This window comes from Actinia tenebrosa, unplaced genomic scaffold (assembly GCF_029948245.1).
Source record: "Actinia tenebrosa isolate PJP-AT-01 unplaced genomic scaffold, QUT_ActTen_1.0 PGA_scaffold2__45_contigs__length_23673736, whole genome shotgun sequence".
Classification (NCBI taxonomy): domain Eukaryota; kingdom Metazoa; phylum Cnidaria; class Anthozoa; order Actiniaria; family Actiniidae; genus Actinia; species Actinia tenebrosa.
In genome coordinates this window covers 2,684,919-2,757,007 of record NW_028292579.1, presented here as the reverse complement: position 1 = coordinate 2,757,007, position 72,089 = coordinate 2,684,919, and the positions used below count along the sequence as shown (strand labels likewise).

The window sequence follows — 72,089 nt, the reverse complement described above, 5'->3', positions numbered from 1 at the left end:
ATGTGTACAATATCTTGAACAAAGGCGGATCCAGGATGTTTTTGATGGGTGAATAGATGGGGGGGGGGGGGGGGGGGGGTGGAGGGGAGGGATGGGGGGTTGAAACCGAGATTCAATATAGGAGAATTTCTTATAACATAATAGAAATTATTATAAACCAACATTTATAGCCTTCATATGTTTATTCGGGTAAAATGTCTATGTATATTATAATATGTTTTTGTCTATGTATATTTTAATACTGTCTGTCTGTCTATGACTTCAATCATTTTTGACATACACCACAGACTTTTCAACTTGTTTTACTATTGGTATATTTTAGACACTAAGTATTCCTATTAATTGCTAAAAGATATTCTATATTCTACATCTATGAGCTAATACACCTAAATAAATGAATCCAAAATGATGCATGGCTGAGTGTGTTACATGAAAACAAGGCATCTAGGGTCAAATGCAAAGAAATAATATGGTGTCAATGCAAAGTATACACTTGTTCACTTGTTCTGTCTTCTCTTTCTTCTTACATTCAGGAACGTGACAATTTTGCAGCATTAATTTATGAGAAAATACAGTAAATTTCTAATTTTGGCCATGGATGCCTCATTTTCAACTGGCCCTGCACCATTTTGGATTTAGGTGTATATTGTTTTACAAATCACATCAAAACATACTAAGTATTACTATTCATTATTTGAAAAAAATCTATTTCTGTGGTCTACGAAATTCTTTTGTGGCTTACTTGTTTTTCTGGCAACGAAATCTAAGCTCATCATAAATAATACAGACTAACATATGTTATAGGGCTTTTAAGTTGTGACGTATTTCCGGATCCAATCACGCAAGAGATCGCTAAAATCTTGCCACAACTTATTCCCAGGATTCATTCTCTACCTCCAACAATTAGACATACGAACAGAAAATCATGCTATGAAGAAAAAATTATCTGTAGAAGTAATTATTAAGTTGGACCCGGAAGTCGTTTCTCGTTCTAATTACGTCACACTTAACAGCTCTATAGAAAGACGGTGCACATAGAAATATGATCTGAACAGGTGGTATATAGACGCGTCCTTTGCTTTCTCAGTAACACGCATCCTGCTAAAGCAGATTTTGTATGATTGTGATATACATGGCGTCGTAAACTGTCGTATGGCGACCGTGACATTTTCTATAATTTTGATCGGCTTTTTTCTCTCTCGCGCAACGCGATAGCGTTTTTTCCCCTTGCGCAACGTGATTCCTTTCAAATTCGTTGGGAGTATCTGGACCGCGTTCATCCCGCGAACGTTTTACAGTCATAAGAAGACTGCTGCATAATCTAACGTAGAAGATGTCTATAGATTATCTATAAAACTATCATATCTCTATATGATCTCTATCAATAAATGTTTTTGTACTGTTTTACTTGATATCACATAGCAAAACCACTCCACGTAGTATCCATAGATCTGGGTTCTGATTGGTGTTCAAGTCCACGCAGGCAATGTATGTCAGGTCTGTGCGTCGCTGCTTCCTATAAATAGGACAATGGTACAACCGATTGTCATAAATATAAACTACAGTGACAGAGGTGAAGAGGACTTGGATAGGTGCAGGTTCTATCAGCTTACAGCTTCGTCGAACCCTGATCCTGCTCCATCTAGACACAATCCATGCACGTCGACACCTTCAGTTGGGGGACTTGTGATGTCATCTTTGAGAACCGTGTGACGTCATTGTGTAGGACTACGCAGTCTAGTGACCAGCCTTTGTTCGCACGACAGACTTCCTGTTGACACAACAGTAACATACGAAGATTAGAACTTGTAAGCACATATGGAACTGTAGTAAGAACTTAACGCTTAATTACTGCTGGATGCCTAAATTACTGACTACGTGAATAAGAGGAATTTGAATTAATTTGAATTAATTACTTAGTTGTGATTCTGAATGGTTCATATAGTAACGGGTAGGTAAATAGAGCTACTACATAAGGACCTTGCTTGGTTGGTGATAAGTAACTGGGGTGACAAATACTATTCTTGTGATATGATGTGATAGGACTGAGTTAACTACATGATTGCGTGATTGTAATGACGTAACGTTAGGTGTCTTACCTGTCTCATGGCTGTCGAGAATTCCTGAGGATTTAAGAATACAGTCATCCAGAACACATAAGAGCGACCATCAAAAAAACAGAGACCTGCGCATTGTGCTCTATCAGCTCTGTAAACCACAAGCCCAGGGTGGAAGATTCCCAGGAAATCTAGGAATAGAAAATGATTGAAGAGTGAGAATATAAATAGATGTACGAAAAGAGGGATGATGACGATAACTCACCTATTTCCGGCTTTCTGGGATCCGTGCGTCGTACGTACAGCCCAGTGAATCACGTAGGTTCTGTAAACAGGATTATAGTGTGAAAAATCGAGCAAAAAGATTATCATGACTATCATTACATGACATCATTCCTTGATATCATCACCACATCATTAATTAACATCATCATCAGAATCATTTTTCATTATAATCAGCATCATCAGCAGCATCATCACAATAATCTTCACCATCATAACAATCGTTAACCATCATCATCGCCACCATCATCATCAATACAACCTTATATCAACCATAATCATTGATCATTAGCATCACCATCATCACAATCACTATCATCATTACCATTATAATCACCATCATCTTCGTCACCAACATTAATCATTACTGCCAGCATCATCATCATTATCATCATGGTCACGCTCAACATTACCATAAACAACATTTGTGTACTTTACCTTCGCCTCATCTCTGTAAATGCGTCTGTCTCTTCAGGAAAGAAATATCCAAAACATCAGGTATATTTCTAGCAGCTGATACCAATACATAAGTAGAACTAAAACCTACAAATAAGTGTACAATAGATTACTGGATGAAATGGTACCAAATACCCTGCTTTTACTGCAAAATGGTACCAAATATCCTGATATTACTGGATGGAATGGCACCAAATATCCTGATATTACTGGATGGAATGGTACGTAATATCCTGAAATCATTACTGGAGGAAATGGAACCAAACATCCTGATATAACAGGTTGGAAGGGTACCAAATATTTATATTTATATATTCCTATCTTAATAATAGAAGGCAGTTTGTTTCGATTGGTAATATCAAATCTGAAGAGGAAATTATCACCCATGGAGTCCCTCAGGGTTCAGTGCTAGGGCCACTTTTGTTTCTTTTATATATTAATGACTTTAGCAATTGCTGTAGTTTATTTCACTTCCATATTTTTGCAGATGATACTAATTTATTTTACTCAGATTTCAGTATGACTAAACTTGAAAGTGTGATTAATGCTAATCTGAAACTTGTCTCTTGCTGGCTTATGGCAAACAAACTATCATTGAATATCGATAAGACAAACTTTATCATATTTCACCCTCCACAAAAACCAATAAACTACAAAGTTCGATTAATGATCAACAGCAAGATGATAAAACAAGAGAAATATATCAAATATCTAGGTCTACACATTGACTCCAATTTAAGCTGGAAATTCCACATCTTACATATAACAAAAAAAAATTAAACGCAGTATCGGAATCCTTTCAAAGATTAGATATTATGTAAGCCCGCAAGTACTCGTTCAGCTTTATTATACTTTGATTTACCCTTTTTTTATCTTATAGTTGCATCACCTGGGGAAATACTTATAAAACTTCTCTTCAGCCTCTTATTACTTTACAAAAAAGATAGTGAGAATAATTAGCTTTTCAAGCTACGACTCTCATTCCAGTCCACTTTTTTTCAGTCTAGGAATACTTAAATTGGAAGACTTGATATACTCAAATAGTGCTCTTTTTATGTATGACTATAATTCAAACAGACTACCAAATACGTTTATAAACTTTTTTAAAAACATACATGAAGTACATCAATACAACACTAAATTGGCATCTAAAAAAACATATTATCTTCCCAAAATAAGAACCAATTATGGAAAATTCAATATTCGCTTTAATGGTACTAAAATATGGAATGCAATTGGAGAATCTCTCAAATCTATGACTCGCAACCTTTTCAAAAAAAATCTTAAAACCTCTATAATATCAAATTATTGATAGTTCTATGATGCACTTCTAGTCCAGCTGATAGGAGCACAGCCCATTTTGTCTTGTCTAATGTATTGTCTTGTCACCGGCTTATCTTGTCTTGTCGTTTTTTGTTTTTGTCTTGTCTTGTCTTATCCATTGCTTTAGTCAATCAGCAACAAATAGATTTTCTCCGCATGGCCCAGCCACTTAGCTCGATTAGCTATTGCTATTTCTAATTGGCTGTGCTCTTATCACCTGCAATTTCAACTATTATTATTTATTATCTGTAAACTATTGAGCACAATAAAGATTGATTGATTGATTGATTGATTGATATATTCGGTTGAGCGGGGGAGCGAATAAGAATATAAATGAATTTATTATGAGTTACGTAACTAGCGCACAGGGTGTGTAAGCACCCATCGTCAAGATACAGGACAATTCTAACTCCGTTATATACCTCCAAAATTTTACTAGAGGCCTTAAAACTTTAGTAAATATATAAGGAGCCGAACTAAGGCCAAAAGTAAGCATGGTAAAACAGAAATATTTGCAAACCCCTTGAAAAACCCAATAAAAACCCAAAAATGTTTGATGTTCCGGGAAAATCTCAATGTGATGATAACCCGATTTTAAATCGAAACTAAAGAGAAACCCCCCTTTACTAGCGTAGGACATCAAAAGGCGCCAATCTTCGAACTTGATTTTCTGCTTCGAAACACATTTGTTCACGTGGCGTAAATCTAAAATAAGCCTTTTCTTACCAGGAGATTGGACAGAAACAGACCCTAACCCTAACCCTAATCAGGACCCGTGTTTCATTTTGTCAGCTCGACTTTTAAACATGGAATAATTGCTCAGATTTCTCTCTAATGTGGTGTGTGGCAAGGTCGTGACTCTAAATAGGTAGCGCCAGTATTAGTTTTTGAAAAAAATTAATCCCTGATTTTTGATGGACAGAAAACCGTTTTTTTTCGTTTGGCCATAACTGGGCGTGGTTTGGGCGTACCTCCATTTTGACAGCATAACCTGGTAGATCATCATTAGTGCTATCTACGATATGAGTTTGAAGTCATTCGGGCCTAACCCCAGGGTTAGAGGAGCTGAGAGTAGGTCATACTAGGGTCATATGAATGAGTGGTTGAAACCAAACCCTATGGGGATAACTTTCAAAAACGTGGGTCATTTTTTTACTCGCCTGCCGGTTTAACTTTCTTAGACTTATCCAGAGTTAAAGAAGTTACCAAATCATTCAATCACATAAGTTGCGACAAGATTCGGATTAGATACCTTGATGACGAGGGCTGTTATGTCAACTTCGAAGAAACGCTTATGAGCGAACTCTTCAGGTGTGCCCAGGACGTTCATGGGGCAAACTGGAAGAGAATTAATCTACAAGCAGAAGTCTGGCATTCACCCGCGCCCTTCAAGAGAAAGGACGAAGAAAACCAAAATCTGCCTGAGCCGAAGAAATTAGCTAAACGACAGCTTGCCAATAGCACTACTTCCAATAGTAATTTACAAAGCGAGCTTTATAGATCTCCTGTTGAAAATCTTATTCGTTCCAAGAAAGAAAACATCAAAAAACAAGATGGAATTGCAGTGAAACATCAGGAAATTTGCAAAGCTGCATTTTTTTTGAACGAAAAACATACGATAGTTGGTTAAAAACCGAATTATTAAAGATTTACAAAGCAAAATAAAGGACGAATATTTGTTGTCGTCATATGCTCTCCGTGTTATATTTCCTCCAACATTGAAATAAATTAACCTTATTTATAGGAATATATAAAACGTTTTGAGAGAAAGTTTTTGATTTGTCGATTCGTCGAGAAAAATGCTTGTCAAAAAAAAGAATATATATATATATATACGATTGTTTGCTAAAAAAAAACACACATGGATTCTTGAAGAACACTTTTTGATCCATCTTGGACTATATTAAAGTATTCTTGTAATTGTTTTTGGTCTATAACTTGTCCATGAGCGATTTTTTCTGTGCATTTGAGAGCCGCATTTGTGAGTAGTTTTGCTTTGACACATCAAGCGGGATTCCTGTGTTGTGTACACGGACGGACGGAAGGAAGTGACGTCATCCAAGCCATGAAAAATCAACTCGATGGTTTACCATTTTTGCTTAAGCATGGTGCTCCGCTCAGAGGGAGCTCCGCTACAATATTGCTTGTTTACTTTGTTTATTACAGATGATAAAAGGAAGATGAGCCTGAAGTCTTATGCACTAGTCAGTTGTTTCCACCACCCCCGCGGTATGTGGGGATTTTGTCGGGCAATATAGGGAGAATTACCGTAGCTTTGAGCAAATTCCGTTCTCTACCCCCCGGGGGATTCTACCTCCTTGTCACGCTAAGTCACAAGGAGACCACATGAGATTGCGTGACATACCAGGATTCAGTGCGCGCCTTACTTTGGATTCAGTCGGCCACGAAAATTCTGTGGCCTCGATTATTTGCAGAAAAAGGTGAATAATTTTGCCTTTTTTGAACTACTTTACACTAAAAGTGTTTTCACTTTAAACCTAATTTGCAGAAGGTTTGAGGTGCCATAATTGGTACGTAAGCGCCGTCGAAATCCAGATAATTCTTGGATTTAGATTTTCCCGCCTAAACGGAAAAATGGACGTTGACGAAGAAACCGCTCTGCTTGGTGACGACCCAGTGCTCCAGAACAACCAAGTTAATGCCACTGGCAATGAAGTGGAAAAAATGCTGAATAGCCAGTTCTCAGCTATGAACAAAAATCTGGAGAATGGACTCCGTTCTCTGGGGGAAATAATCAGCAAGGCTGTGATCGACAGCAGCCCCAAAGAAAAAGATAAAAAACGGTCAACAAATACTCATAATTAGGACCTTGGTCAGGGTGTCGAGGACTTGTTACGGTCTTCGGGTAAACAAACCACTGACAAGACAAATAAGCAAGACAATGAAATCTTGAATAAGGTGTCACAGGAGCTTGATGCCGACGAAGCGTGCGGGCCAGATGTAAGTGAAAAGCTTGCCTCAGTCGTAAACAAAATGCTGCGCACAAAACGGATTGAAGATAAACTGAAAGAAAAGCAGCAGCAATACCTACGACCTCAAAATCGTGAAAACCTGGTTGTAACTCGAGTAAATGCAGAAATCTGGGCGAAATTACAAGCGAAAACCAGGTCTAGGGATATTCGTCTCCAAAAAGTGCAAGCTTTGCTTCTCAAAGGGCTAATGCCAATTACTCAGGTAACAAATCATCTTTTGAACACAGATGTATCGCAGTTCTCTGAGACCAAGAAAGATGAAATCATTCGTTCAACTCTTGACGCCGTTTCTCTATTGTCACAAGCTAATCATGAGCTTACTCAACAGCGAAGGGAACTTATCAAGCCTGACTTGAATGAACAATACCAGCAAATTTGTGCAGAACATGTGCCTTGTACAGGGCAGTTGCTCGGTGATGAACTTCACAAGACCTTGCAGGAAATTACAGCCACTAACAGAGTGAGCCAGAAGGTGTCAGACAGCATAATAACTATAATAAGAGATACCGCTCAAAAAAACAATCGGGGAAGTTGGAATCAGAGACCACAGCACCTCCCCAGGAAAAAAGGGGGAAAGAATTATTATCAAGGTCACAAGTCATCACAGTCACAGCAGTGACCCCTGTGGTTAATGCAGTCAGTCAGGTCAGTAGTATATATGATTTATCTGATTCAGGGGATGATGGCAAAACTATTGCCCATCAGGCAGGCAGACTAAGGTATTATCTGGATTCTTGGAGGAAACTCTCAAGTGATAAATGGTTACTTGAGTCTGTTCAAGGTGTAAAAATTGAATACACCCATACTCCTTGTCAAAGCAAAACCCCAAAAGAGTCAGTTTTTTCTGATCAAGAGGCCCTTATTGTGGACTCTGAGATATCAATGCTTCTACAAAAGGGAGTTATTATAAGGTCTCAGCATGAACCAGGAGAATTTCTATCAAAAATCTTTCTCAGACCCAAAAAGGATGGGAGGTACAGAATGATTCTGAATTTAAAAAAGCTAAATTCCTTTGTTGAGTATCATCATTTTAAAATGGATACAATCCATACAGCCATCCAACTTATCAGGAAAAACTGTTTCATGGCTTCTATTGACTTATCTGATGCATACTACTCTGTACCTGTGGCCAAAGACCACCAAAAGTATTTAAAATTTAGTTGGAGATCCAAAATTTATCAGTTTACCTGCCTGCCCAATGGCCTTGCCTCAGCCCCTCGAATATTTACTAAGCTGTTAAAACCAGTATATGCCAACCTCCGTGGCAGGGGCCTTATATCATTTGGATACATTGACGACTCCTACTTGCAAGGAGATGATTTTGAAGAATGTACCAGAAATGTTAATGCCACAAGGGCATTATTCACAAGTATAGGATTTGTAATCAATGAATCCAAATCAGTAATGACTCCAACTCAGAGGCTTACACTACTGGGTTTTGTACTTGATACAGTCAATATGATAATTTCTTTGACTGATAAAAGAATGAAAAGATTGAAAGAGGACTCTGTAATGCTACTCGAAAATCTTAAACCCTCCATTCAGGAAGTGGCCCATGTAGTTGGTACAATGGTCTCCACTTTCCCAGCTGTCAGATATGCACCCCTGTTCTATAGGATTTTAGACATTGAAAAAGCTAATGCTCTAAAGCTTAGCAAGGGCGATTTTGATGCCAGAATGCATTTATCTGACAAAGCTAAGTCAGACCTTTCTTGGTGGATTACCAACATAGGAAAGGCATTTAAACCAATAAGTATGGGCACCCCTATGCACACTCTGCAGTCTGATGCCTCAAAGCCTGGTTGGGGAACTCATTTTAGGGGAATCAGAACAGGAGGGCGCTGGTCTGAAACAGAGTCCCTTTCTCATATAAATTGTTTAGAGTTAAAGGTGTTGGGTTCCCTGTGTTATTGTTACAAGCTTGTAACCAAACATATGTTAGTTGATTTATTACATGCGGACTCAGATAGGGGACGCTTGTCGAATAAAAAGGATACGTTAAAACCAACTTCACATGGTGTCAGGAGCGGGATATAAATTGTAAATTATCTTCGGAACCAGTAAGGAGACAGATGATAATCGAGAAGACCGACAAAAGTCCCAATGGCCAGCCAAATCCCTCTACCTGAGAAACTCCAGTCAAAGAGACTGGAAGCGTGGAAAACTTGGATCGAACGTTTTGACTTCTACCGTATCGCTTCAGAGTTACATACTAAAGAAGATGCAGTCCAGGTTAGTACGTTAATTTACGCTATGGGAGGCAACGCTCACGAAATCTCAAAAAACTTTCCTCTCGGTGCAAAAGACGTAACCTACAAGAACATGGTGAAATGCTTCAACGATCAATTCATCGGAAAAACCAACGTTATCTACGAACGAGCTAAATTCAACCGCCGCTGTCAACTAGAAACCGAGTCAGCTATCGACTTTATAGAAGATCTACACAAGTTAGCAGAATCGTGCAATTATGGCGACCTAAAAGATGAGCTTATTAGAGACAGAATAGTTGTTGGAATTCGAAACGATGCCCTGTCCGAGAAACTGATGACTGACGAATCCTTGACGCTCGATGAAGCAATCAAGAAGGTCAAAGCATCGGAATTGATCAAGGAACAACAACAAACTGCTTAAAGCCGGGGAGTCTACAGATGTGAGAGTGGCTACTATTCATAACAAAAAGCCAAACTTATACCGTCGAATGTGGAACACTCAAGCACGCAAGGAAATCCCCAACCAAAACCTAAGAGCTCTGATAAATCCTGTTATCGCTGTGGGAGATCACCGCTGCACCGGCGCCAAGATTGTTCTGCCTTATCAAACAAATGTTATCACTGTCAGAAGATCGGACATTATGCTTCTGTTTGCAAAGCAAAGAGTGTCAGTCCCGTTGAACAAGACAGCGATAGTGATAGCAGTGATAGCAAAACCGGAAAATTTCTTGGAGAAGTACGATCACAAGAACACCGACTCGAAATGGCAAGTGAAACTCTCCATCGGAGACACGGAGTTTACAACAATGCACGATTGAAACCACTTAGTAGATCTAACCGGAAGTTATTTGGCCCAGGACATTCACCGCTCTCTGTTAGAGGAGTAGTAAAAACACAGGTCACAACAATGGACGGGAAATCGGCGACGACTGAAGTCTATGTGATCGACGGCCTCAACGAATCTCTACTGGGTCGCCCTGCAATTGACTCACTCCACTTGGTCAAAAGAGTGAACGAGGTGAAAACCGGAAATGTAAAGGAAGAAATCCAAAAACAATAGCGAAAACTATTTGAAGGTCTAGGAGAGTTGAAAGGAGAATTTCACATCGATCTTGAGGAAAACGCCGTTTGCTCTAACTACCCCACGACGCGTGGCCCTTCCGCTGAAGAACAAAGTGAAGAAAGAACTTGAAAGAATGGAAAACTTGGAGTAATATCGAAAGTCGAACAGCCTACAGATTGGTGTGCCGGAATGGTAGTAGTTCCCAAGAAAGATGGCAGTGTCCGTATCTGCGCTGACCTGACAAAACTTAATGAAAGCGTCAAGAGGGAGACACACCCACTCCCAAGGATAGACCATCTGTTATCAGAAGTAGACGGTTCTACAGTCTTCTCTAAAGTAGATGCCAACTCAGGATTCTGGCAAGAGAAGTTGACTGAAGATTCCCGCCTTCTCACCACATTCATCGCCCCATTTGGTAGATATTGCTTCTACCGTATGCCATTCGGAGTGAAATCCGCACCTCAGCATTATCAAAAGAAAATCAGCCAGGAGCTACAAGGAGTCCCTGGGGGAATATCCTTATTGGATGATATCCTGATACACGGAAAGGATCAAGCTGAGCACGATGCCAGACTTCATGCAGTTCTACAAAAACTCAATGAGGCTCAGATTACCCTCAACAAAGAGAAATGCGAATTTTCCAAGAGTAAAATAAAGTTTGCAGGCTACATTATCAATGGCCAAGGAATACAGTTAGAGCCAGGTAAAACAGAAGCAGTACGAGAAATGGAAACCCCCAAAAATGTTGGAGAAGTTCGTCGCTTCCTGGGCATGGTCAACCAGCTAGGCAGGTTCATTCCCAATCTCATCAACAAGACAAAGCCACTTAGAGATCTATCAAATCAGAAGAACGAATTTGCTTGGGGAGCCACCCAAAAGAAAGTATTCGACCAACTGAAAGAAGATCTTAGCCATACTCCAATACTGACACACTATGATCCAGCCAAGGATACAATCTTATCTGCAGACGTCGTATGGTCTTGGCGCTGTACTCCTACAAGTTGAAGGGAACGGAACAAGAAAACCACTTGCATATGCATCGAGATCAATGACAAACACTGAACAGCAGTATGCACAAATAGAAAAAGAAGCTCTTGCCAGTACAGTGGGCATGCGAGAAATTCAGTGATTACATCCTTGGCAAAGACATCACGATAGAGACAGATCACAAACCACTGGTCCCTCTACTTGGGTCAAAGAACCTGGATGAACTACCGCCAAGGATACAGCGATTTAGGATGCGCTTGATGAGATACTCCTACAGCATAGTCCACATCCCCGGCAAAGAGCTCTACGCAGCCGATACCCTCTCAAGGGCGCCCCTCAACAAACCGCTCTAAAAAACGGATCAGCAGTTGAATAAAGACCTCAACCTGTATGTGCTATCCATCTTGGACAACCTACCAGCCACCGAGAGACAACTTGAAAACATCAGACTTCATCAAGACGAGGACGAGATATGTCGTAAGCTAAAAAAATATTGTGCTGAAGGTTGGCCAGAGAAACACCAGCTAACAACACCTATCGCTCCATACTGGCAAGAGAGAGCTCACATCACCGTTCAACAGAGCCTTCTCATGAAAGACTCGAGGTTATTAATTCCTTCTTCCATGAGACTAGAAATTCTCGACAAGATACATACCGGCCACCTCGGGATCAGGAAATGCAGAGAGAGAGCCCGCGAATCCGTCTGGTGGCCAGACCTCAACAAGCAAGTCGAAGACATGGTAACAATGTGTGCTACATGCTGCAGGGAGAGAAAACAAAACCCAGAACCAATGATGCTGACACCTCTCCCTGACCGACCCTGGCAAAAAGTTGCCACAGATTTATTCTACCTGAATGGCAAGGAATATGTTCTCCTAGTGTATTACTTTTCGAGATTGCACCACTAAAGGACTCCACCACCATAGATGTTATCAAACACCTCAAATCAATTTTTTGCTCGTGATGGGATACCAGAAATGGTATTCTCTGATAATGGACCGCAGTACTCTGCAGCCGAATTCGCCAAGTTCGCAGATGAATGGGGATTCACACACCTCACCAGCAGTCCAAGGTACCCCCAAAGTAATGGAGAAGCAGAGAGAGCAGTACAGACAGTGAAAAACATGCTCAAGAAGTGCAAAGATCCTTACCTTGCACTGCTGTCCTACCGCTCAACACCGATTCATAACGGTTATAGCCCTGCTGAACTACTTTTTGGACGAAGAGTGAGATCTACCCAACCATTGAACCCAGACAAACTCAACCCTAAATGGCCCACACTCTCTGACATCCTACAAACAGAGTCCCTCTACAAGCTGAAGCAAGCTGAATACTACAACAACTCTCACAAAGTGAAGGAACTACCACCACTTCTTCCAGGTGAAAAAGTGTGGGTTTCAGACATATATAGTAAAGAGAAGTCACTACTGAGAAGAAACCGACGCCAGCTTGTAGCTAGTCCAAATGAGGAAGCAGCTGAACAACCCCATCAGGTCCCTCAACAATCGACCACACCTACGGCAGTTGTAACCCGATCTGGACGGGAGGTTAAACCACCAGAAAAACTAAATCTTTGAACACTTATTCCCTTTGAACATTTTAGTTTTATTCCAGTTGATATATCTTAACTACTGGACACTTAGAAAGACAATTAGTTATTAGTTATTACCATACAATGTGATTATACATGATATCCCAGAAAGTGAGGTGTTGGGTTCCCTGTGTTATTGTTACTAGCTTGTAACCAAATATATGTTAGTTGATTGATTACATGCGGACTCAGATAGGGGACGCTTGTCGAATAAAAAAGGCAAAAAAAAAAAAAAAACTTCACAAAAGGCAGCCTTTTTGGCAATCAAATCCTTTACAGAGACTTTATCTGGCTCTCATGTTAGATTAGAGCTTGACAACTCAACTGCAGTTGCTTACATTAATAATATGGGGGCAGCCATTCTATGAATTGCAATGAAATAGCAAGAAAGTTATGGTTGCATTGCATTGAAAAACAAGTGTGGGTATCTGCAACCCATATACCAGGATCTACCAATGTTGAGGCCGATCAGGAGTCAAGGGTATTTCATGACAACACTGAGTGGTCCCTAGACCCCCATATATTTCAACAAATATGTCATTCAATTCAAAGCCCACATATTGATCTGTTTGCCTCTAGACTTAGCTATAAAGTTAAGAAAAATGCATCCTGGAGGCCTGACCCACAGGCTGTGGCTACTGATGCATTTACGCTCAATTGGGCTAACTTCACATTTTATGCTTTTCCCCCCTTTATAGTCTGATTGGAAGAATCCTCCAAAAGATCTCAGAGGATGTAGCCGAAGGCTTACTCATTGTACCATTATGGGAGACTCAATCATGGTACCCTCAGTCGTTGAGAATGCTTGTCGCACAGCCTCTACTTCTCCCCAAGACCAAAAAACTGTTGCAGTTGCCATACAACAAACAGCTTGCACACCCTCTCCACAACCGGTTACAGCTGGTAGCATGCCACTTGTCAGGAGATCCCTGCAGGAATGTGGCATTTCTGAACAAGCAACCAACATCATGCTCAACTCTTGAAGAAAAGGTACATCAAAGCAATACCAAACCTATCTTACAAAATGTGAAGTTTTCTGTGCTGAAAGACAGATTAATCTATTTTCTCCCGCTGTGACGTCAGTGTTGGATTTTCTTACAATGTTATATCAAGAAGGCAGAAAATACAGTTCATTAAATACTGTAAGATCTGCATTATCTACTGTTGTGTCATGTTCTTCAGGATTGCCCATTGGTAAGCATCCTTTAGATACGCGTTTTATGAAAGGAGTCTTTCAAGAAAGACCCTCACTTCCAAGATATTCAGAGATATGGGACGTTTCCCTCGTTTTACATTACCTTCGCAACATGGGACAAGTTAAGGAGCTGTCGCTTAAACAACTCTCACTTAAGCTGACTATGCTTATAACATTATTGTCTGGCCAAAGGACACAGGCTTTGACTTTACTCGATACGAGATTCATGTCATTCACTGATACTAGCTGCCGTTTTGTCATTAATGACCCATTGAAACACACCAAAATGGGAGCTCATCAATCCCCAATAGTGCTATCGGCATACTCACCAGACAACTCCATTTGTGTGGTTACAGCACTGAAAACTTATCTTGAAGAAAGACAAGCACTCAGGGGAGATGGCACAAGACTTACTGTTAGTTTTACCAAGCCATTTAAGGCTGTGTCTTTTGACACCATAGGGAGATGGTTGAAGAAAGTAATGCAAGATGCTGGCATTGATACTACTAAGTTCAAGCCATACAGCACACGTTCAGCATCAACATCAGCTGCACATCAAGCCGGAGTGTCTATGGATACTATTCTCTCTTCTGCTGGTTGGTCTAAGGCCAGGACATTTGCTGTGTTTTATAAGAAACCCACTCAAGGTCATGGACAGTTCAGTCAAGCCATTTTAAGCTCCAACTCTTAAGAACCCTGGTGAAATTGGTCCCTTGCACCCTATAAAACGTGTTTCACTATAGCTTGGTGAAAGCTTCAGTTTTTGAGAATAAATATTGTAGTTCTTTGGAGTTGTGTCAAATCTTTTACGTGAAATACACTCCCAAACACTGGCTTTAAAGTCTCATGTGGTCTCCTTGTGACTTAGCGTAGCAAGGAGGTAGAATTGAATAATTAAACGAGACTTACCTGTAATTTGAAGTTTGATTTAGATTCTACCGACTTGTTACGCAGGAACAAGGTGATATTGCTTAAATGCCGAGTGACGGATACCCTGGTTTGAAATGCGCTACACTTTGAAGAAGTTTCCACGTGACGTTTCCTGTCAAATTAGGTGTCTTATCTTATGTATTATGAACCGTTTAAATCCTATGGTGCAATGGCACTAACACAAATCAAGCAAAGGATTTTACTGATTATTGTGGTGTTTGTGGAGAGCTTTGGGTGAAAATCGATTCATTTAATTCATCCTGGCATCCCTGGCGAGTAATTTGAAAAGAGAGTTCAAGATTATGGTAAATAGCTTACGGTATATTAATGAAGACTACATCTATCAATCATTTAGTTTCACACCATTGCTCACTGGCAGATTAGGTAGATCAATACCAATCGATACCAATCAATGTGATTAGCAGACGGTCTTCGTGTGACTTTCGATTGGTCATCGATTCGCGGATACCAATTGATATTAAGTAATTTCCATCGATTGATATCGATTTATTGTTTGGTTTCCGATAATCGATTGTCATCGATTAAGTAAGTCGGGAAGAAGAGATGGTTCGTGATTTGAACAGAGAAATTCTCAAAGAAATCGGTATTTATACAGTAGGCGTCTCAGTTGCGATTTTAAAGTATGCAAAAGAGGTATAAATTTGGAAATATTATCAATTATTTATTTATTGTTAATAGATATATCAATATTATAGCAACAACAAATAATAATGAAGATGATAATTTATGAATGGATCAAACTGAAAGCATCTGGGTACTGGAGGGTTTGTCTTAGATTGCCATGTCTCATTTGCTAATTCCCCCACCATGTCCCGGGGGTGGGGGATGGAAACAACTGACTAGTGCATTAAAATGTTGACTATGGTTTTATATTTCGTTTCTCTCCAATAAAATTGAATGAAAGATCGTTTACCTTTAGTCCCAAAGGCTTTTGAACAATAAATTTATTTCTACTCAGTATTGACTTTGTTATTAAACTTAATTTTAACACTCAAGCAAATAAACTGAATGCCATGTATTACTTTATTAGCAAATCTGATATATTTCTATTCCCTATCGTAATACCTTTATAAACAAAAAAACAAAATAATACCTTTGTAAACAAAAAAATATTGCAAGTTCAAACACACTATACAGTATATAGTAACTTGAAATAATAACAATGATCATTTTATCTTATTTCTTATACATATTTATTACTATCTTACTTCAGGTGCAGAGCCATCTAAGTTTAGTTGGAATGAACAGAAAATGCAAAGAAAGCCACCTGCTAAAAGATCTTATCCAGAAACAAACACGAAGCAAAAAGAAATGGCTCAAAAACCGAAAGAATTACCTTCAAGTAAAGAAGTTGTATCTTCTGTTGACAATGTGTCAGTTTCATTATGACCTGTAGCACGATCACCCCTAACATTTGGAGTCGCGTAGTTATAATTTGCGATATCTTCGCCGGTAATCGCGAACTTTAAATCGAAACCCGTACTTGGCAGCAATAATACTCTGAGATTAATGTCACATAGAAATATTGACATTTGAAGTTATTCAAGAGTGGAAAAATTTAGAAGATCCTCCAAAAAGTTACCTAATTTTAGGTGTAACGCGTAACAACTTGTTATCGTTGGGAAGTGTAAATAATATTTTTTCACCTATTTCAAATATACAATATAAAAATCTAATATTGTATTTTAGTTCAGTTGTTAATACGAATAAAACATACAAATTATCGGCCCTTTTTAATTATTTTTCATGAAATAGGAACAGGATTTCCACGTCGAGTCCTCGTGTAACGCTGCAAGTTTAACGTAATGTCACGGCGATTAACCGTCCGATCAGCAAATCCAAGACAAGTCTAATAATAATGTCTATTTGTAAATTTGAAAGTTCCAAGGCTTGTTAACCATCGTGTGAAAAAACTTTTCCAAATTTACCAAAAGAAACCGAAAAATAAAGAAGTTCTCAGATCGGAAACAATTATTTACATACATTTCCGGACACAAAATGCAACACTACTTACTGAAATAAAATTACATATCTCATCTTCTATTTAAGATAACTCGATCTCGTTAGAATTTTGCAAACCACAAACACTGAAGTGAAAAGCATGTGTTGTTCACACTTCAGTCTTCGTTATCTGGGGTGTTTTATGAATAATCAGGGGCTTAAATTAGGAAGCACGAGGTCATATTTCACAGTGTCGTTCAACTTGTGTTACACTTGACCTCTAAAAATAATCTTATCATCAACGCTATATTTTCCAACCGTGAAGTTTCTAGATTTCATTTCGATGATGGTCAATAACCAGAAAAGCATTTCTAATGCTGAAAAAATGAAAAAATGGCGAGATCGACAAAAAGAAAAAAAGAAGGATTCTGACAAGAAATATTATGAATGAAACCGGGAGCGGAAAATTGCACAGCTGTTACAAAGCCGTGACAGCAGAAAAGCCCGACCACAAACGAGAAGCGTCACAAGTGGAAAGAAAAAGAAGAAAAATCGAAGTGAAGGAGAACAGAGAGTTGAAGTTGAAGAACGGAGAGCCAAACTAAGAGAGCAAACAAGAGAAAGGGTGAAACGATACAGAGAAAAAAAACGACAAGAATTAATAGGTAACAACCATGAAGACTTGAAAGAGTCAAGTGTCACGATTCCAAACCCGCCGGCTCCCGTACCGTCATCTACCGAGAAAGGTTTTCATAATCGTATGGCCAAGACACGAGCACTTAAGGTCATAAGGAATACCTTGCCAGGATCCCCAAAGAAAAAAGCAGAGATTCTGGAATCCCTAATTTCAAGTCCGCGCACAAGAAAAATTCTTTCTGAAAAGGAAATAGTAAAAACACCCGAAGAAAGGAAAGAGGATAGTGCGCTCAAGGCTCTCGCAGCAGACATCTCCGAGGGGATAAAGCAAATCAAGAAAAGTGGTTCTAAAGATAACAGAGCAGCCTTGTCAGCTGTTAAAAATCTTTCTTTTGGAAGAAATGTTGCGAAATCCAGGACCCAGTCTTCTGTTTCCAAGCTTTTTAACCTTGGGCGTGGTTCCATTAGCAAAGCGGCGAAAGAACGAGAAAAGCAGCTTCACTCACTTAATAGACATGACGTACAAACTCAACACAAATGAAAACGGCATTTGTGCTTTCTCAAACTGTCAGATGTGTGTGTGTGGTGAGCTCAAGAAAAAGAAGAAAAATGTCTACAAACTTGCAATTGAAATGCACGAGGAGATCATAGCCTCACTATAAATCAAGTCAATTTTTCATATATTTTTCGTATGTAACCGGCGGCAAGGCGCTCAGCTATGAATCAGATTGCAAGTGGTTTTGACAAAAGAATTTATTGAAAAATTCACACAACTTTACAATACATGGGGAAAAAAAACGGGAACGAGATTACAGGATATCTCTAATGAAAACAAGAAAAATATTTACAATGAGATAAAATAAATTTGTAGCTTATCTAAATAGCTAAAAAGTTATGAATAAAATACAGTTTTGCTAGATATAAATAGAAACGGAAATACGTAAATTACGTCACAGGTAATTTGAATATTGCATACTGATTAGCAGTGTTTACAATACGCGAGTGAAAATTACTAGGTTGCAAAGTTTAATGTACAAGTCGGTAAACCGTTTAAAATGAACTAAACCAATGGAAAAAAGCAATAGGAAAAATTGACTAGAGGTTAACTATGGCTTTAGGTAAGTATTTTAACCTTTGTTTATGACAAACTAAGAATTACACGGTTTACTGAACACGCGGTCGCGACAATGACCTTGAGTGTAGAGTTTAAGTAGCGAACAAATTAAAGGTTGGAAAGAAAAGGTCTTTTATCCCGCAGTTAAGGCTATTTATCGTAGTAAAAAGGTTAAACAAGCGAGTAAGGCGGTAGCGATCCTATAGTAAACGTTTTAAAGAGTTTAAAAGACAAGATACACTCAGCGTGATTACTAAATTACTACTGCGTGAATAACTTTGTACTAAATTACGCGCTAATGCGACTAGCATTACAACAACATGAAACGAATGCTTAACAAATATATAAATAATCTAAGCTATAAAATATAACGACTAGTTAACGATATTAACATAGATTTGTCCTAAATCTATCCTAGGTATAAGTGTAAAAGGCTTCAAAGATTCATACCTTTACATCGTAGAGAATTCCTTGTCTTGATATGTGAAAATATCCGTAGACAACGCAACGTCTTCAAGAACTTTTACTACACTGATTTAAGCTTAGTTTGGGCCTACTTTTGTGGGAAAACCTGCATTCTTAAGACCTTACACATCCTACGCAATGTTGCACGCCCTAGGCGCAAACAGGATGTCCCAAACACGAACTTACGTAAACAAGCGCCAAACCTAGGCATGACTCACTGTAATGTAATTACGTACGGAAATTATTTCTTGCTTACGCATTTTCCACGCAAACAGTTAACTAAAGAATTACATTCCTATGTGTACACGAGGCATTCCTAATTAAAAATATAGATTTATGACTAAATAATTACTGTCCAAAATAGTGTCTTTTGACTCTGTCACACGTAATTACATGCGCACTAAATAAGCAAATACCAAGATACTACACCCACAAAGGATTATGGGTAATTTTCTAAATCTCTGTTAAATGCTAATGAAAAACTAGAATTTCACCAAAAGTGCAAATTCGGAGTTGGGGAACCTATTTCTAGGGGAAAAAGTTATCATCAACTTGATTCTGTTATTTTCATAAAAATGTCCTATGTTACACAACTGTAGGGGGTGATTGTGCTACAGGTCTATGTTATGATTCAACTGAAAATATGCCGTTACCAACAGCTGAATCAGAAATTTTAACTGAAACACCAACCACATCAGATACTATTGCTGATCTACAAAGACAGATGGAACTACTGCAAAGTGATTTAGCTGATTATCAACAAAAACTAAATGAAGCTGAAAAAGGCAAATCAGTATTATTGGACCGTCAGTTTTCACTTGAAAAAAACAAACAAGACACTGATGCAATCCTGTTCTATACTGGATTTCCCTGCTATGAAGCACTGATCAGTTTCTTCAACTTTATTGAGCCCAAACTCCGTAAGATGCAGTATTGGAAGGGGGACAAGCAGATTAGTAAAAGACAGCCAAGACTATCAAGAGGATCAAAATAGAAAGAAACCTGGGCCTTCAAGAAAGCTATCTTACTGGGATGAGTTTCTACTAGTACTGATGAAACTCAAGGCTGGGCTTTTTGTCCAAGACCTTGCTGACAGATTTGGTATCAGCAAAGGCCTCGTTTCCAGGGTATGCATTACATGGATAAATTTCCTTTACCTTGAGCTGAAAGGTATGTTCCCACTTCCTTCACAAGAACTGGAAGGCCAGAGTGGATGCCTCATACCTCATTAATAACAATACATAGGGTGGAATATTATACTATTAAAAGTCAGGTTAAGTTGGAGCTACGTGAAAGTTATTTACAACCTCCATTAGTTTTACAATCTATTTTATTTTTACCCCTCTTCTTCTCACACATCTTCTCAGGCAAAAAACGACTTTCAATTTATATGTAAAGTGTATGCTACAATTTGTCAAGCTAGGGAAGGTTTACTTAATTTTATTCATTTATTTTTATTCTCAACCTAGGGAAATTTTTTCAAATTGATTTAATGAAGCTGGGAATTTTTAATCTTGGTATTATGATGAACGAATGATGTCAGACGTTTCAAACAAATATAATTCAATCCAACAATCAAACAATATCAACTGAATTTTTATTAATTACTATCCAATTACTTTTGGACTCAAACCTTCGTAAGTGCTGGTTCAGGGCCTACTCTTTTGGCCAAACCTTTTTTTTTTTGCAATTAATGACTGCATTTGTAGGGCTTTTCACCGGTGCATGTCATTATGCATGCAATTTATTCAATGATGGGTGACACTAGCAGTATTGTGATGTTGGAAAGCGATGGCTCAAATGTCATTATTTCTCGTTGTTCATTTCAGTGGGCCTAAGAATCTGCTGGTTTTGCAACAAAACTCTTAGCAGTAAAAGCGGACTCAATGTACACCTACGGACTCACACTGGTGGAAAGTCATACGATTGTTTGTATTGCGACAGACCCGGCACTTCACACCACATTGTAAAGCATTGCATGCTCTTTCTGTGACAAGGCATTTATAACAACTTCAAAACTTAAAAGGCACCTGAGGACACACACAAGTGTGTCCATTGCAAAAAAGGAATAGCCCAAAAATGTAATATGGAACATCACGTGAATGAATCAATCAACCTAGCTAGATAGGTTATAATATCAGTATATATAAATGTTACCTTTATCATTATATCAAATAGTTCCTTGTTATCATTATAGTTTTATATTTATCATTCCCTTTTTAATATGCATACCATATAAGTTTTTCTTTTTTTTATTACCGTATTTTCAATCCATAATGAATGAAAGAAGGAAGGGAGGAAGGGAGGATATTCAACAAATTGACTGGATAGATGGATGGATTGATACATGCATGGATGGATGGATGGCTTATTATTTCTTTCAAGAGTGAAGTGAGAAAACATAGCACCACAGCAAAAATAATAATGCATCAAGGATTAAGGATGCATTTGCAATGCAGTGAAAGCAGACATATTGATGGTTTTTACAGAGTTTCTTTTGTTATTTTGAGCCCGCGATTAGGTGCCGCGGCCAATTGCATGGGAGAATGTCCCGGATTAAGCGGGATTCTTTTTAATCACTTATAAAGTTCTTGAAAGTTATTCTTGTAATTGTCGAGCAGAAGAATTCGAAGATGTCAGGAATCGAACAGTTTTTCAAAAGGTATACTTTAGCCCGCCCCCTTATTCCACCATCCAAATCATTGGGTAAACTAGACAAATGAAACAAATGCAAAGCTTAATAGAACTCAACCCTACTACGCCGCTTCTTACCTCGAAACTACCATGATCCTTTTCAAAATTTGTCATTCATATCATGTTGAAACTCCTTCGAGAATGACCAAGACAATAGTCAAAATCAGCAAAAGCTACCAAAACATTTCTGGAAGCGTAGGTATAAAACGTCGTCGTGCTTTTGGTCTGTTAATTCAACTTACTTTCACGCATAAAAATTAGACTTTCAAGAGCCACGCTAATGACGAAAGGCGTTTGAAACGGGCCACTCCGCTAACGAACAAAATTCAAATTTCGCGAACATGGAAGAGAGTGCCGGATGTGACGTCAACATCGACAAATGAAACCCAATCTGCATATTGCATTCATTCATTCCCACTGGCCTTTGGATCACAAACGGGATTCTACATGGTACTTAGATATCAAAATTTCAATAATTTACGAAGACTAGATAAATAATCGATTGATCTTGATTTATGAATGAAAGACGTCCAGCTGATCTGAGAGAAAATGTCTGCAAATCAGAATCGAGAAAGTTTGCAAAAACTTAGGTGTCCCTTTGCTTCTCGCAATTATGACGTAAAAAATAACGCTCCTAATAAGAGAGGTCGGCAACAACGACACAGTAGCTAATGAGGTTTTCATTTTCTTGCAATAGTGAACAGGCTTTTATTGCTAGCGGGTCAAATTTCACAAGCTTCCCGACACCTGCCCTGGGTGGTTGTAAGAAGCTTAACTTTATTAGCATTCTTTTCTATTTGCAGTCAGTCGGAGTTGGAGTCAGGTGGAAGTAGTAGGGGAGCGAGGGAGTCGCAGTATGAGGAGGATGTTCAGGAAGTGAGGTACGTAGATGACAATAAACAACAACAAGTTCAGTTTCACACACAAATACAATCATGATTCACAAAATTACGTTATATGTTTTTATATGTCTATTTATACTTGATAAATAAGTAGTGCAAAATAATATATTTCTACGTCATTTCTACTTCTCCATTTCAGATCCCCTAGGTGGATGTAAGAAGCTTAACTTTAATAGCATTCATTTCTATTTGCAGTCAGTCGGAGTCGGAGTCGGAGACGGGAGGAAGTAGGGGAGAGAGAGAGGTGCAGGATGGATCAGTATATAGGTACGTAAAGCTTCCCAGGGCTGCACATTGCATTCGTTTATTCCATTGTCCTAATCTGGGCCTTGCATTTGCAGTCAGCCAGCCAGTCCGCCAAGAAAAGCAAAGCGTGCGCGAAAAGCGTCGGCACCACAACACAGGTAAAGTGCGCAAATTGTTCCTTTATATCAATAACACACATACAGGATTGCTTCACAACACTAGCTGAACATATCTATTCGTATTGAAGCAGAAATATATGAAGAGGGAAATGAATCAGGCTCACCAGCGCATACGAGAAGAGGTATGCGAAAGACATCCTATATATTTTGACAGATATAACTTGTGTGAGTTAAGGTGGCTCCATATATTTTTTTCGCGCGAGGCATGGCAACGAATTGTGCGATGACGCGAGCTTTTAAAGTCAAGAAAAAATCAAAACGAAGATGGCGACACGCCGAGATATTTTTCAAAAGTGTTTTTCTTTTTTGTTAAGATCATATAGGAATAAAAAAGGTACCCAAATAGTAAAGAAAAGTACGGGGGAAAATTTCTGACAGAATTGAATTAAAGAGAGAACATAAAGTGTCGTACCGTAAGGATGAGCCATCAACGCGAGATGAGTCGTATCAAAAACGTTTTTTTTACGGTTGGGGGCTTTAGTTTGGTTAGTGCAGCGATGAATGAGAAAAAATGCCTAAAAATGTCACTATTCCGAGATGAACGTGGTCGATTTACTGTTCCAAAGAGGCCAGCTAAAGTCGACAGGACTCAAGGATTACGCGAGTGAAAGATGAAGAGAAAATTACTATTCGAGCCCAGCGGGGAAGAATGCTCCCCGCCAAAACGAGAAACCCGTGCCAGTCAGGTGATATTGGTCTGTTTTTGTTAAATTTCTTCAGTATTGTCCTCCCTTACAGAACTCAATAGCGAGATTTTTTTGTAAAAAGCGTAAACAAAATTGGACTTGGACTCGGACTTGCACTTGGAACCGGTAGGACTGCCAAAGCTGCTGTGTTGTGTCTAGTAGTACTTTACTTTCAGAAACAGTAATTTTATGGTTCAATTTTTTAAAAAAATTCTAAATTACAAGTGCATGTAATTGATTGATCATAGGATTTATCAGAAACAACTACAACAGAGAGAGTTCAGTCCAGATGTAAGTAGAATCATAGATATAAAAGTACTCACTAATGGATTACGAAAATGTCAGCACTGCAAATCAGGTGAGATAGCAGTCTCTTATTACATGCTCATATGATTCATAATTCAGGGCCACCTGTAAAGTAACGTTTATGGTAACGGTGTTACCCTGTCTAATAAAGTTGTTATTATTATGCAAACCAATATTACAATTGGTTAGTATTTCAAGTGTGTAATTCAAAATCAAATTAAAATTATTCTGAAAAAGCAAAACTGAATATACTGACATGACAACTGATAATCAATGGCTTCAGGCTGTTGTTTTTATACCATACTACAAGAACCTGTACAACTTTATCACAAATAAAACCTGTCATACATAATAACATTTAACTAATTCTATCTTTTTGGCAATAAAGCTTTGTGGCTATAAAACTAATAATTATATTTGTAATGAATTCCTATTTATATAGAATCTTTATCATACTATTTATGCTTAGGTGTGGATAAATCACTACTTGTCCAAAATCAATAATATGAATTTCTAGGAAATTTGTAGCACAACTGATCGATAGAGTGCAAAGACTTAATCTGTTAAACAGCACTAAAAAAAATAGTGGTTACTGAAATCAAATAGTACTTTCTCATGGATATAGTGTTTGCACTCTATTGTGATGCATTATACATACATGCATTGGCTGTAAAAGTTATACTTACAATATATATCACTGAAATTTTACTATCAATGAACAGAGAACAATCAAATCCTAACTGTCATCATCCCCTCTGAACACAAACAACATATAGGATGAACGAAATCAGCTTGCTGCTGATGTTTTCATTCAGTGGCTATAAGGGTATTTTTGCTTTGCCAATGAAATGGGAATGTATATATTACTTTATAATAACAATTAGGATTAAAACAAACAAACAAAAAAACAACAATCAGGATTAAAACAAATAAACAAACAAAAATACAGCAAGGGGGACTTTAGTCAATAAATAAAAAACATAAGGTGAAAACTGCATTAATTTTGTTTTTATTTTATCATAATAATAAAATGTTTGTACTTTGCTATTTTGTGTTTATGTTTACAACACCTTGTTCAGACCTTGTTAATATCTAAATAACAAAACAGTTTAAATTCTATCCATAGAAAAGTTGTCATTGTGCAACATAAATGGAGAGAAAAAAAATGTATAGGCATCAGTATTTTCAGTCATCTGTGCAGTGTGTGGTAAAGAGAATGAGGTTAATACATCTGGTGAACACAGAAGTGGACAAAGAGGTCCTCTTTGTCATGATATCAATTCAAGAGCTGTCCTTGGCTGTCTCCATTCTGGAATTGGAAACACTCATTTGAACAATTTACTTTCTACAATGAATATCCCTCCTATGAATCAAGTAACTTTCAAAAGTAGAGAAAGAGATATAGGTCATGCTTTAGAACAGAAAGTAGTTGTAAAACTTCCATGCTAGATGAGAGAACTAATGCTATAAGAAATGGTGAAAATGAAGATTCAGAAGGGCGTATTAGTATAAAATGCTCATTTGATATGGGCTGGCATGAGAGAGGCAAGGGGCACAATTCATCTACAGGTCAGGCAGCGGTTATGAGCCTAACAAGTGGTAAGATATTAGACTACACCACTAGATCAAAAAAATGCAGATGTTGCTCATACGCAACAAACAATGGTAAAAAAGCAAAGAAACATGATTGCCGCGTGATTCACTTTGCATCGTCAAAGGTAATGGAGCCTACAGCAGCTGTACACCTCTTTACTCAAAGTTTGGTTTCAAAAGTGAAACTCTCTATTTATACTGGTGACGAAGACTCAACTACTGCTGCCCACATTAGAAAAAAAGTGCCATACCCAGTCGAGAAATGGACAGACACAATACATGCAAAAAGGTCTCTTGCAACTAGATTAATTAATCTGAGCAAGTGTGGCAAATTTCTAAATTCTTCCACCCTGTCTCAAAAAGTGATCAACTACTTGGTAAGATGTTTTAGTTAAGCAGTGTCTCAAAATTAAGGAAATCGTACAGATTTAAAAACGTCCTTCCAAAGTATAGTACCTCATGCCTTTGGAAATCACGAAATTTGCAATGAGATGTGGTGCGGTGCAAAAAAAGACCCTAATTACAAACACTCTGATCTCCCATATGGCAAAGATCTCCTTTATGGAAAAGATCTGAGAGCAGCAATAGAAAAAACATTTGATGAATATTGTACTGATTTAGTCATAGCAAAGTTATCACCAGCTGCAAATTCTCAACGCAATGAGTCACTGAACATTGTTATTGGAACCAAAACTCCAAAAATAAGATATTATGGTGGGAGTGATAGTAATGACTTTAGAGTGGCCTGTGGTATCGCACAAGTGAACCTTGGATACCAGCATGTCAGCCAAACACTCGATAGTCTAAATATTGAACTTGGAAAACACTGCATCAGTCACAATGACAAAATGGATAGGAAAACCAATCAAGACAAGGTTAGAAAATCTAGTCTCAATTTTAAAGACAGAAGATCTCAGCTACATAAACAGAGGCTACCTTTGGATGTAAGGAAAGAAGCTAATGAAAGCAACACTTACCAAAGCAATATAGGCCTTTACCCTTGATTCCAACACTTCAAGAGCGCAGATACAAGCATTCGATATTCATAAAATAAAAATATCAATTGAACAGTTAAAACAATTTGAAAGCTGCATTCCTGACTTTACTAACAGGCCAATTCCTACAAAGTAAAGGATGATCTTGTGGAAAGCAGGTTAATATCACACTACATGTGTACGCCATATGAGTATCAATTTCACACCACAATAGAATGGATGTCTATATTATCTCCATATACACTTTCTTATAAGATGCCGTCACTGCGTACCGGATAACTTGCTGGAAGAGGGTTACGAACCAGTTGCGAGGTGCGAGGCGATGGAAACTGTTTCTTTTGCACAGTTTCCACCTTGTGCTCCAAGCACAAAGAGGCAGATTGGCGTGCAATCAAGCTCGGCGCAATCATCGATGCCTTTACAAATGAAGAATTATACGTCCATTAGGTATAATGCATTTCATTATTATTTTCAATCATAAATATTGTACTCATGTTTCATTTTTCTGCAAACGATAATGAGCTTTGAAGATCCAGTAGCCTTCATGTATACAGTGACCACTGAAGAGGTGATATCTCAGCTCCCCAAACATGTAACAGGTCGGGAATGGATCAGGCAAGCTACGAATACCAATTATTTTTATCTCGCACTTTTGTGTTATTCTATCTGCGTTTAATGCTAAATTATTTTACAGGTTTGCTACAAATTCAAATGGCAGCCAATTTCCTTGATGTAACCATTAAAACGCACTGCATGGGACAGGGATACGACATCTACAATAGTGTTGTAAATCTTTGGAGACTCGATGAGAAGAACTACATGCCGGTGAATATTCAGTGGTGCAATCTATCCAGTCACACATTAGTTCCAAATCACTTTGCACCTCTTCTTTTTTGTCCTAAAAGTTGATCCGGTAAGCAGTGTCTAATAATGCGATTCTCTTTCTACATTACATGGATGTTGATCTTTCACATATTTTCCCCTTTTCATATTTTCCCCTTTTCATATTTTCACCAATTTCAAAAAACATTGTCATTGCCAAAGACGATAGGCAATAGGTAATATATAGTAGGGGGAAAGCGATAGGAAAGAGGTCATTCCAAGATCCAAGAATAGCTGGAATGACTTGTATTTCTGCTTCTCATTCTTGTCAAGAACATGGACTTGTGTGTCGAGACTGATTCAATGTTGTAGTGGACGAAACCATTTCCTTCTCGGAATGACCAATCACCTATCGCCTTTGGCGATGACAACTAACGTATTTTGAAATAGTTGTATATAAGAAGGGGGTTGGGTTCCACATAGGATGTAAGTTCTGTTCCTTTTCCCCGTCACACCCCATTTATTTTGACCTATTGTGCCATCGTGTCTATTATATTGTTATTGTGCTATCGTGTCCAATATATTGTTATTTTGGTCACGAACTCATTAAACTAATTTTAAAAAAACCTTTTGTCTTTGAAAGTCTTTAACACTTTTAAGACCAAGCCAATGAATGAAAAACTTCTGTCAATTCTTGACTCGATCAGTGTTTGTGATACGATGTCTACACTGCCTGATATGGTATCACATTGACTGCGAAAATCTTGCTCGTGTACCCTCCCATGGCCAACGACACGTTTCTCGTGGATTTGCGACCAACAGTGACCAAGAATGGTATGTACTTAGCTACAAAATTACGGCTACTAGAGTCTGTAGACTTTGTAACGTATATTATAAAAATGTTTTAGAAATACAAGAACTCAGGGAAGCGGCGAAATGACAAACTATCATCACGTCGACCATCACTTGTGCATTTAGGAACACAACAAACATTTTTAGTGTTAAATTTCAATTCGCAAAAAGTAAAGCAAACGATAAAGTCCTGTGTTTAAAGTGTATTGTTTTTAAAGTTTTCTAAGGGAAAACCGTTTAAAAGCAAGTCCAAGGTCAAACGAAAAAAAGTTGCGATAACAAACAGGAAGCGGCTTTGGATTTGGTAAAAAAATTACCGTAAGAATTTCTCTTTCGGACCAATCGAAAAGCAAAATATGCTTGAAGACTCCATGGGTACCAATATTTGGTAGAAAAAAGCTAAAAAGTTGCGTCTAAGTGGTTGTACTAACCTGTTTGTGTCGCCTTCCGGTGAGACGGCGGCCATCTTGATGTTTGTTTACATAGCGCGCATATATACCATTCAAGAAGTCACGTGATTTCTTAGTGCAAGTCGCCTATTGTGCACAGTCGTCAAAGATCACAGTTCCAGATACCTAGGAGACATTGTGAATGTTTTCTTTTAAACGCGTTTTGAAGAAGCCATGCAGGACCTTGACATGACTAATGAGAGGACTCTGCTTGAAGATGCCAAAGAGGATTTAGGGAACAAGTGCTAAGATTTGACGTAGCGAACAAACATTACGAAAAAGAAATGAAAGATGTTGTTGATGAGATGGTGCGTGCGGGATTACACATCGCTTTGGATGCTTTTGAAGCTACCGCAAAGAGCGATGGAGACTTTGAGCTTTTCCCAGCGTAAATTCGTCCATCGCCCCATTCCCAACGAACAAGTACGTATTATTAGTCCAAGGGCTTACTTTGAATACGACCACCAAGCAACACCAGATGCCAAATTTTCCAAGAGATCTTAGAAAACAGCTTAAGTCCAGAAGAGATCCACTTCTTTTGTAACGACTTCCTCAATTTGCTACAATTCCAAGAAACGCCACAAAGAAAAGGTGTGCCAAGTTTTGTTTATTTATATATTCATTTTTAATCTGGGTGTCATAACAAGTGCATATCTTAAGATCGGACTTAAATGGCAGTGTGAGAGTATGGTGATAAGCGATCGCTAAATAACTTTTTTGATATTTTTTAACAGGTGCCCTGCCTAGTAGGAGAGGCCAACAGTGGGAAAACCAGTCCATTTGCACCCATATTTGGCATCGTTCCACCCTCGAAGATTGCACGTGTCACCAAGCAAAAGTCCTTTAATAAGAGACGGATGTGATATTCATAGACGAGGCCACGGTCAATCTTATTGATATAGACGACTGGAAATTGTTGACGCAGGGTGGGTGGACGGCCCATGACCGCAAGTTTTCTAGTGCTAAAGGCTTTGTGAACCGCTGCCCCATGTTGTTGAAATGTCAAAAGAAGCTGAAATTTCTTACAGGAAATTAAGATGGAATGGACGCACGTTTAAACACGTATCACTTCAAGAGCCTTCCAAACAAAGACCCCAATGCGTTCGAATGGATTGTTTGGGCAATCAATCATGGCAACGAGCAAACTCTTCATTTCTTCTGATATTTATCTGTCGGATAGCCATATATGCACCCTACAATTTCTTTAAAAAATCCCCCACACCTCTGGTATTTCCAATTTTCTTTCCTTCTAACTTTGTATTGTATTTTCCTCAGATCTCCCCACCCCTTCTCCGACCTCCTCCAACCTTTGGAAATTTCTGTTTTTTCGGAACCACACAATTTTTTTATGTTAATGGAATATTTATAATCTAAAAATATAACCCAAAAAAGTTTTGTTTATTAAGTTATTTTTGTAAATTTTCCCCCAGAGTGTTTACATAAGGGATCTTAAACTAAGAAGTCAATACGACAGACGCAGCTTTAGAAATATACAAAATAAGGTAAATCAAAAAGTCATTTGTTCATATATCACAAACAGTATTTTACAATTGGACCCCAGGCAATGCAAGACACCAAGCCAATATATTGGTATTTTTTTAAAGTCTGAAGAATCAGTTGATGTCAATAAAATATATAGTCAAAAATCTCTGACTACATTTTTGTTGTCAATAATGCAGTAGTGGGAACAGATTCTGCTACCCATGGTACCCTAACTAACCAGCTTTTCAGAAACTTTGTAATAACGCTTTCCCTTGCATCCCCTTGCATCCCATAAATCTAAAACTGTAAGTATGTTTAATACTTTGACCAATTTTAATGTTTCAGTATTTAATATCTTTTTACAATTTCTTCTGCATCTGAAAAATATCATATAGATAAGCAGGTGGCACGAAAAAACCCACTGCCAAATGGCATTCCTCGCTTATTCCAATGCCAAATGCAATTTTTCTGGTAGGTGAGAATTTATATTCCTTTTCACAGTTTCATAAGTGTTATTTGTGTTCATTGTGTACAAATATGTTAAGTTTTCTCTATCTAATTATTTTGAATAACGAGGTCCGTCACACATGGAAAGCTTTGGTTAGAATGAGTTCGTCGTGTATGCCTTTATGGAGGCAGCTAATCAATTTCAGTCCCAGTGCGGTGAGTGATTATTTGGTTACTGTAACCGTTACCGTTACTACTGTTATCACCACTTATTGTTATTTTAATAATAATAATAATTATTATTATTAATATTATTATTATTCATTATTTAATGATTGTTTTTTGCTTACAACATTGCTAAACTCACCGGATCCATTCCACAGAGCAAGAGAACGAGAATACCAAGGAACAGGAGGGAGACGGAGAGAGAGAGTTTCAAATCGAACTTGAGCATAATTGGAAGAGACTAAATGTTTGTGACAAACGGGAATTACTCGTTGCACTGGTCACACAAAATTGTAAGTACATTTTACTAGATTTATTGCTGAAGCCTGATAATTGTCCTATTTCATAATGACTCTCAAATCGTTCGTTACACCGAAAAGAAGATCTGTACCAATATTATACCAATAGATCTGTTCATATTTAGTTGTTTTCACTTCTCACGTCTCAAACAAATTTGACCAAGACAGGGATACAAGGGAACCATTATTATATGGCTTCACTTCTCGGTGTCTCCATGGCCATGGTACCCTTGTATATCTAGTATATCTATATTACAGGTCTCTCTTGTAAATCACCTTATGGTGACAGCGATAACCTCAATAAAGATTATTTATTATTATTATTATCTATATCTTGGTTATGAGGCACCGAAATATCAAGCCATGTAACCATGGTTCCCTTACATGGATTGGCATTTTGATCCCTCATAACCAAGATCAGACGTCGATGTTACCATGGTTATATGCCTTTTGGTCCTTTCCCCTCTGGTTACCACTATTCTTAGCGTTAAAATGGAAGACTGTTTTGATGATGTCAAAATGAAATAGAGCAATTAGAACAAAACGATGCGAATCAGATTAACTATATGCAGAAAATAATGCATCCCAACAACTTTTTCGGGGTTTTTTTTCTCTTCCTAAGATCAAAGCATTTTACGTGAGGAAGGCAAACAAAGCTACTTCATAACGTAATATTTCTTTTTTTCAGCCAACTTTACATCTGACTTGTTTTAATTTAATTATCCCAATCATAGATAAAAAACGCGCTCAGTGGAATAGAAAAGATGGCGTTCCTTGTTGGTGGCCACGGGGAATCAGATTCCGAGATTCCAATAACGGAAAACTAAGGATGAGGTTGTCTGAATTAAACTCGATTCTCGCAGCATATGATATCTGTTACTCCCTCGCTGGCGGTATGTTTAAGGATTGATACATGCTATAATAATCATAATAAGGAAGTGCAATTTGTCGTCGTCGTTTCTTATATTTCTGTGTCCCACACTATAACTGTGGAACTCATCACAATCGTTGTCATACTCATGAATTTCCAGAATCTTTGCGATCTTTACTAAATAAGATGTCCGAAATCCCAGAAATATATTACTTCTTGGGTACGATAAAGCATAATAAGGCGAATAACAATAACAGCTTATTTCAGTTTCGGTTTGTTTGACGTTTGTTTGGAAGAGATTCTGACTATATCATCGTTTTTATTGTATGTTTGCTGCCAGCAGGTCTTACAGCAGGTGAATCAGCTCCTGACCCGATTTCTCAGTCTCCAATGGATCCCGCACCTGAGACAACGGATCCTGTGACTCAGTCTACAACGGTTCCCGCACCTGACACAACGAATCCTGTAACTCAGTCTACAACGGTTCCCGCACCTGACTCAACGAATCCTGTTAATCAGTCTACAACGGTTCCTGATCCGTCATCACTGTCCGAAAAGAAGCACATAATTAAACTGCAGACTATATTACAACACGTTTTTCATGTTAATGCACAAACAATCCATCAATTTAAAAAATCGCTCATAGATCGCTCATATATGATTTCGAAAACCTGCCATCATGCAAATTTATAGTGAGGAAGGACTAAGCTAGCACCTTTTTCTCACTCCATGTCAAAATGTCCGCAAAATTGTACACGTCACCAAATATGTAATTATGTCAGCAAACTTGCACAGATGTCAGTAAAAATGTCAGAATGTCAGCATAAGCATCGTCATCATCATCATCATCATTATTTAGATTCTGCACGTGCATTAGTCAAAATACATCTTAGAGACAACTATACAATTGAGACTTACAAATCTAAGTTAGCAGCAATACAAACAAAGGTTTTAGCCATTCAAAGCAAGTTAAAAACATGTGTTTCAGAGTGGGAGAAACAATACTTTGCGGAACGCTATGCCCTTCCAACTTCGCAGGATATGAAAACTGATAAAACTGCTGCAAAATATCTCAAACAACTCAAATACTGTGAAAGTCTTTTGCAAGAATGGCACATAAACTATTAACAATTTAAAATAGATAGCTCATAAAGCTCACATTTAAATATCCATTTTATTGAAAATTCATAGTACTTTTGAAATTTAGCATATTTATAGGATGTAAAATGTGGTTATATCCAGGTACATAATCGATCTGTAAGGGTATTTGAAAGCACAAAACGGGACAGAAGTGATAGCTGCTCCATCGTACGTTCTACGATACGTTTTAGATTTTGCAGCAATTAGCTTTTTAAGGTGGCTGCCTACTTTTGAACGTTCGATTTGAGCCCACGATGTGCGCGCGCTCAAAAACCGCTGAAAAATCTACAAGATTTTATTGAAGAATCATACGCGTTTTGAGCTTCAACAGGGCAAAACCCTCAAATTTTGCACGGGACTATATTTTTTGATAGCTCATTCGAAAAAACTCCTAAAAATCAAGGTTATATCAACATTTTAGGAAAAGTTTAAATCAGGAACACGTTAAAAAAATAGATTTTTGTAGGGATTTTTGTTCGACTTTATGAGATTTTTTAAGAGCACCGAAACTACAAAATATGACAAATCAATGTATCTCTCTGTCTTTTTGTCGAAAATATCCATGTATTATTGTAGAAGGATTGACTAGCATTCGTTCGTGCAATTATATAGTCTGCAAATAACTATTATCTTATGAATCTTCATTTTTTTTCTAATCACTTCCGGTGGCGCAATTTTTACTCCAAAAGCTCGTGCGTAGGCTCCCATTAAATGCTGATTTTCCAGATTTGGAATCAGCATTAAATTTTCAATTCGGAAAATCGAAGTTTTAAGAAAAGCTTAAATCAATTTCCAAAAGTAGGCAGACACCTTAAGTGTGTATTCATTTATACAAAACATATTAAGAGTTTCTTTATTCCTCAATTATTTCGGACAAAATACGAAAACAAAGATATAACCACAAAGTTTCTTTGAGTCCTTACTTTTCAAAATATGATGTTTACCGTTACTAGTTTTAATAGCTTCGATAAAAAAAAAATCCAATGAAAAATCATTAAATAGTAATTATTTGACGTAATAAATTTCACTCTTAAGGCTGGTCTTCAATAGGCATAAGCATAAGCATAAGCACAAGCATAAGCCAAGCATAAGCACAAACACAAGAAAACCAACATGTTCGTTTTTCTTATGCTTATGCTTGTCATTATGTCAAGTGAAAATAGGAGAAACATAAGCACAAGCAGAAGCACAAGCGAAGGTATTAAACCAATCACAGAACACTGGGTACCAACCAGGCTTAACGTGAGAAACAAAATGGCGGACGAAGAGAGTGTTGTGCTCATTGACGAAAAACTAGCAGAAGCTGTACGTGGATTTCCTATTCTTTTTGATAAATCCTTGAGGGATTTTAAAGATCGAAACAAAAATGATCTTGCATGGAGTGACGTTGCCACCTCGGTTGGATTTGCTTCAGGTAAACTGCAAAAGCTTTTGTTTTGTTCTAGTGATTTTGCATCCTTCAGTTTACGAAGTTTTAAGCTTAATATCATGAATTAACCATCAATGTTTTGATAGGGAAAGATGTCGAAAATGCATTTAAGAACCTTCGCAATCGTTACACGAGGGATAAGAAGAAATTACAGTGCGTAAAAGTTCGAAAAAGGTGGACTAATATTATAGAGGTATAGAAAAATCTCCTCGTCGTCCATTTTGTTTTGACTTTCACTCTGGTTCCCATTCCCTCTCGTACTAATTTTTCTTTAGTGCGCATGCGTAAGTGCTTATGCTTATTTCGGACTGTCCTCACTAGCTTATGCTTGTGCTTATGCCTAGTGAAAACCAGCCTTTACCTGCTGTATTTATAATATCTTGAAGACAGTGGTTGATCCAAAACTACTTCGTGCAGTTTGTCGTCTGGCTCCCTTAGTTACATGTAGCAACGAATGAGCTTCGCTGGGGGTCATTTTGAAAGCTTGACCCGAGCCTTAAGGTTCGTGAGTACACAGCCCACACAACCAACACAGACGACCCCTGGTAGTAAGAACCACTCTGCCGCCGTTCAGAATGACCCTGACAATCTACTGCCACTGGACATACAGGCTGAGTTTCAGTCCATACTCAAGGAATATAATTCTGTCTTGACCCAAACTTTGAGGGTTACAACGGTGCAGCTGGTCCGTTCCAATCCAAAGTAAACATGGGTCCAAAGGTGGTCTTCCCCAATACAATCGTGGCAAACTTATCCAATTTCAGAAAAAATTCGAACAACTCCAAGAACTCGGTGTTTTTGGAAAACCGGAGGAAGTTGGAGTCACAATCGAATACCTTAACCCTTCATTCCTTGTCAAAAAGCCCAACGGAGATCACTGCCTTGTGACAGCCTTTGCTGATGTAGGCCGCTACAGCAATCCACAGCCTTCCTTACTTCCTGATGTCGACACCACCTTACAACATATTGCCCAGTGGAAACACCTTATCAAGACTGATCCAGTGCCTTCCACCAAATCCCTCTAGCCAAAGAGTCTGTGAAGTACTGTGGCGTGGCCACCCCCTTCAAAGGTGTACGTGTCTATAAACGATCCGCAATGGGTATGCCTGAGTCAGAAACAGCCCTAAAGCAGCTGATGTGCCATGTACTTGGCCCCCTCTTGCCTGAGGGATCCGTGGTGAAGGTCGCTGATAATTTGTATTGCGGGGGAAACACCCCTCAAGAACTGCTCCTCAACTGGAGAAAGCCTTTGCATATAGTCAAAAATCTCTGACTACATTTTTGTTGTCAATAATGCAGTAGTGGGAACAGATTCTGCTACCCATGGTACCCTAACTAACCAGCTTTTCAGAAACTTTGTAATAACGCTTTCCCTTGCATCCCATAAATCTAAAACTGTAAGTATGTTTAATACTTTGACCAATTTTAATGTTTCTATTCAATATCTTTTTACAATTTCTTCTGCAACTGAAAAATAACATATAGATAAGCAGGTGGACACGAAAAAACCCACTGCCAAATGGCATTCCTCGCTTATTCCAATGCCAAATGCAATTTTTCTGGTAGGTGAGAATTTATATTCCTTTTCAGTTTCATAAGTGTTATTTGTGTTCATTGTGTACAAATATGTTAAGTTTTCTCTAATTATTTTGAATAACGAGGTCCGTCACACATGGAAAGCTTTGGTTAGAATGAGTTCGTCGTGTATGCCTTTATGGAGGCAGCTAATCAATTTCAGTCCCAGTGCGGTGAGTGATTATTTGGTTACTGTAACCGTTACCGTTACTACTGTTATCACCACTTATTGTTATTTTAATAATAATAATAATTATTATTATTAATATTATTATTATTCATTATTTAATGATTGTTTTTTGCTTACAACATTGCTAAACTCACCGGATCCATTCCACAGAGCAAGAGAACGAGAATACCAAGGAACAGGAGGGAGACGGAGAGAGAGAGTTTCAAATCGAACTTGAGCATAATTGGAAGAGACTAAATGTTTGTGACAAACGGGAATTACTTGTTGCACTGGTCACACAAAATCGTAAGTACATTTTACAAGATTTATTGCTGCAGCCTGATAATTGTCCTATTTCATAATGACTCTCAAATCGTTCGTTACACCGAAAAGAAGATCTGTACCATAACCATAAGGCCATAACCAAGATATAGCCATGGTACCTTGTATATCTATATCTTGGTTATGAGGCACCGAAATATCAAGCCATGTAACCATGGTTCCCTTACATGGATTGGCATTTTGATCCCTCATAACCAAGATAAGACGTCGATGTTACCATGGTTATATGCCTTTTGTTTCTTCCCCTCTGGTTACCACTATTCTTAGCGTTAAAATGGAAGAGTGTTTTGATGATGTCAAAATGAAATAGAGCAATTAGAACAAAACGATGCGAATCAGATTAACTATATGCAGAAAATAATGCATCCCAACAACTTTTTCGGGGTTTTTTTTCACAATTTTTAAGAGTTGTCTCTCCCTAAGATCAAAGCATTTTACGTGAGGAGGGCAAACAAAGCTACTTCATTATGTAATATTTCTTTTTTTCAGCCAACTTTACATCTGACTTGTTTTAATTTAATTATCCCAATCATAGATAAAAAACGCGCTCAGTGGAATAGAAAAGATGGCGTTCCTTGTTGGTGGCCACGGGGAATCAGATTCCGAGATTCCAATAACGGAAAACTAAGGATGAGGTTGTCTGAATTAAACTCGATTCTCGCAGCATATGATATCTGTTACTCCCTCGCTGGCGGTATGTTTAAGGATTGATACATGCTATAATAATCATAATAAGGAGGCGCTATTTTTCGTCGTCGTTTCTTATATTTCTGTGTCCCACACTATAACTGTGGAACTCATCACAATCGTTGTCATACTCATGAATTTCCAGAATCTTTGCGATCTTTACTAAATAAGATGTCCGAAATCCCAGAAATATATTACTTCTTGGGTACGATAAAGCATAATAAGGCGAATAACAATAACAGATTATTTCAGTTTCGGTTTGTTTGACGTTTGTTTGGAAGAGATTCTGACTATATCATCGTTTTATTGTATGTTTGCTGCCAGCAGGTCTTACAGCAGGTGAATCAGCTCCTGACCCGATTTCTCAGTCTCCAACGGATCCCACATCTGAGACAACGGATCCTGTAACTCAGTCTACAACGGTTCCCGCACCTGACACAACGAATCCTGTAACTCAGTCTACAACGGTTCCTGATCCGTCATCACTGTCCGAAAAGAAGCACATAATTAAACTGCAGACTATATTAGAACAAGTTTTTCATGTTAATGCACAAACAATCCATCAATTTAATAAATCGCTCATAGATGGCTATTGATTGTCCTGATCATATATGACTTCTTAAAATGTTCAAACCTCAAGTGGAGCCACGAGCGCAGCCAGTGGTTTCACGTACTGTAAAGTTTTGAACATTTGAAGACGTCATCTATGTTCAATAACGTGACCGGCTTAGCACGCGAGCGACTCGTCATTCTCTGTGTCTGTCCTCTTATTGATTGTAGCTGTCAGCCAATCAGATTGCGAGAATTCGCTGTTACTTTTTAAAAGTTGATATAGCTGAACAGTTTATTCCAAGTCTTGATATCTATCAATCTGTTTGGGTTAGTTTTTTCTTCTGTTGTTATTATTCATGTTGTTGTTTTTATTGTCCTTTTAAGGTCGAATCATTCTGCGACGAGGGATGTAATCCGATTCTGAAGTTCCTTCACTCCCTCGAGGACTGGAATTTCTTTTCAGACTGCTGTAAAATCCTCTCTTAAGAGATTGTTACTTATCACGCCTTGAAAATTCACTCAAAAGTAAAGGATGATCTTGTGGAAACAAGGTTAGTATCACATTACATGTCTACGCCATTTGAGTATCACTTTCACACCACAATAGAATGGATGTCTATATTATCTCCATATACCTTTTCTTATAAGATGCCGTCACTGCGTACCGGATAACTTGCTGGAAGAGGGTTACGAGCCAGTTAAGGTGCGAGGCGATGTGAACTGTTTCTTTCGCGCAGTTTCCACATTGTGCTCCAAGCACAAAGAAGCAGATTGGCGTGCAATCAAGCTCGGCGCAATCATCGATGCCTTTACAAATGAAGAATTATACGTCCATTAGGTATAATGCATTTCATTACAATCATACATATTGTACTCATTTTTCATTTTTCTCCAAAAGATAATGAGCTTTGAAGATCCAGTAGCCTTCATGTATACAGTGACCACTGAAGAGGTGATATCTCAGCTCCCCAAACATATAACCGGTCGGGAATGGATCAAGCAAGCCTTCCAAAAGAAAGTAATGGCAACGTCAATTGATGGCAGATACTCCGGTAAGCTACGAATACCAATTATTCTTATCTCGCACTTTTGTGTTCTTCTATCAGCGTTTAATGCTAAATTATTTTACGGGCTTGCTACAAGTCCAAATGGCAGCAATTTCCTTGGTGTGCCCATTAAAACGCACTGCATGGGACATGGATACGACATCTACAATAGTGATGTAAATCCTTGGAGACTGAGAAGAACTAATGCCGGTGAATATTCTGTGGTGCAATCTATCCAGTCACACATTAGTTCCAAATCATTTTGCACCTCTTCCTTTTTGTCCTAAAAGTTGATCCGGTAAGCAGTGTCTAATAATGTGATACTCTTTCTACATTACATGGATGTTGATCTTTCAAATATTTTCCCCTTTGGTTTCTCCGTTCATTGCCTCCTTGCACTTCCTCTGTTAATCCAAGTCTTGATATCTATCTATCTGTTTTGGTTAGTTTTTTTTTCTTCTGTTGTTATTATTCATGATGTTGTCGTACTCATTGTCCTTTTAAGGTCGAATCATTCTGCGACGAGGGATGTAATCCGATTCTGAAGTTCCTTCACTCCCTTGAGGACTGGAATTCCTTTTCAGAATGCTGTAAAATCCTCTCTCAAGAGATTGTGCCTTATCACGCCTTGAAAATTCACTCAAAAGTAAAAGATGATCTTGTGGAAACGAGGTTAGTATCAATCACATTATATGTGTACGCCATTTGAGTATAAATTTCGCACCACAATAGAATGGATGTTTAAAAAATCTCCATGCACACTTTCTTATATGGTGCAGTCACTGCGCACCGGATAACATGCTTGAAGAGGGTTACGAGCCAGTTAAGGTGCAAGGCGATGTGAACTGTTTCTTTTGCGCAGTTTCCGCCTTGTGCTCCAAGCACAAAGATGCAGATTGGCGTGCAATCAAGCTCGGCGCAATCATCAATGCCTGTACAAATGAAGAATTATACGTCCATCAGGTATAATGCATTTCATTACAATCATACATATTGTACTCATTTTTCTCCAAAAGATAATGAGCTTTGAAGATCCAGTAGCCTTCATGTATACAGTGATCACTGAAGAGGTGATATCTCAGCTCCCCAAACATGTAACCGGTCGGGAATGGATCAAACAAGCCTTCTAAAAAGAAGTAATGGCAACGTCAATTGATGGCAGACCAAAATGCCCTGATATGCGACGTACTCATGCTCATCTTATCCAAGGTACACGACCGTCAAAGAAACTCAACAATATCACAGATGTCAAACGTTACCTTAACGTTGCAACTGTTGCATCAGACGGTCTACTCGTCATCAAGCGGAATGAGCCCTTAGCACCAACCAGAGAATGCATCGTCAGTACCACGACAGGCTATAGATGGGTTACTTACTGCACTCCATATGCAACTTAACCATCCCACGTGTCACCAGCTCAAGATGGTCGCAAGACGCTATCTGTTTGCTTTGGATATGGATAAATCTATTGAGCGTGTAACGAGTGGATGCCACACATGCGCTGCCTTACACCAGTCCCCCAGCGTGATCGTCGAACAGTTAACGTCACCACCACCTGATGCTGTAAGCCAATCATTTGCTGTAGATGTCATCTAGACGTCGCGTCAACACGTACTTCTATTACGCGAGACCATTACCTCGTATACGGTCACTCTTCTACTCAAAGATGAACGCCACACCTCCCTACAAGACGGCCTTATGCAGTTGTGCATTCAACTACGCCCTATGGATGGTCCACATGCCGTAATACGAACTGACCCATCTCCTGGGCTCAAAGCTTTAGTAGAAGACAAGCTCCTACAGCAGTACAGGATCAAACTTAAGTTGGGGCATGCTTAAGTACCCAACAAAAACCCAGTTCGACTTGCTTCGCCAAGACCCCCTAGGCGGCACTGTGATGGACTTAGACCTTGCCGTTGCTACTGCAACATTCAACTCGCGCATACGTTCACGTGTCTTATCCTTACGGGAAATGTGGACTCAGAGGTACCAGTTCACCAACGCACAGATACCCCTCAGCGATGATAGCCTACTGACAGGTCAGCACCAACAGCATTTGAAGAACCACCCCTTCAGCGAACAGTCAAAAGCTCCCTCAATCCTGCCACAAGCTGTCATCACCATTGCTGTCGGTGACGTCTACCTGCACTCTGACAGAAACAAATCTCGTGCCAGAGACCGCTGCATAGTCGTGTCGATGGATCCTCCGTTCTGCAACATAAAAAAAGTTTGTTGGTACCCACCTACGTAGCTCATCGTACCGTGTAAAGAAAGCCGAGTGCTTCAGAGTCCCCACACATACCTCTAGCTTCCAGCTAATAGGAGGAACGAACAGTGGAAAGACCAGTCTGTTCTTGCCTATCTTGGGCATCATACATTACAGCAACATTGCCACTATCACAAAGCAGCGGGTGTTTAACAAGGCAATGAATACCAAGAACACGAAGGTGGTCTTCATAGACGAGGCGACTCCCAACACGCTGGACATTGATGACTGAAAGATACCTATCCAAGGGGGCTATGCCGCGCAGAGCACAAAGTATCAAACCACCAAATAATTCATAAAGCGTTGTCCGATGATAATCACCTCGCAAAGAAGTTGGAATTTGAGTCAGAAGAAGACCAGGCCGCCATGGATCGCCGCATTAGAACTTATACTTACAAAAGCCTGCAAAATCCAAAAAAGAATTCCGCTGAATGGCTGTGAAAACACCCAATGGGCTGCATAGTGTGGGCGGCTTCAAAAGCTCGATTGCAAGAAAGTGAAAAAAGTGGTAGTGAGACAAGATGATGATGGCACAGACGTTGAAGGACACTCTAAAGGAAGTTGAAAAAGAGGAGCTCAAGGCCTTAGCGTTAACAGAATTGCTGTCAAGAAGAACCTGACGATGGTCTTCGAGAAACCCAGCACAGAGAGGATGACGAACAAGTTGGAGACCAGAAAGAGCAAAACTTGTGAGCCTTAAGAAGAAGGCAGTGCGCACCTGGTTCTTTACGCTTTCGGCAAATGAACTACCTCCTTCAGGTATTGAATTGTTTCTGTATGTTTTTTTAAGGAGTGTCAAAAGAAGGCGTGGCGTTGCTTCCGTGAAATGATCGTGAGCCTATGCCCCTGGTTATCACCAACGAGTTGGCCACCATTCACCAGGCATTGCTGGAAGCAAATGAGAAAGAGGAAAAAGGAAAGTGAGAGAAGTCTTCGAAAATCCTTTGATACACAATATAGAACACGAGATGCACGGCTGTGTCCAGAAGCTCAACAACGAATACATAACAAGTGTTATACAAAGAGCTGCGCTGAAAAGTCTCAGAGACATATTGAGCGAGAAATTGAAGACACATTACACTAATCTGGGTGTTCTAAACCTAAACGAGGCTCCTCAAGAACGGAAAATCTTGTGCGTGGAGATGGGCCTCTTGCAGAGACGTCATCAATATTTGGTCAAAACAATCTATGAGCCATTGCCCATTGTACAAGCACCACAAGATAGCTCCAATCTCTTTGACACTCCAGAAAGTGAGCAGAACGCAGATGCAAGTCAAAGTTGTTTAAAACCAGTTGAGGAATTCCTAATCCATCGAAAGAGAAAAGTTAATTCCTCGACAAGTGACGATCAGCAGCAGCCACTCGAACAGCGCAAAAGCACAATCCCTGAGTATTCAAGTCAAGACTGAATAATATCGGACTGAACAATAATAATAATCAATGAATAAAATATGTTGTTATAAATCAATGAGTGAGATATCAATTTTGCTATCGATAAGATGGATATATATATATATTTTTGCTGTTTAAACTTTCGCACAGCTGTGTTCAATAAAGAGTTGGCTTTTCGACCGTTCTGAAACTCGTATCTAGGGTCCTTTAATATAGCCGCCCATTGTCCAAACCCATGGTGTTGTATGCCCTCTTTCAAGTAGTCGTCTTCTTTGCAAGTGAAAAGAAGTAGCGTTCTTCCTTGTTGTTTTGCAATTCAAATTTAAACTAGACTTCACCTTTTTATCTGTGCATACACCCACGGTGTCTAGGCTTCAGTGCTTGTAAAGGCTGTTTCTTCGTCTGATTGTTCTTCACTCTCGGGTAACATCAATACGGGGGAGATGTTTGAAAGTCGTGAACGTAAATCATCGTTTAATTTACTTCCTTTTTTTTCAACACGTTTGTACATAGCTCTAGTTTTAGTTTGATTTTTCCCAATCAAAGAAATGATAGACAATGCAGTAACCGATTTCGGGTTGTCTATGAACGATTGCCGCGGACAATGCTATGATGGAGCAGGAAATATGGCGGTCGGCTTAATGGAGCTTCTACCTTGATAACAAATGAAAACGGAAAAGCTGTTTATGTACATTGTATGAGTCATGGACTTAATCTTTGTGTTGCCGATAGCTGTTCATTACAGCTAGTGAAAAACATGATGGCAACTGTAAGGAAGCTATCAGAGTTTTTCAACAATTCGCCAAAGCGTCAGCAACTCCTGGTTGAGAAAATAAAGGAACTGCTCCCTGACAACAACCATCATGTTCTAATAGATGTATGCAGAACCAGATGAGTGGCAAGGACTGATGGAATGGACAGGATTGTGGAGATGCTGTTGCCGTTGGCCTCAGCACTTGAGGACATTTCAGTGAACAGGGTTGGGGATGGGAATTGGAACATCAACAGCAGAAATGATGCTCAGTCATTGTTAAATGCTATTACTTTCCAATTTATTGTTGCCATTGCTGTTTTCAGGCATATTATTGATTTGACCAGACCATTGACTCTTAAATTACAAAGAAGAAAAAAATCGATCTTGTTAAGGCGAAAGAGGAAATGTCTATACGAAAGCGTGCTTTAGCAGATATGCAAAGCGACATTGATGCAAGGCATCATATTCTGTGTGAAGGAGCTGTCACACTTGCAGCCAGCATTGGAGTTCAACCATGTATGCCTAGGGCCAATGCGCCAGCACCCACTCCTGAAGCATACAGGATAAATCTTACTACAGCTTTTCTAGTCCATTGTTCTCAGCACATTGAAAGGCGTTTTCAAGACGAGGTGTACAGCTGCTACAAATGACTTTTCACCTCATCTGTAATGCTTGAAAATCTAGCCTCATGGAAGGCTAATGTAAGAGAATTTTGTAATTACTATAGCAGGCAGAGGCAGAGGCAGAACGGGTTATGTGGGAAAGGCTGTGGAGAGATCAACAGAACGGAGGTAGAGTAGCTGATATTCCAGACAGAGGCATTGGCAGTTCTTGACCAGCAAGCCTTTTGTAATATCTTCACAATATTGCAACTTCTTGCCACTGTTCCAATTTCCTCAGCTACATGTGAACGGTCCATCTCAACTCTCAGATACATAAAAACATATCTTAGAAATAACATGACACAAGATAGATTGAATGGACTTGCCCCGATGTATGTCCACAGGTACAAGCATATCAACTTAGATCAAGTGATTGAACTGTTTGTCCAAATGCACCCTAGAAGAATGAGAATGGCTGACATTTTGTAAGGCAACCCATAAGCAAGTTGTCTTATATTGTCAGTTTTTTACATCAGTAGTCTTTTTTGTATGATTGAACCTGCTTCCTCTCTAATTAATACATAAGAAATCACACAATATTGTGACTATAATTGGGGATCAGGAAGCTGTGAACTTTTATTGTTATGTTACCTGCCTATTTTGGACTGTTGAGTAATTAAATTCTCTGAAAATGCAGGAAATGGCACTTAGAGAGCTACTAAATTCCAAATTTTCTCTGAGGAGGACCCCCTAACCCCCTAATCAGGGTGTGATCGGGGGCTGGCACTATTCATTTTAAAAGCTGGATTAACCCCTGACGTGTAGCTTAAAGGAACCTTTCTGTCCCTGTGTTCAACAAAACAAACTTTTGTTTTATGAATACAGAATTTATGAACATAAAATGAAGTTTACTGAAGTTTACTAATGCATTCAGTACAGAATGAGAAAAGGGAACATAACAAAACTATGAGGAACAAATTTGACGATCTCAAGTGACTTTGAACGTAATTTGATGCACCTATAAATACAGTTATGCCTTTCTAACTATCACTAGCTTATTATCAATCGAATTAGAAGCCTTACATCATCCTATAAGGTTCCAAACACGATATCATTCAATTTGGGAAACGTTGATGATGATAGTGATAATCAGAATGATGATGGTGATAATGAAGATGATGGTTACAATAATAAGGATGATGGTGATGGTGTTGAATGCTGATGATATTAGCCGTGCTGGTAGTGGCATTAAAATTAAGGCGATGGTTTGATCACATCACATTCAACATGTTCATTAATAAATAGTAAAATGGCAACTGGTGATTTTCCATTTCATTCCATTCCAATGTGATCAAAATAACGTTATTTAAAGAATATAAAACGAGCGCGAATGTCTTTGTGCTGTGATATAAACACGCTGGGAGCTGTAGAGCAAAAGGGAAGCTAGCATAAAAACATTAGCTTGGGTGCTCTTGACAGCCGCCAGTATGTTTATATCACAATCCAGTGGAACACGAGCCACTCTGTGGAATCCACTGTTAATCTCATTATTTATGTATATATTTATTTACAATACACACGTATGAGCAGCCGTTTTATATTGCTTTTATAAAATATTTTTCAACGATTTTGCTCTGTCCTCTGATATAAGGACAGTAAATAGCCAATAATCGCGCGCGTTATATTTCAAATATTTTTTTCGAATGACCATATTTAAAGGTATCCTTTACCATATTTAAGAGTATTCCTTTTCTAAAAGACCATATCTAAGAGAGAATCCTTGACCATATTTAAGAGTATTCTTTACCATATTTAAGAGTATCCTTTTTAGAAATGACCATATTGATAGGTTCCCTTGACCGTATTTAAGAGTATGCTGTTTTCAAACGACCATATTTTAAGAGTATCCTTTTTTGAAATGACCGTATTTAAGAGTATCCTTTTTTGAAATGACCATATTTAAGATTATCCTTTTTTGAGATGACCGTATTTAAGAGTATGCTGTTTTCAAAAGACCATATTTAAGAGTATCATTTTTCAAATGACCGTATTTAAGAGTATCCTTTTTGAAATGAAAATTACCTAGCGTATGCAAATCTTCAAGTAGATCCCTAGTGCACGTAAATGATGCAAAATTAACGATACGGAACGCATGCGGCAGTGAGGTTATCAGCTCACAATGTTCAATTAATCACGGTCCGTGAAAAGAACACGCTAGGTGTTAATTTTTAAGCTTATTAATAACATTTTTCCTTTGTTCAGTTGTTTCCTAAATAAAACAACTAACACTCTATTTCAAAATACTTGTTTTATTTCATGCAAATTTTACGAAATACGTTTTCTACATTATAAAGTCATGCCTGCAGAACTTTCAAAATTGCTCTAATTCAGTGGCTCAAAGCATCTATATTTCCTCAAATAGGGAGATATGGCGCTCGGTTAAAAATGTACGTAGCTCAATTACCATAGGAAGCATTTACCTTGGGTGATGCCATATAAACGTAGTACATTTGTAATCTTTCAGGTGCTTGAATATATGTTCTACCTTCACACGTTTGCGCGAAAGTTGAACTTTCTCGCCCGTCGCCTTTCTCCGTTGTTTCTCATTCGTCTGATCTGTGCTTGCCTGAAAGGCGTAAGCAAAGTAGGGTCATCTGTGTAGCCTTTATCAGCCAACAACACAAATCCAACAAGCGGCCAGGTACTACGGGCTCCATAAGCCGAAAAGCCTGAGAATCATGCATGCGCCCTAGAAATCCTGCTTGAAGGAATCGTATGTACCCTTTGTTATCGCATATTAGTTGATTGTTTAACAGATGAAAATGCCTAGGGCCGCTGTAAAACTCTCGCTGTGGTTCTGTAGAAGGGATTTGATTTTCGGAGTAGCATCGACACAGCCAACTGCATTAGGGAACTCTGGCCATTTATTACGCATTTGATTCCATTCCATTATATTTGGGCCTGGAAATGCCGCCATAGAATCATAACGCCCTGATAAATATGGGCAGATACGGTTTGAGGGCTTATATCGAATAGAAGAGCTAAGGTATGTTCATGCGTATATTTCATGAGCCACATCAAAACAAAAAGTAAGCGGGTAATTGAGTTAATCTTAAATCAGCCCATTCTTCGCCTTAAATTACCACGCCTTGTCAACAGCAAGAATTCCAATGCAGTTTGTCTTGGTATTTCTAGAAATGTTTCAGGAATTTCGGCAGTGCTCAACCAGAAAAGGTATGGTTGATTGCAGATGAGTGTGAAGACGTCACGCCCAGCAAATACGTGACCATGAAAATTGTAAAAACGTCTGTCTCTAAGCGGCAATTCAATCATCAAAGGAGGATTGATCGACGTCACAAACTGTAGGAATTAAAGTAAAGTGAATTAAAAATTAAAAATTAAAAATTGAATACCATCATTAACAGTCGAACTTCTGCAGAGTGATCAGTGTCCAAAGGAGGCGGGACCAAACTTAAGGCGTAAATCATTTGACTAGAAGCCATAAGAAACATAGAAAACTGTCGCAAAAGTTGACCTTCCATCTTGACCGCAGCTGAATTAGAAGTCAACAAAACACAACCAAATGCATTCTTTATGGCCACAAAACTGTGTTCGCTCGATCGTGGTATTGGAATTTGCAAAAAAAATGCGAAAAGAGAAAGACCATTTGGAGACCATTCGACGAGCCGGCACAAAATGGACCAAGAACAACAAAAAAAAAAGAAAATGTGCGTGAAAGTGGGAGAAAACGAGAAGAGGCTCGTCCTGAATGCGTATACGCAGTCTGGTCATGGGGGGTGGAATGCCGTCTACAGCACCCTCAAGGAAAATATCGAGCAGCTACCTCTAAATTCTAGAGTCGTAGACCACTATCTTGAAACAGGAGAGTCGACGTGTATTAGAAGGATGCAGCGAATAGTGCGGGAGGAGACGAAACAACTTGCTGTTGCCCAGCCAAGACGCCAGAACCATCAAGGAGATAGCTCTTCAGAGTTGGCGAAAAACGTGGTTGCGTCTCAAATGCACTATGCAAAGAAGCGAAAGCCAGAGGAAAGAAAGGAAGAAAAGTTTGTGCACTTCGAAAATTAACCCTCCTCTGACGAATAGGAAGCTTTAGCTGTCGAGGAGCCGCCAAAAGAAAACGAAAGAAAACTAAAACTGTGAGAGAGTCGACTATGGCAGCACAAACGGCTGACACCGAAATGTGCAAGAAAGCCACGAAGAGCATGGCCGTTAGATCTAGGGTTCTTGAGAAGCTTGACAGAAAAATTATTTCGTAAAATGTGCATGAAATAAAACAAGTATTTTGAAATAAAATGTTAGTTGTTTTATTTAGGAAACAACTGAACAAAGGAAACATGTTATTAATAAGGTTAAAAATTAACACCTAGCGTGTTCTTTTCACAGACCGTGATTAATTGAACATTTTGATCTGATAACCTCATTGGCGCGTGCGTTCCGTATCGTTAATTTTGCGTCATTTACATGCACTAGGGATCTACTTGAAGATTTGCATACGCTAGGTAGTTGTGCGGAACAACTCTATTGAATGCATAAAGAATCTAAAATCAAACATAATGATAAATTGATAATGAAACACCAAAAACAATATTTAATTTTCAGCTTTTTTAAGGTTTAGACAATCTTCATGTATAGCAAAAACATACCCAACCTCTAAAATCTAATTTATGCTTCTAGGTTCTGGATTATGAAGGTTTTTATGTTTGGAAAATCAGAAACCGTGCATGCCTGAAATGGACTTCGGTTCACTGGATTGTGCAGGTGGAAACCCGTTTTTACCCTGAATTTGCAGCTTTTATCCTATATTTTTATCTTAGTATTCATAACCTATGATTGTATACCGAAAGTATGTAAAAAATCAAGATGAAGGATGGGGAATGGAATCTAGATAAGATACTTGTTCTGCTACGTGAGGAGGTAAAGAACGGAGAAAAATGCAGGGAGATCCAGGCACTAAGCTTAGGTGAGAAAAAACAGGGACACAGTATGAATCCTAGCCTAGAAATAATATGACCACCATGGCAACCGAGAAAAAGGACAATTGCTCCTATTGCAAAGGCAATCACACATAAGCGAAATGTCCAGTGATAACTAACGCTAAAGAAATTTTGAGGAAAGAGGGACCATGTTTTACATGAATACAAAGAGAAAGAATAGAACTGGAAGCTTAAAGTAAATACTACCCTGGGGCCAAGAGGTTATTGCATTCTGCATTCTCACTCCAGCATTTACTGTGTTGAGTAGCCGTGAGGAGAAATAACCTCTGGGCGAAAGCGTTAATCCTTTGAATCCGCCGAACCAATCAGAGACCTATATTGTGTTTCCGAGTCAAAATCTGATCCTAGCCTTCTGATTGGTTAACGTGTGATAGAGCGTTTTGATTGGCTAATAAGATAAAACAGGTTTTTCGAGTTTGTGACGTTCTGTGACGTTAATCCCTGACAACATTATACGAATAAGTGAATATGGCGTACGAGAATGATTTTTATTAGAGATTTCAATCGCTTTGCTCGAGACTTTGAGGTATAAATTTCCAGAAATAACAAGAAATAACAAGAATATCGTTGATATTCGAAGTGATTCCCGACATCTGTCGTCGTCTGAGCTATCGAGGGCTTCCCTATCCCTCAAAGCCGATTTTAATTGTCATATGCCCGTTACTGTCGTTGGTGGAATCCCACATAAAAGAGTTTGGCTCTCGTCACATATCTTTTGAACACGTATCCGGAGAAAACGCGGACAAAGAAGGCATTAAAGCTGGAAAGTACAACGTCGTGTTTACCAGCCCCAAAGCTATCATATTAAACAAAGAATGGAGTGATATGCTTCGATCTAGGAAGTACCAGGAGTCCCTATTTGGAATAGTCACTGACGAGGCTCATGTTGTGCCTAAATGGTATGTCATCTTTCTTTTTTTAATGGTATTGGAATTTCCTTCGTCATCCTTGTTAAAAGTATCTAACATGGATCCAGAGTTTATTCATTATTCTTGGTCATACTGTACAGTATAAAAGATGAATCAACCAATATAATTGCACTGCTCAGCCAATAACATTGTGAAAACTCTGTATTGAACTCACATAGAAATTAGTAATTACTCAGTCCTTGTGATTTTAGTTGTAAAAGTATCTACTGAATTTTTAGTAGACTGATATGGTTAAACCACCAAAAGTCATTCTCACCCTTTAAACTAATTTCATTCCATAGGGGTTATAGTACCAAGAAAGAGAAATCTGCTTTACGTGAATGTTTTGGCAAGCTGGGTGAATTGAGATCTCTAGTGCCTCAGCCAACTCCAATATTGGCATTAACAGCAACTGCCACACAACAGACAAAGGATGTTATCATGGCATCATTAACTTTACGTCCAGATATGGCTCAGTTTTACAAGAGTCCTAATCGGCCAAACATATACTTGTACAAGAAGCAAGTCACAAAACGTATAGAATCCACATTTCAGTGGTTGGTCGAACTCATTAAGGACAATGGCAGAGAAACCCCAAAGACCATTGTTTACTGCAAAACCCACAAAGACTGTGGTAAACTGATTAAGCAAGTGTGAACTGGGTGGCCATGCTTATGGTTCCTTAGAGAAAAACAGCGAGAGTATGTACCACCACAACACCCTCAGAAAACATCAAGAACGAGTCCTGAACTCATTGCTTGCCCCAAATGGCAATTGCAGAGTTGTATTTGCTTCAGCGGCACTGGGAATGGGGGTAACATCAAAGATGTTACAATGGTAATACACTATGGCCCACCTAGGCAGATAGAAGACTTCATTCAGGAAATTCGGAGAGGTGGAAAAGATATGCTGCCTGCTAAGGCCATACTTATATTTACTGCCAACCACCTAAAGAGATGTGATGAGACAGTGAAGAATTATGCAAAAACGTCTGATACTTGCATGCGAAAGATCCTCCTTCAAGATTTTGACAAGATGGCATCTGATTTCAAGTCTGTTGATACTCATGGTTGTTGTATAATCTACCATATCAAGTGTAAATGTGACAATGACAAGTGTATGCTACCAATCTTGGATGTAAGTCCTTGTGACAAGAAAATTAGTTTGTCTGATCGAAAGAAAAGAACAGTGTCAGAGGAGCAGAAAGATTTGCTGAAAGAAATGTTGGAAGAATATAAAGATTTAGAAGCCGCTCAGTGTGAGTCCTACTTCCTGCCTCCAGAATCCTGCACAGGTTTTACAAGTTTACTTGTCAGTTCTGTTTTGAAGATGTGCCAATACATTTTCATCCTCAATGATGTACTAGACATTGTTCCTGTTTACAAGAAAGACCATGCCATGGTGATTTTATTGATGATAAATGATGTTTTCCAAGATGTACAAGTAGACCATGGCACTGTAGGAGCATCAACAAAACCTACAGCATTTGAACATGACTGGAAATGTGGGGGGGATGTACGAATCCTCCGAAGAATCAGATGCAAGTGGTGGCTCTAATGACTCAATTATGTCAGGATTGTCTGGACTTTCTTGGGACTGAGGTAATGATCTTTATTATATGGCAAGGTAACTTCGCGTGCTATGATTGGTCGATCTTATTAACCTAATTTGCTCAGTCCGTACCGTAAGTTATGGATCCTAATTTTTTTCAATTTTTATGACCCTTGCACTTGGGCCCTTGCAGTGGAAAAAACTTGGTCCATAACTTACGGTACGGACCTCGCACTCAGTTATTAAGAGCTTTATATTTTTCCCTTGACATTAATATGCAAAAGGCTTTTTAAATAATTAATTAAATTGATAAGGAGACAAAAGTATACAAGCATGTATTACTGTTTTAAATAATTTTAAATAACAATTTTTATAATTACATCAACATAGAAGACCAGCATCTATGTGTAAATTCTTAGAATTCTTTCTTGAAGAATTATTGTTCAAAAGACATTATGAAAATTGAAGGGAACAACAGCAACACAGCATATGACTGTCTATATACCATAAGTGTTAATTGAATTTGCTTGTAATTTCTTACAGGTACACAAATCAGTTATAAATCGACTACTTTAACGTATTCATGTGGTCATTCACTATTTATTACTACTACTAAGGTAGTGCTGCATACCATCCATTCATGAATGGCCCTATAGAGCATTTTCATATGGCATCAGTAGGGCTATGCTGAAGTACCAATATGGCTTCCTAATAAGCCTTTTCATAGTTTAAGAATCGATTCCACTGCGCATGCGATTTTATCCCGAATTTCTCACCTTCTTTTGTTTAATTAAGAACAAAAGGAGGTTTAGACAAAAGAAGGTGAGAAATTCGGGATAAAATCGCATGCGCAGTGGAGTCAATTCTTAAACTATGAAAAGGCTTATTTCCATGCCCGTCAAAATTCTCTATTAGAGTGCAAATACCTTAATGATAAAGCTCTGAAATAAACTGTTATAAATTCATATTACACTGAAAGAGTACAAAGTATTGTTTGTTACAATTTTGAGTCTTTGAATATGTTGAAAATATTATGTACTTATTGACTGAGTGGGAGGGCCGTACGGGAAAATATTTGGCTCGAGGTGATGCCGTACGGACCAAGCGCAGCGAGGTCCGTACAAATGACCGAGAGCTAAATATTTTCCCGTACGGCCCGACCTAACTCAGTCAATAAGCATTTTATCATATGACCCTCACGAAAAAATCAATAAAAAATAAAAGAAAGAAAGAAATAGTAAATAAAAGCTAAAAAAGAGAAAGAGCGCGGATTCGAGCAGGGCCGGACGGGTTTTTCCGGCCCGCTTACATCAACCCGTCCGGTCCCCATCACGTGACTTTTTCCAATGGTTTTATTAGAGCGCACGAGCAGGACCATACGGGTCACATGATAATATTGTTGACGTGCTCAGAGCCTCAGATCTAATGAGATATTTCTTCCAGGCCCCCCTCCCTTGTTATTGACTTTGCTTGAAACCATACCACTCCATGGAGATCAACTGTTTGAGGAAAGATCTAGAAATGTAATATGGACCTACCAGGATGGAGACACACCTTAATGAGCGTATAGAAGGAAATGATACAGAGTTTGCAGTTTGGCATGCCACGTATACTCTTTACAAGGCGATTGTTTGATTGTTCATCAATAAATCATGCTGTTATTAAGTAAAATATGTCAAGTTTATACTATAAAGATAATTATCAATATTTTTTATTACAGCTGGAATACAAATTGTTCGTAAACCACTCCTCTGCTGGGGAAGAGCCACAACAAAAGCAAGTATTAACCGTACAGGGAAAACCAATTCTGCAAAAGGAGTTGAGAATCACTATAATGAATCAATATATCTGTATCAAACGTCATGACACTGACATATATCCTGATTTGAAATGTAAATGTATGGGGATGTGGCTACAGTTCACCTTCCTCATTGGACCCATACACAGATTGATTCTAATTACAATCTAATTACAAAAACATTGTCATACACACAAGAAAAGAAAATAGTGGAACATATTTTCAAATAAAATTATGTAAGCTGAAATTAGATAGACTCGATTGTGGAAAAAGTACTAAAACACTTTTTTGAGAATAGATGTAAATTTTTATCTTTCTATCTTTAATTCCTAAATATGATTATGATTGTGTGATGCATTTGCATTTTCTTTTATGTTTGTAACAGCAAAGCCCAATCCAGTCTTGTTTTACCTGATGCAACAGTATCACGCAATACTAAGGCAAAATGGCTACACAGCCCTCAACCAATCTAGATTGGAATGTCGAGGAGAAGGCTGTTGTGCTAGTTTCGTATACCATTCCGGCAGAGTAAGGTAAAGGGCAGAATTAATAAAAAAAAACAAATAAGGCATCTTTTCTTTTAATATGCGAAGAAAAAGTAAAACGGCCAGCAAGTCGCCACCATAACGTAACTGTTTTACTGCCTGTCTCTGTTCTTGTTTCAACTCGAAACAAAAACCACCATTCGATTCAAATAAATCTAAAACGTTGCTCAAAGCACTAGAAAATTCTTCAGTATGGTCCGCCATATTGGCGATACTGTCATTGGCAAGTCCATACGATCGATCGATACCTGATTGATTGCTGTCTATCAAAAATATTAAAGCCAAGCCAATCAGAAGCTTTCGTTCGCCCACGAACGAGTTCTTCAAAATAACAAGGGATGCTGGCAGGCGTTCCCTTCTTTCCTCTCCCCATCCCCCCACGTCCCCTTTTTTTGCTAGGTCCCATTTTTCTCGCGGGCCCTGATCGACCATGTGCCCCATCAGTATACTGACAACCACACCCATAATATGGTACTGCCAAAATTGCAGAATGTTGCCTGAATTCAAGCACTCGAAAGGCAAGTTCCAATCAACCAAGAAAGAAATAGCACCTTTTAAAGCCTTGATCCTGGATGATATCTGCATATGCAAGAGCAAGGCAAAGAATACAACACGGGGTCGATTTCAATCGACGAAATTTTATCAAGATAACGCCGTTTCACTCGAGTTTCCAGCTTCTTGACATACTCAGAGTTATTGAAGATAAATTGTCGCTAAACTTGGGTTACGCCCATAGCCAATTACTCCAAAGATTTGTGTTGTTCATTGGTTGTCCAGTAAACGAGCTGCAGGAATAGCGACTTTCAATGCTTGAAAAGGGTATCTTGAATCAGGGAGAATATAAAGAAGAAAGCAGAAGAAGAATATATAGATGCTGTAAATATACTTCTACTACAAACAATATCAATACTAGGTATTGATACTATATATTAGGTAACCCTAACCCTAAGGTATTGTTTTAATTTAACGAAAAGTAGCCTGTTGTAGGATCTGTGCTAAACCGAAAAGTATTCCAAAAGTACTCCAGTATTTTGAGGAGTATATCTAAATTTCTTGAAGAATTTAGAAAATAAATAACGCTAAAAGGTAATACGTATACTTTCTTTTTAAGTACAACTGACTTTTTGACAATGCATGATGTGATAACCATGGATCCTCCTATGAACTAACCTTTAATTAATTTGTTGATGTGATCGTATGAAAAAAATTAAGGGCAAATTATTCCATTACACTCTAATTTAAAAGGGGACTAGTAGGAAAATCGTCCAAAATAAAATGCGGCTTACACTTCAATGGAATAGTCTTTATATTTTGGTGTTTGGCTCTCCTGAATGCGTTTTGTCTTTTATGACATCGAGAGGTATCTTCAGCGCTCCAGGCTTCAAGGAGATGTTGATTGGCTTTGTGATAGAAGAAGCTCTTTGGTTAATTTAAATTATTACATTTTAATTTTGTCTTGCCTTGTAGCTGTGTAAAAACAGCGAGTTCATGAATATAGGACTGTAAAAGGTAGATCAGATTCTCCGTTTTTTGAACTAGGGGATCTGATACACCGTACCATGCATAATAATTGTTTATACATTTTGACTCTACAAGTGAGAATAATTTAGAATTATTTGTCTCTAGATATCCAATACTAAAGATGAGGTATGCATTTGCATAATGATTGAAGGTTTCTGTGGTTTACAGGGGGCTGCCAGGCACAAAGAAGGTTCCATTTAGGAAGTGGTATGGCTGCTTAGGAGAACTGAATGCTGTAGTCCCTAAGTATACTATAAGTATATTAATGGTTCTTACTGCAATTGCAACCAAGGCAACTAAGGATCAGCTATAGAAAGCCTCAATCTATCATCCAATGACATGCTGATGATACAGCAAACTTCAGACAGGCCAAACCTTTTTTATTCTACCCAATAAATGGAAAAAATGAGCCACTACAGATGATATTTGGGAGGCTCATTAATGAAGTCGAAGTAATGGGCTGAGATAGACAAAGAAAATTTATATACTGTCAGATATGAAAGTAGTGCTCAGTTCTATATCGGTGATTTGAGGTATTTTTGGGTGCTAAAATGTATGATGGTGAATCAAGTCAGCCACAGAAAAGGTTAGTTGAAATGTTCCATGCAGGCACCCTCAAACAAGTTAAGGAGCATGTACGTGAAAGCATGACAAAGGATGATAGACAATAGAGTGTAGTAATTGTACAGCGGCATTTGGAATGGGTATTAATTGCAGAAAGGTGAGGATAGTAATTTTGGCCCATCAAAAGCAGTAGCAAAGTATATCCAAGAATGGGGTAGTGCTGAACTAGACGGTCTACAGAGCTCATGTATCTTGCTATACAAGGGATTGCTGTTCAGTGAATTCACATTAACCAGTTACTTGAACACGGTACTTAATTATTTGCTGTCCAAGATGTTGAATATTTGGTTCAGAGGATCCTTTGAATTTTAACTAGTGTATTTAGGTATGTAGATGTTGATGTAATATAAAGCATTCGTGTAGCCAAATTAGCGATGATTCAACACTTGTTGATATGCTAAACAGCCAAGATTTAGAAGATCTAGAAGTTTGGTCTGTTCCCATCAGAACAGTCAATCAACCCAACCAAATCCCTTTGAGAGGAAAGTGCTTATTTGACCAAGTAGACCATGATATTCTGCATGCTATGGTACAGTATAAAACGGTTTTATTTTTATTTTAAACGTACGTGAGTGTATTGGTTATTATAAAATTTCAAAGAACTCTACATTCAAGTGAAAAGAAAAAATACACAAGATGCTGAGCAATTCAATTAATGTAATCAGTTTCAACAGTTATTTCAGCAAACAAAAGATCATAAATGTAATAGCAAGGATTTGTCAACCTTTCTTGATGTTTAGTGGTCAATCACAACAATGATTATGAATGAGTAAATCTTTTAAAAATATATATTTCCATCTACTTCAGGCCAGGGCATGCGGGGTACACGACGTCTTAGCATGGGGGGACCAGGGTACTCATCTACTTGCCCAAAAGCTCCCTACATACATCTTATGATCTACCATGTTCCAGACATGTTACTAAGATATGGAAGTCTTGCTTTATTTTCAGGACAAGGCAATGGTGATTATTGTGTCACAATTTTATGTGGGTTATGATTTGACGTTTTTTCCCTTAGGGGTCGAGAAAAATAATGACGCCTAAAGAAAGATTAAAGTGCACCTACACCCTATTTTTTTAATATTCTTAACTGTTTGTACGGAACTTTTTAAAATGTTTTGTGGTATTTCGGTCACATTTGAAAAAAAAATTGAATGCGAAAAATTGTTTTAAAAATACGAAATGCGTGGTCCATTACCGCAGAATCAAAGCGGGAGTCTGGGTCCGAGTGTGACGTCACCCCAGGCCATGACTTGTTGCTTGGTGCACGAAAGTTAGTAAACAGATCGAGTACTTTTGAAACACAAGAGATTTTTGAAGACAAATTCGTGAAGATGGACTCTGATAACTCTGATCTAGAGACATCTTTTGACTTACAAGATGAATACGATGTTGAGGACGAATGTTTTGACTGTTCTGAGCAGTCCGATTCAGGAGAATATTTGTCAGTCGAAGGAAATGATGATACCTCTGAGTGGTACGAAGGGCATCATTCAGGAGAACCTCTGGCAGACGAAGAATGGACGAGACAGTATGAAAATACTGAACGAGAAAATGCCAAGATTGAGGAAATGCTTCACAAACGATTGACTGCCGTCAGCGTAGTAAGCGAATGGTGAGTTTTCTGTGCTATTGAAACATAAAAGCGCCCCGTGAATTTATAATGCGAGAGCGGTTTCGCCAAACCGTAAACAATGTTTTTGAATGAGCTCGAGGATGACACTAACCAAGATTGCGACTTTTGTAAGCTTTACAGTTTCTTGTTACGTGTACATTGAACATTCGTGTTTTTACTGTTTGTTTTGAAGGTGCAAGTGTGGCAATTGCTCTACTGAGATGCTAGTAAATATAAGCGAATGCTATTGCTGCAAAGAACTCGACGGATGCGACGAAGCTCTCCATTCTCAAGAAGTCCTTCAAGACCTTGATGAAAATGCCGAGCTGAACTGCATAACCGAACATCCTGGCTTCTCAGCAGTATGTCTCCAAAAATGGAGTCTTAAGCTAGCAGCTGATAAGTACAAAACCAGAGATCGGAAAAGATATCAACAATCAGGATCAGAGGAAAGGTAAGCTGAATTTGTGGCTTCTTTATGTACACATTATACTTTAACCAAAGAAATTATGAAAAAACCTTATCAATAAAAAGTTAAATATGCCAAAAATATTTTTATAAAGCAGTTTGTCCTTCTCGACATTAATTCCAAGGATTGCATGGGATATGATAATTTTTGCAGTGAACCAACCCCCAAACTCATGAAATTACCTTAATAAATCAAACTATTTTATATTCATTAGTTATTGATCATAATTTTGTTGTAATCACACACTAAACTGATTCATTATTGACATTCCAGCTTCCTTCGTAGCATTGCATATAGGGAGTTCACAAGACTAGTGCATGGGTATTTGGGATACAAGAGACGAATTCCACTACCAGCCTGTGCTTACACACGCATCAGAGAATGTTTCAGAATTTCTGAAGATGAACTACACAGTGGGTTTGAAATGGATCTTGAGCCTTTAGTTTGACTGCACAATGACAAGATATAAAAATAAAAAGTATTTAATACAAATTTTGTAGATGAAACAATTTAGTGTTTTAATAGTCAATGTTTTTTTTAATTTCTTTGGTTTTTTGGACAGTCAATGACATTCTTGTGTCCTTTCATAGGATTTTTGCATAGGCTGCAATGTGGGGCTCTCTTGGCATGTTCTCTACTTGTTAGTTGGTTTTGTTCAGGGACATCTAAAGAAAAAATATTAAAAATGTATAAGTAATATAAAATTTATAAATTTAGCTAAGATGTAAAAAGTACCTGCACAAGTAGGAGGAACATCCTCAACCACAATGCTTTTCCTGTGCAAGTGCTTTTGAAGAGCCTCCTCTCTTGGCTGCTTCTCCAGCATTGAATTCATTGGTGCTGGGGTCATCTGTCTTAATTCATCTTGTGCAGCAGTCAAGTCTTCTTTTGATGAATTCATGAACGTCTGGAAAATTTCTTCCACGTAACCTATAATAAAAATTGAGTTTAAAATTATGAGTGACAAAAATGTAACCCTTGAAGCACAACACATAGCCTACCATAGTCTGGTTTTACTCTGACATCCCTTATCGTGGCTTCTCCATTTTTGAACTTGGGATAAACCACCTTTTGTCTGTTGTTGCCTCCCGTTGTTTCTACCTCTCTCCGAAGATTAAGGTTGAAATGCATAGCAGCAAGAATGTGTCTGAAAAGAAAATATCCAAATTTTAAACATATGCAGTTGGATTTGACAGGGTTTTACCTTTGGGGTTCATTGGACTCCCAAGTTATCTAAAATTGAATCCTATGGCATATATGTTTTTCAAACTCTCTTTATTTCAAAGATATTTTCGTGTCTCTAGAAAGCAATCTATTTTTGTTTGGGCGTCCTATTCATATTTTTTTTACATATATAACCCAAATTTGGTGATCTTATTTATCAATCAGGTTTCTCGCTAAAATTCTAAATACAAACCGGCAATACATTCCAACATATGAATATGCAATCATTTTGGGAGCAAACTGATTGATGAGGGAATGGAATCCTTCCAAGCAACTGGTCTGCGCCCAAGGGGAAGCTTGCTGGATACCCTTTTTCAGAGAATCTTTTGTCAAGGCTTTACAAATTTTTTCATACACCTCTGACCCTAAAGAAAAAAAGGTAGCTTAGAAAGTGTTTTAAATTTTGAGATTAATAATCTTACACTCCTGCTTACTTCTTGGGTGAGAACTTTACACAAGATGACAATAGTTTAGTTTGGACTTTATGAAACTTAAAGCCAAATAGAATACATTATGCAAAATGTACCTTTAGATAACCAACGTCTGGGTTGAAGTATCCCATGATTGCACTTGTTAAAAATTGGATCATCTAGGCTATTGTGAACATTCACTATGTGACTGAGAAAAGATTTAAACTTTGCCCAGATCACAGTACCAGAACCATTTGAAGTAGATGTGGCACTCCAGTACAGATGCCTCTCACAGGGCTTTATCCACTCCTTTACTTCTTCATAATGCTTTTCTTTAGAAATTTTTGTGAGGACTTTCCTGATTTCTGAAATGCATAAAATTAATCTACATGTAGTGGTAGTGCACATGTATTCAAATCTAATAAGCCTAAAGCGAGATGATATTTTACCCCCGACTCTATGCCATAATAGTTTTTAAAATTCTTTCACATCAAAACTTTTGATTCCTTAGAGAATACAGGAACAATAGTCATAGTTAGTGAACATAAACAAAGTGAAAAGGACTATAGTCTAGTAACGGGTGGTAAAAAATCATCTTGCTTCAGGATTATATATAAACTTTTCATGCGTCAGGGCAAGTATGCTCTATATCTACTCATTGCAATAACGGTTTCATAATAATAAATCACTGACAGGTTTAATATTACAGTGCGGCTAATGAAACCGTGGCCAATTGTATAAAATTGACCGGTAAGAATTTCGAACTTAATGCTACCATATGATTGGCTAATAATTCTAGTTTATCAAGTTACCCTGGATATAGTAATCACACTAACTATTCTGCATATACTGTATATTGGTCATTTGCATACAAATCAAAGCAATAATGAAGTCACTCATAACTCACTTTTCTTAAGGTGCCATAAATCAAAGTAGTGGACAATGTTTGTCAACACCTTCTTCATGTGACAAGCAATACCAGTGTGTCGGTCAGATATAAATGTTAAGATCACAATCCCATATCCTATTAGGTAATCCATGCATTGTTTGAAGCCTTCAAACTCCATTGCAGGACTATTTCCCACTTGGTTCCTCTGCGGGCAATGAAATAAAAAATATTTGTTTGCTGAAACAAAATTTGTGGTTCATGAAAAATAAAGATGGCAGTAATTGATATTAACTGCTATTTTTATTATAGATGGTTCAAAAGAGAGTCCTACTGATAAAGTTCATGTCTCACCTGAATTAATGCAAAATGTATAATCATGGGGACAGTGCAACAAAACATGGTATATGCACCATATTTTGCACTGTGCCCCATGCTGTCATGCCGTCCATCACCTGCTAGTACAACACCACTGCCCATGGACTTTATGTTGTCAAGCATCTTCTTCTGGTAGCTTTTCCAGTACATATGTATTGCAGGGAACAGCTTGGTCTGCAAATAAAATACAAAATCCATATAATGCTATTTCTTCTCCATCTTCGATCAGAAGATGCATTTGTTTGTTTATCTTAACTGATTGTACCATTATCATTATAAACTACCTATGACAAACATAGTACAATATATAATACCAACACTCACTCTTTGATGTTTAAAGAACGTAGTCATCGACACACAACCAAGACCCATGTGTGCAAAGATTTTTGATATTTTGGAGATTGATCCCCCAGCCAAAAGGATTGCCATGCAAAGGAGAAAGTTCCCTGCTGGTACACCCCAACCTGGTATCACTGGTTGACTGTGCCAGACATTTTCCCTCTTTAGACACTTTGGGTTGCTGCAGGCAGTTTTTATTACAACTTCTGTCCCAACTTGGCTCACTTCTACCAGGGGGTTATCACTTTTGCAACAGTGACAAAACTTGAACAGCAATAACAGCTGGGACAGAAAAACAATGAACTTTGGCTCTGATTGCAGATTGGTGTCATTCAATTGAACCCTGAAATAAGTATATGTGATATGTGTTAAAAATATTAAATGGGTATATTAGCAGTATCATGAAGTGCAGCTACATTATGTTGTACATGGCATTAGTAAACATGAACATTATAAAGTAGAGAGGGGAAAAACACACCTGTGAGCTGAATTTTCTATATCATCCTCAGATTCATTTGCTGACTCCTCTGACTGTGTTTCATAGCTGTCATCTGGTTCTTCTTCTGTTACTTCCTCCTCGCTTTGGTCATCACTGTCGTAATCCCACTCTGAATCAGTTACACTTTCTTCTTGAGGAACTGAGTCACCCACTGTCTGAGTTGCCTTGTTTTTCGTTTTGTTATTCTTAAGGCCTGATAATAATAATATTTATAAAGATTTCAAGTATTAGGTTCACAAATACATATTAGTATAATATATCCTTCTAGGAACCCTAAGAATGTTTGTCACTTATAAAATCACACATACTTATAAGGACTAGCTACATTACTTACGTCTTGTAAGCCTTCTGCATTCAAGCTTCCTTTTCCTCAGGTGTGATCTCAGGGATATTACTTGGTTTCTCAGCAGTCTCCTTTCTTTTTGCCATTTGGCTTCACCAGTCGTAGGGTCTCTAGTACTCGATGTCTCCTCCGTTTCCATGAAATCGACATTTTCGTCCTCCCTGTTCTCGGCACTCTGGTGAAAGAAAATCGATAGTCAATTGAGCTACACTGTATTATGTAAACAATCATCCTTACTCTACCATAAACAATGACTCGTGTTCAAAACATATGAGTAATAAAGCCCATAAGACTAAGTTGTAATAATAATCACCGTAATATCTTCAGTATTAGAGACAGGAGCAACTTCTAAAACCTCTTCTCTTTGTGCCACAGGCAAGAGCATAGGCTCAGGCTCGCTGACTGGTTCAGTTGTACCAGGGTCTTCGACAGTGGCGTCATCATGATGATCTTGATGTGCAGTACTACTGGGGACGCTTTTAGAAGCAGCAGTCGACACGGTGGCATTTTTTAATGATTCTCTTAAAGTCTATCACGAAAAATACACTTTATTAGTTTCATAAGAAGGTTGCAGTAAATGTTTTAGCTGAGTTTTTTACCTTTCTTCGATTGCGATATGTTTGCTGTTTCTTTGGCGAGTCTAGTTGACCAGCATGTAGCGTGGGGTAAACATTCACTCCAAAACTGTCTCGTTTCAGTCGAGGGATGGCCGGTTTTCCCAAGGTAGCAAGAGTTGTAAATCTTCGCTCAAATGATTCTACTCTAAAATGCACAGAACATATGCACGAGTTCCTTGTAGGCTCCCACTTTGCACGCTTCACCTTTACAAACTTTATCCATCTAGTCCTTCGCTTCTTGGCCTCGGGTCTTTCATCATTAAAATACGGAATACTATGAAGGGCAATCCCTTCAGGAATATTTGGAACGTTGCTACATCCCCAAACTACACATTTGTTGGGCATTTTAGCGTTTGGAAATAAAACGTATTTAAGAAATTTGATAAAAGCAAGCGAATAGTCTAGAAAAATCTGTATAGAATCTGTGGTAATCTTTGGTTGTGTTGGCCTGTGGTGACGTCACACACCGCTCGCCCCAATCTCCTCTGTAATTACGGCCATGGTTCACTTACTTCGGCTAAAATGGTCAATTTTTCAATCTTTGACAGAGCACCAAAAATTCCCGTTTTGATGGATCTAAAAAATTTTTCCACAAATCTGCTTTTTGTGCCTTAAAGTTTTACTCCAGATCAGAAAAAAATAGGGTGTAGGTGCACTTTAACAGGTGGGATGCTTGTACAAGCCTGTTACAAGTTGAGAAGAGGAGAAAAGAACTGAGAGGTCTTTGTCGGCAAAAAAGAGAGTACAATAAAATCAACAAGATGCATTGGGAAGAAGGAGAGAAATCAGAGGCAGTAAAGAAAATGAAAAGGATTTCAATTCAAGAGCCTGAAGAAACACAAGGCAAGGCTGCTATCCAAAAATACAGCCTCAAAGAATTAAAAAAAATGAAAGTGCCTCAGCTAGCTGAAATCCTTACCAACCTTGGAGGTATGTGGATAAATAAAGGAGAAACAAGAAAAAGTGAATATGATTATCGATTATTACTTAGTTTAAAAGTTTTGTAATTACGCATGTAAATATGGATATATAGGGCTATAGCATAATTAGCCAATTTGTCTAGTATAGCAATAACTATATTTCAAGTCTTAGGAAGCATGATTTGATTCTTATATTCAATAAAGGCAGTGCATCTGGTCGCACATCTTGTAAATACTGTATCTAGAATAGTTTATTCTCTGGATGAGACCACAATTTGCCTATTAACTGTATGTATTATGTTTATTATAGTGTTGATATATGACCTTATTTAGTCATAAAATAAATTACCTTTTATCAAAGTTGCGTAAAAGCACAATTTACGTTAATTTCACAATATCACAAATTAGTGAAAAGTCTTTTTACTGATATATGGTCTGCACTCTTCCGAGTTTAAGCTTACTAGTTATAACTAACAAGCATCTCAGAAACGTGCAGGCCATATATCCTTTTCATCCTTAAACACTTTTCACTAATATTTGTACTCTCTTCAGCGTGACAAATGTAGACTGGTTCTTATATAAAAAGTTTAATCTTTATTGGGTCATAAGGGAATACAGTCATGAGTAGATTGCCAAATTTACTAAATCAATGCAAGAAAAACTTGATGTTTAGGAGTTATTCAGCACTGAAAATTACAATCATATCAAAACACACCATATTAGGATCAATTGTTTTTGTCTTGTTACTAAGCTAATACATGCTAGTAGACCCTAATTCCATTGTTTTCTTTTGTTAACATTTTACTATTACACACGAACAGCTAGATTTTATTTCACTATCCGAAGAAAATAGTCAAGGTGGTGTCTTTTGTACATGTCTTTATGTAATGAATGTTCTGGTTAAATGATAGCAACGGTCAGTCACCAAATAGCTAGTATTTGCTATTTCAACTATGCTTACCTGAATTTAGAAATTTTTTAGTTTACGAAATTCTTCAAGAACTCAGCAGAAAAACAGGATAGGCAAAATGTTTCATATTTGTGGGTTTCCTGTGAGTGCTGGAAGCACAGGCAGCCCAAGCCACATACTTTTAAGGAAAGATCCCTCCACACAAAAAAACACTTACACGGCTAAAATGCAGCTGAAAAGTACCTACATACAATAAATTTTAAAAAACTTGTGTTTAAAGGATAGTCAAAGTTTATTTTCAAAGGATCTTACAATGTTTTCGCCCCATAGATTTACTGTTAGTATCAACAGCAATAAATTAAAACGTTGCTTGGGTTGCCTGTTGTCTGTAATTGATGCACAGTTTTGCGTCAATTGTGTATGGCCAACCATGGCCAACAATAATTCTAATCCTTATATGGTAAGATTATACTCAAAAACTCGCATCTTCCTGGTTTGGGCATAAATACTGAACTTCTTATTGGTTTATGACAGATAACCATTCACGATGTCCAGGTACGTGATTTCTTGAAGGAACTGTCAAGTTTCCTCCAAGTTCACCTACAGATCATTGACCAGGTAAGGTTAAGTGACTATACGTATTATAATCAATAATTAGTTGACGTGATTTTTTAAACTAACTCGAATTTGTATTTTACTTTAAAGGAGAATCCTCAACTCCATCCTTTTCGAAGATGGTAAGTCATGATTGAACAGTAATTCCTCACTTCAGCTTGGAAAACAAAACTTGTAGCCACTTTTACTAAAGTTACTTGGCTTTGTTTTTTTCTTCTCTAGGAACCGGATGCTTCTTTTAAGCATTGTTTTCCTTATGTACCAATTCCCTCAGTTGACCCACCGTCAACGCCGAGCGCGAGGTTAGTAAAGATTTTGTGAGAATCTAAACATTACCGGATGTCATGAAATCAGAATAGGTTTTGAAACGCGTGTTCGTTGTTTTCATAATTCTAGTCAGTTCCACCACAACAAACATGGATCCGCTGACGGGACCGGCCGCGGCAAAGAAACGAAAAGAGAAATAATTTTATTAGATTAAAAAAAAAGAGATTTGTAAAATTCATAAGAAATAAATAAATAATAGACTTGTATGTCATTTAGCTTTACTATCTCTATAGTTGTTTCCGGTTGTTTGACATATGAAAATATATGTCACTATTGCGGGTGCACAGCGTTGTGTTAGTGTATATTGATTACTAATAACATATCAGAGTTGCGTAGATTTTTTAATGGTTTGTTTAGGAAGATAAGATAACCTGGACAAATGACTCCTTAGACGGGTACAACAACAAAAAGAATCCATTCTCGAAAATCAAACCAAAATCGCCGAAAAAAAGGTTTTATTTTTGTCACACACAACTACATTAGAAGGGGAAAGATAAACAATCAAACTTCATCGTATTTTATAGCACACGAATCATGAACTTTTATTTCTGTTTTAACTCCTAAAAGAGCCGTTTGTAGTTCTATTTAATCTTTGCCGTTATACGTGCTCCTTAAAAAAGGCAATTCGAAGCTTCTGCACTGGTCTCCCCTTCCAGACTCTGCTGCCTTGATCGGGAATGAACTTCGGTGACGTACCAAGAATTAACTTCAGTTCTACCGGAAATTCAAATTTTCGGCGAGCACCTGCTAGGGAGATGGTTTTCTCAAGATAATCTCCTAGCCCAGCATCAATTAAGTCCTGTTTCGAAGGTACGGCTTTCTCAACATCACTGCAGGAATTCTTGGAGAAAGTGTTCTCACGATCTCGTGTTTCATCTCAAACGTCTCCGTGTGCTGCAGTCCTGTCTTTAGGCCTCTCTCAAGAGCAAGTGCTAGCCGTTCCGTCGAGTCTTCTAATCTTTCGGGGTCGGGAGATGGATTTTCAAACTGATGGAGTGATGAATTTGGAAGGTGCCTCTCGGGTTCCCAAGTACTTTCTTCAATTTTCCAATCTTGCCACTTGACAAGAAACAAGGTTTCACTTCCTTTCTTTTTCTTTGCTAAAATACTTTCAACATACAATTGCCCGTTTAACATTTCTCTCTTCCGTTTGATGTATCGTTTTCTCGGAAGATTAAAGTTGCCAAACTGGGCAAAGAAGCCAGTTTCTGGTCTCGAACGCTTGTCCATCGTAGCAAAGAATAACTTTACATGAACTGCGACTGTTTTGATCGGTGACAGACGGATCGAAATCTACCAATCAAATTGTTTGTCTGCATAGAACAACCAATCCCATCCGGCGACCAAAACAAAAGATAAGTTTAACGTGTTTTCGTTAAGGTTCGGAAATGAAAACACTAATGACACAGTGAACACTATCTTAAGAGACTAAGTGGGGGGAAAGGCGGGACGCTCGTAAATTCAAAAATAAGTTTGTGCGTAAAATCACAGCCTTCTTTTCTTTTTCGCTGTTCATCTACAGCTACACGCGATATTTAGACTGTTGTAGCCATGTATGGCAAAGACAAATCATGACACTTAGGAAAAATCGAAACGTTATTCAGATCGAAAATTATAATTTAAATAATAAATGTCGACATAAACTTTTCTTCTACTTTAAGAGAGGTTTCTGCAGAACACTCATTGCGATTTGGAAAACGGTAATTCAACTATCTTTAAGACATGTTAAACTGTTGATGAATAATATAAAGACTGAGCCCCTTCAAAAATAATGATTTTTTAAAAATTTACTTTGCCGATGAGCTTGAGCCGTTTCAAAAGAGTTTTACAGAGTCAAAGTCAAACACAGATTAAGGAGACAACTGAGAAGCGGCTTTCATCAATCTCACACCTCGCTCGAGGGATACGCTTCACGGCGTTCTGCTTCATGCTTGGCTCTTTTTGAGTTAACCAATCAGAGCTTTAGAAATGTTATTATCGTTCAATTTTATGCCCGCCTACAAAGATGTACGTGAAAATCTGAAATGTAAGTTCATGTCCCTAGAACAATAGGCATTCTGTGCGATGGTTCATTTAATACATGTATGGTCACTACCGACAACTCTAGCGTTACAAATCCCAAAACTGAAGTAACAACTACTAGAATTAATAGCCAAAGCTATGTGTCTTAACTTTATCTATATCTTAATAATACTTTTTAATCTTTATCTATATCTTTTATTTACTCAGTATTAACGTAACTTCTGTAGTATACCGTGGGAAATTTCCACAGGTTTAGAATATAGAAGGGTAGATCTGAAACATATAATATAGATGAAGCAGTTGAAGAGCTAGAGAAAAAAACTGACGAGTAATTAAAACAGTTCACCCAGTGCCTTTCCTTCTCTCTCTCGGTCGAGTGCTCACAAATTGGTGGAAGACCGAAGTTTTCTAGTCAGCTGCTGTAAGTATGGTGGTCAGTGCTTTGGATTTGGAAGAAACGAGATGGAACCCCAAGCATATTACATGAATAGTTAGTAAAGTTGAGTAGAATAGATATAGGCTTTATGATTCTTGAATCTACGAATATTCTTTAATAGTAGTTTTCTTTTTTTTGTTGTAAACGTGCTTACCAGGTTGCGAAAAGTTGAAGCTAAGGCTACTAGAGCCGAAGCTAATGATAAGGGTTCGGTAAGGCCACCATCTCAGTCGAGGCCTTTAAGTCTTTTAAGTCATCTTTTAGGACTTTTAGAATTTTCCTTGGAGGAACAGCATGGCGCTTGAGACAAAAATTAAGACAAAGAACCAGGGTGAAAAAGAACCATTAGCGGATTATATCAATGATATTCGTAAGTTTTGTGTTCAACAATTAAAAAACTTTTGTCCAGCAAGGATTTTTTCTAGCCCACAATCGCCCTTTCGTAGTGAGAAAGCGGGGACTGGAGTTGTAATTGTGGGAAATGCGGACAGACATAATACAGTCGTAGAAATGTTCCTAGAAATCCAAGACTTCTTAATAGGCCAACTGGACCAAATCCTCGGTCTTATAGACAAGGCCTATGGGCGAACAACTTTAATCAGCCAGGGCGTTCGGGAAACTAAATAACGCCCCTAAGAAGCGAACTAAAATAAAAGTAGGGACAGACAAGAATATTGAACATACTACACCAAATAAGTGTAGTAAGGGATATAATTTCTAGCGTAACAACAGTTGTCACGCAATTGCACTGTTCTTAACTTGGAAACTCAATTTCATTAATTTAGTATCCAATTTCGAAGAAATGCAAGTTCGTAAAAAATATATTGTGTGACGTTGCTGTAACCCTGTGACGCCAGCTTTGTAACATTATACGACCTTTTAATTACTATTGTATTGAGATCAGTACAGTCAGAGAGAGTCAGTCGTTCTTGAGTAAAGGTGATTTACAATCTCAACTTGTGTCTCTAAACTGTCTTCCTAAAGACATCCAGAACATTACATATTGGCTCAAACTAAAACGTTCTTTCAAGAAAACAATGAAGTTCCAGAGACAAATTTCATAGAAAATACACAGAAAGAAACAATTAAAGTTATTCGAGATTCAAAAGTTCAGAAAATCTCGAAATAAATAATCGCTGAGACACCGAGTAATGAAAACACATTCAGCAATGAAAACATATGGAGCAATGAAATTTTGGACAATAATTATGATAAAGAATTTGATAAAGACACAATTGAACCCTGTTTAATGAGAAATAATTCAAAAGATGAAAATGAAGAGGAGTTTTGCAAAAGTGTTGATCCGACCAGTTATTAAAAACATTTTTTGCCAAAACAATAGTACAGAAATTATTTCTAAGTTGGAGGAATATGATAATATAAACAAGGAAATAAAAACTCAGCCTCAGGAAGAATATGCTTTCTCTTTCTTCATCAAAGTCGTCAGGTTATGATAACATTCCTATTCGCCTAGTTAAAGATAGTATTCCTGTTATTTCTCGAGTTATCTCTAATTTATTTAATTATGCTATTATGACATGTACTTTCCCTACTTGTTGGAAGTTGGGTCAGGTCACACCTATATATAAAAAGGGCATTGAATATTCGAAGGGTAACTATCGACCCATTACTACCTTAGCTGCCTTTGGTAATATCTTTGAACGAGTCATTGCAGGTCAGTTAAATAATTTCTTTTGTGACAAGCTGTCCCAGTTTTTGTCAGCTTATCGTAAGCATTATAGCTGCGAGACTACTTTGCTTAATTTATTAGAAGAGTTTAGGAGTGGTCTGGACAAGCAGCATTTTGCATCTATTATTGGTATTGATTTGTCCAAGGCATTTGACAGCTTGCCACATGACTTACTTCTAGCTAAACTTGCTGCTTATGGTTTATCCTTTAATAGTTGTTCACTTATAGGGAATTATCTTACGGATCGTTTTCAGAGAGTTAAATTGGGTGACCAGTTTTCTGATTGGAGCCCACTTATCAGAGGAATTCCTCAAGGGTCTGTATTAGGCCCTCTCCTCTTCAATATTTTCCTCAATGATTTGTTATTATCTGAGCTTCAGTCCAAGGTTAGTTCATATGCTGATGATACCCAGATCTTTGATGTTAGTAATGATGTTTCTCTACTACATAGGCATCTGCAGTCTGATCTTCTCACTGCTCATTCGTGGTTCTGCTCCAACGGCCTCATGATGAATCCTGATAAATGTACTACCATGTGGCTAGGCAAGAGCAAGGGCATAAACACACCTTGTTTTTCCATTGGTAGTGAGGTGGTCAGTCTTGCAGATGATGTCAAGTTACTAGGTGTAACTATCGATAGAGATTTAAAATTCAGCAAACACATTACAGAGATAGCACGGAAGGTTGGCAAGCAAATTCAAGTCTTACAAAGACATAAGAAACTAATTAATACTGATGCCAAAGTCAAATTATATAATGCCTATTTTTTACCTCATTTAGATTATTGTTCTATTGTATGGCATCATTGCGGGAGAGGTAATTCAACCAAATTAGAAAAACTTAATGAACGCGCTTTGCGTTTTATTTATAATGATCATAAAAGCACATATGAGGAATTATTGTTGCGTATTAATCATCCTACTTTGTATAATAGGAGAATGCACAATATTTTAATATTAGTATTTAAGGCTCTGCACGGACTGGTTCCTGAATATATTTCTAAGTTATTTACACTACGTAATTGTAGCATTAATTTACGGGGTGATAACATTCTTATAGTACCTAGAGTAAACACCACTAGTTATGGTCTTCATTCCTTGGCTTATCAGGGTAGTAAGTTATGGAATTCTCTTCCAAACAACATGAGATTGTTGCACGAATTAAGTAAATTTAAATCGGAAATTTCCAAAGTCAAATTTGATATTGACTGTTGTACCTTTTGTAGAGGATAATTCTATTTTAATTTTATTTTACATATATACATATATTTATTTCATTGTTTACATCCATATTTTTATATTAGCATCATGTAATTTTAATTTTTAGTTTAGGTTATTTATAACTTGGAGATATTAGCATGTACTTGCTATCTTGTAATTCAAGTATAAATAAAGTTATTGTATTGTATTGTATATATGATATTGAAGACATAAATAAAATTTTAACAGGTTCAGACAATGAGTCAAAACAATGATTTCATAAAACAAAGAAGTCAAACATTTCCAAAAATGAATTTTCTTTCTCTTTGTCGAATAATAGTATAACAATTTCTGGAAAGATTAATGACGAGGAATCTAAATTTCTCGTCGATACAGGAGCTATTTTATAATGCTCGTAACGATATGCACGGAGGAATTTCAGTTATAAATATCATAAAATGGAACTTAACACACATTTGCACGTGAGTTAAGTAATACTCTGGTCATAAATACTGTTTGCCAGCAGAGTCCTTGAGTTTTCGCTCAGCCCAGCAGTGTGGAGCACAGCAGTTTATACATGCACACTGACCCACTCGAATTACTACAGAATGGCCGATGTTCAATATCCTGTAGTTCAAGTTGATCCACCTCAAGCTCTAGTTAACAAAGGCCAATAGGTCGTGGGCGTGCAGGTTGCCGGACAACCCCTAGTTCTAGCTCAGCCTGACCAACCAGTTGTTCACATTGTGGCTGCCGGACAACCGGTCGTTCCAGCACAGCCTTGCCAACAGGCCGTTCAAGATCAGCCTGGCCAACAAATGCAACAGGAGCAAAGCGAGTTTGAGGTATTATAAAATGTGAAGGCAGTACTGTTGATATATGCGCCAATATGGCAGCAAGATTGTTAAACTTGCTCTTCACTTTTATTTTATTTATCGATCTCTGCTGTTTTCTGTTAC

General features: G+C 38.0%; 2 protein-coding genes, 2 long non-coding RNA genes and 3 pseudogenes across 5 annotated transcripts; 4 read left to right on the top strand and 3 right to left on the bottom strand.

The window, feature by feature from the left end:
• Positions 1-163: 163 nt before the first annotated feature.
• LOC116302838 (dynein axonemal heavy chain 5-like) lies at positions 164-3,843 on the bottom strand (annotated as a pseudogene). Its single transcript, XR_004197895.2, has 4 exons — positions 2,778-3,843; positions 2,323-2,382; positions 2,100-2,248; positions 164-1,771 (listed from the first exon to the last, which is right to left on the bottom strand). The product of XR_004197895.2 is annotated as a dynein axonemal heavy chain 5-like (transcript).
• A 14,577-nt stretch (positions 3,844-18,420) lies between these two features.
• On the bottom strand, positions 18,421-19,645 carry LOC148909004 (uncharacterized). Its single transcript, XR_016120476.1, has 2 exons — positions 19,250-19,645; positions 18,421-18,507 (listed from the first exon to the last, which is right to left on the bottom strand). It is a non-coding gene; the product is annotated as an uncharacterized LOC148909004 (long non-coding RNA).
• On the top strand, positions 18,495-19,612 carry LOC148909005 (uncharacterized). Its single transcript, XR_016120480.1, has 2 exons — positions 18,495-18,803; positions 19,218-19,612. It is a non-coding gene; the product is annotated as an uncharacterized LOC148909005 (long non-coding RNA).
• Positions 19,646-25,642: 5,997 nt separating the features above from the next.
• On the top strand, positions 25,643-27,001 carry LOC148909003 (uncharacterized; annotated as a pseudogene).
• A 2,350-nt stretch (positions 27,002-29,351) lies between these two features.
• Positions 29,352-42,043, top strand: LOC148909002 (uncharacterized; annotated as a pseudogene).
• A 15,260-nt stretch (positions 42,044-57,303) lies between these two features.
• LOC148909001 (uncharacterized) lies at positions 57,304-58,807 on the top strand. The gene is made up of 3 exons (XM_089034267.1): positions 57,304-57,846; positions 58,040-58,300; positions 58,589-58,807. The coding sequence occupies exons 1-3, from the start codon at positions 57,386-57,388 to the stop codon at positions 58,761-58,763; spliced, it is 897 nt and encodes a 298-aa protein (XP_088890393.1). The 5' UTR covers positions 57,304-57,385; the 3' UTR covers positions 58,764-58,807.
• LOC148909000 (uncharacterized) lies at positions 58,782-63,652 on the bottom strand. Its single transcript, XM_089034265.1, has 12 exons — positions 62,994-63,652; positions 62,708-62,923; positions 62,386-62,569; positions 62,031-62,244; positions 61,538-61,895; positions 61,190-61,387; positions 60,857-61,043; positions 60,066-60,314; positions 59,733-59,904; positions 59,317-59,462; positions 59,051-59,245; positions 58,782-58,980 (listed from the first exon to the last, which is right to left on the bottom strand). Exons 1-12 carry the CDS (start codon positions 63,354-63,356, stop codon positions 58,853-58,855), a joined length of 2,610 nt encoding a protein of 869 aa, XP_088890391.1. The 5' UTR covers positions 63,357-63,652; the 3' UTR covers positions 58,782-58,852.
• Positions 63,653-72,089: the final 8,437 nt, after the last annotated feature.

What these genes read in the sequence shown, in the direction of transcription:
- LOC148909001 (XM_089034267.1), top strand. Translation starts at nt 57,386, where the DNA reads ATGCGAAAAATTGTTTTAAAAATACGAAATGCGTGGTCCATTACCGCA. An exon ending in GTCAGCGTAGTAAGCGAATG is followed by an intron (nt 57,847 to 58,039) that starts GTGAGTTTTCTG and finishes TTTGTTTTGAAG; the next exon opens with GTGCAAGTGTGGCAATTGCT. An exon ending in CAATCAGGATCAGAGGAAAG is followed by an intron (nt 58,301 to 58,588) that starts GTAAGCTGAATT and finishes TTGACATTCCAG; the next exon opens with CTTCCTTCGTAGCATTGCAT.
- LOC148909000 (XM_089034265.1), bottom strand. Translation starts at nt 63,356, where the DNA reads ATGCCCAACAAATGTGTAGTTTGGGGATGTAGCAACGTTCCAAATATT. An exon ending in ATAGAAAATTCAGCTCACAG is followed by an intron (nt 61,896 to 62,030) that starts GTGTGTTTTTCC and finishes TACTTATTTCAG; the next exon opens with GGTTCAATTGAATGACACCA. An exon ending in CGTTCTTTAAACATCAAAGA is followed by an intron (nt 61,388 to 61,537) that starts GTGAGTGTTGGT and finishes TTTTATTTGCAG; the next exon opens with ACCAAGCTGTTCCCTGCAAT.